The sequence below is a fragment of the Hordeum vulgare genome, chromosome 3H (assembly GCF_904849725.1).
Source record: "Hordeum vulgare subsp. vulgare chromosome 3H, MorexV3_pseudomolecules_assembly, whole genome shotgun sequence".
In the NCBI taxonomy this organism is placed as follows: Eukaryota; Viridiplantae; Streptophyta; class Magnoliopsida; order Poales; family Poaceae; genus Hordeum; species Hordeum vulgare.
In genome coordinates, this window is record NC_058520.1 from 305,553,681 (window position 1) to 305,625,769 (window position 72,089).

The 72,089-nt window shown below is 43.7% G+C and overlaps 1 protein-coding gene across 1 annotated transcript; it reads left to right on the forward strand.

The window, feature by feature from the left end:
• Positions 1 to 17,293: 17,293 nt before the first annotated feature.
• LOC123443700 (zinc protease PQQL-like) lies at positions 17,294 to 42,203 on the forward strand. The gene is made up of 21 exons (XM_045120199.1): positions 17,294 to 17,573; positions 17,687 to 17,933; positions 18,015 to 18,140; positions 18,372 to 18,509; positions 18,597 to 18,734; positions 18,836 to 19,093; positions 19,399 to 19,536; positions 19,847 to 19,916; positions 20,071 to 20,284; positions 20,452 to 20,557; positions 39,333 to 39,566; positions 39,717 to 39,881; positions 39,966 to 40,115; positions 40,196 to 40,287; positions 40,451 to 40,532; positions 40,622 to 40,705; positions 40,807 to 40,923; positions 41,009 to 41,119; positions 41,207 to 41,287; positions 41,503 to 41,697; positions 41,791 to 42,203. The coding sequence occupies exons 1-21, from the start codon at positions 17,332 to 17,334 to the stop codon at positions 41,866 to 41,868; spliced, it is 3,066 nt and encodes a 1,021-aa protein (XP_044976134.1). The 5' UTR covers positions 17,294 to 17,331; the 3' UTR covers positions 41,869 to 42,203.
• The last annotated feature ends 29,886 nt before the right edge of the window (positions 42,204 to 72,089 follow it).

Consider the following 72,089-nt stretch of genomic DNA (forward strand, 5'->3'; position numbering starts at 1 on the left):
AACTTTAAAGGATTATGGTGTCACTTGTGACAAAGTGCCTCTTCTATGTGACAATCAAAGCGCCATCAAGATTTCCCTCAACCCAGTGCAACATAGCAAAACCAAACATATTGATATTCGTCATCACTTCATTCGTGAACATATCAAGCTAGGTGATACTGAGGTTCACTTCATCCACACTGAAGAGCAACTTGCAGATATTTTCACTAAGCCTCTAGATGAAGCAAGGTTCCGGGAGTTAAGGCATGAGCTAAATATCATTGATTCAAGTAATGTGGATTGAAACTAGGCATATTGCACCTCACTTTGCATTCCATCTTGGTCTAGATGTAGGCATGGACATAGGGGGAGTGTTGTTCTCTCAATGAACTTTCCCTCCCCCCATTATGCATAAATCAATCTAGTCTTTCACTTTCGCCATTGTCAAATGGCACTTGTGCTTCAAAGACGAGTTTTGGTCATGAACCCAAGGATAATTCTTCGCAGTGTCATATCATTGTCTCAAACATAGGTGGCCTCGGCCACCGCCCCTCCATCCTTTCTTGCGTATAGAAGAAAGGATATACAATGACAAGTCAGTACATTTTCTTGGATGCTATCTCTTTTTACTCACTTGTCATGTGCCCAAGTTCATCCCTTTTCCTTAGCCGTGTTGCAACATTTACAGCGGTACTACCGCCAGGACCCCAGCGGTACTACCGCCAGGTATGGCGGTACTACCGCCAGGATTCACATCTAACACGCCCGGCTAGAAAATTTCTAGGGTTTCAAGGGGGGAGCGGTACTACCGCCAGGGGGAGCGGTACTACCGCCAGGACCCCAGCGGTACTACCGCTGCACCCCAGCGGTACTACCGCGCGGTCAGCGGTACTACCGCTGCACCCCAGTGGTACTACCGCTGGCCCGTACCCCTTGGGCTATATAAAGGAGGGGGAGCCCGATTTTCTCATCTTGTTTCTTCTTCCTCGCGGCTCCTCCCTCCCCTAGCCCGAAAACTCCCTGGTTGGATCTCACTTCGTGGAGCTCCTTCTCCCCATTGGTTTGGAAGGGTTGCTCCACCTCTTCTTCCTCCTCCAAGAGCCATGAATCCCGGTAAAGCTCCTCTCTTCTTCTATTTGGTTGGTGTTCGTGTTCTAGGGTTAGGAGCATTGGGGATTGGATCCATATCTTTGATCTTATGGCTAGTTCTTGGATGGCATGAAGGAGATATTTGAGGGGAGTATAGGTCATATGGTTTGTTGTTGATCTTGTTGCCATGCCCTAGGATTTACTCGTTTTAGATCTAGCACTTGAACTTTTGGATTAGATCTAAAACATGCTCTCTCTTGCCTAGGCATGTACTTATTTCGTGTTACTAAGTGTTCCTCATGACAAGTAGGGCTGGGGTGTAGGTCTTAGTGTTCATAATCAGCCCATGCCCTCGAAAACGATTTTTATCTGTCAGATCTGAAAGTCAAACCCCCAACGGTACTACCGCCAGGGGTAGCGGTACTACCGCTAGGACCCCAGCGGTACTACCGCCAGGGGTAGCGGTACTACCGCTATGACCCCCAGCGGTACTACCACCAGGGGTAGCGGTACTACCGCTAGGCCCCAGCGGTACTACCGCCAGGGGTGGCGGTACTACCGCCATGAGCATTCACTATGTATTTTTCTGTGTTTTGTGCTTAGCAATGAGTGCTTACTTGTTTTGCGTTTTCAAGATTCATTGCCTTGACTCTTCTTGTCGCCTCTTTTTCGCTATGTGTTCTGTGTCACAGGTGGCTCTTCTCGCCGTTCGAACCCCCCACGGGACATGCGGTCCAAACAGTATCGCAACCAAGAGGCGCCCGAGGGGTCTGCCACCTCAGGTCTGCCACCAAAGAAGAAGTCCTTCAAGAAGGTCGCTCACAAGGATAAGAGGGTCAATGTCCGAACAATGTCCCCCAAGGACTTTCTGCAGTTTCGCACCAAGAACCACTATCTCAATGAGAGGGATGTGATCAAGGATGTTGACCATGTCTGGGCAAAGGACCAGTGCAGGATCTACCGTGATGTTATAGATCATTTCAAGAAGAACTATGTCTCTGTTCAGTGGATTGACCTGGCACATCTTCAGCGGAACATGGACTATTTTGGTGATGCCCTCTCTCTGGTTGACAAACTGGGCATCAAGGACATCATCACCTTCAAGACGGATTTTGATCCCACTGCAGTTGCTCAGTTTTATGTCACAGTCCATTTCTCTCCTAATGCACAGCGTTCCATGGTGTGGATGACTGGGTCAAAGAAGATGACCGGTACCTGGCATGAGTTCATGCAATTCCTTCACGTTGACTTCCAGGGTGCTGACACTCCTCTTGGGTTGCGTCCTCATGCTGCAGCCCCCACCGATAGGGCCCCCGCAAAGGACAGACTGCAGAAACTGTACCTGAGGAAGGGGGTGCTTCCCAAGCACCTGGACATCATGCATCGGATCTTTCGCAACACCCTCTTCCCTCATAGTGGTAACTTCGATGAAGTCCATGGCTCCTTGGCTGAGATGCTGCTGCTTCATGAGGAGGCTATGTCTCAGGAGTCTGCTCAGCTGGATATTTCTGATGTGATGTTCACGGAGCTCTGGAACTGCATCATCATGCGTAAGGTTCCCATCTACGGACCTTACCTGTTCGCATACATTCGCCATAAGTGGCAAGAGGCTTTTCCGGAGGAGCTGCTCTACGCTCAGTCTGACTACATTGTGCACGACCCGATCAGGCTTCGCGTCAAGGACAAATGGGCCAACCCATCTACTTCCTCTCAGCACATGGATATTGATACAGAGACTGCTGCTGACAGAGGAACCGCCTCTCAGTCCCGCTCGTCTGCCATGCCATCTTGGGCTATCAAATTGCAGGACAAGATGAAGACTCTTTTCTCCATGCAGGCCAAGGGTTAGTACCAGACACACGTGGCTCAGAAGGAGAGCCGCCAGAGGCATAAGCGTGTTCTCAGGACCCTGGATGTGGACATCTCCAGCGGCTCAGAGGACGACATCACTCCTGAGGCTACTTGGATGCAGGCTCAAGGGTACCAGTGGTCTGGGGATGAGGCGGAAGAGGAGGAGCAGATCGATCAGGAGGGGACAAATGAGTCTGGTGATGCTGAAGATGAGGAGTAGCTACCTGTGGAATTAGGTGTGCCCCTTTTTGGTGTCTTGTGCCAAAGGGGGAGAGAGTCTAGGATTTGCTTTCATATTCGAACTTTCCATTGCTTTGCTTTATTTCGTGTGGTTTGCTTCGAGCTTGGTTTGCTTCTAGTTTGCTATATTTTGTGAGACATGAACTTATCTGAGATTTATTTCCATCATATGCTATGAGTCATATGCCCTGTATTGTCATATATCTCTATCTTTTTGTTCTCGTATTATTCTCTGTGCAAATATGGTATTGTCATCAATCCACCAAAAAGGGGGAGATTGTTGGGGCATAGTTTATGCCTAAGTAATTTTGGTGATTGATGACAGTACCGTACAGGACTAACCGTGTGTGTCAAGGTTTCAGATAACACACGTCAACGGCACAAGACGACACGTCTCCTCTCTCATGGAATGGAAGCACGGCGCTCTCTACGATTCTCTTTATTTGAGTCATAGGAAAGTCGTACTATTAAGAGGGGACCCGTAGTGGAAAGGTTTGGGTGGAATCTATCTTTACACACGCACACTTCACATTCTCCCTTTCCTTTATCTTTGGAGCGGCCCTCGCCTTTTTGTCTTGAGCATCTCTGCAAAATGGTCCCTAGCGGTAGTACCGCTGGTTCCAGCGGTAGTACCGCTAGCTGGCGGTAGTACCGCCCCTGGTCAGCGGTAGTACCGCTCCAGGTGCTTTGTTCCACCTACCTAGCGGTAGTTCGTGGACGGACCCTTTTGTGAAGACTTTCTCGGCGGTAGTAGTGTTTGTGCACTACCAAGGGGCCGGTGATAGTACCGCTGGTGTCAACGGTAGTACCGCTGGAGGCCCAGCGGTAGTACCGCTGCATCTAGCGGTAGTACCGCCAGGCGGTGGTAGTACCGCTCCTGCTCAGCGGTAGTACCGCTGGAGCTCGGGCAGAGAGTGGGAAAACGGTCTGAATTTCCCCCCCCCCACTATATAAAGGGTTCTTCTAGCTGAGGAACCATATCTCTTACCTCTCTAAGCTCCATTGTTGCTCCCCAAGCTCAAAAGTGCCCGATCTCTCTCCCTAGCCAATCAAACTTGTTGATTCTTTAGGGATTGGTTGAGAAGGCCTAGATCCACACTTCCACCAAGAGAAAAGTTGATTCCCCCACTAATCCCTTGCGGATCTTGTTACTCTTGGGTGTTTGAGCATCCTAGACAGTTGAGGTCACCTCGAAGCCATATTCCATTGTGGTGAAGCTTCGTGGTTTAGTTGGGAGCCTCCAAGATTTGTGTGGAGTTGCCCCAACCTTGTTTGTAAAGGTTCGGTCGCCGCCTTCAAGGGCACCTATAGTGGAATCACGGTACCTTGCATCGTGCGAGGGCGTGAGGAGAATACGGTGGCCTTAGTGGCTTTTTGGGGAGCATTGTGCCTCCACACCGCTCCAACGGAGACGTACTTCCTGTCAAAGGGAAGGAACTTCGGTAACACATCCTCGTATCCATCGGTTCCACTTGTGGTTATCTCTATCCTTTACTTTGTATTTTCTTATGCTTGTGACTATATCTTACTTGTCTTAATAGCTCTCGTTGTTAGCTTCTATAGGGTTCACCTCATTGTCGTATTATTTGTGAACCCGTATAGTGTTTACCTTAACTTGCTTAGATTAATTAAAAAGTGGTCGTTGTCTATTCACCCCCCCTCTAGCCAACCATATCGATCCTTTCACATGTGTAGGGTGTACTTGACTTGTTATAACCGTTGTAGCTGCCTATCAAGTAAAATTGGGAAAAGGCAAAAAAAAGATCTTGTCAAGTAGTCTACCCCCCCCTCTATACATACTTTCGATCCTACAATGCACTATGTAGAGGGGCTAGGTATAGAAGAGAGGGAAAATGGGTAGCCCGTCAACATATTTTTTAAACACCAAAAACGTCTCATAATTTGATCGGGTATAGTGCCTCTATACGTTTAACGGTTCGGGTATCAAACGGACTCCGATTGCGACGAAATTTGGCACGCGGTCTACCTACACGATAAGACCGCACACCAACTTTCAACCCAATGTGAGGAAGTTTTATACACACTTTTAAAAACAAAATATCAATGATAATATGACAGCCACAGAGTGCCGATGCAATGTGCATGATGTGAATGATGCGGTGATGAATGCGACAACCAAACAAATCACACGACAACAATGGAATAAAAGGGGAATCTTTTGGCGCGTCAGTTCCGGGCTGTTACACCACCCACTATAGGCGAATCATGAACATATTGCAAACCCTCCAGCGTGAATCTTTCACATGTGCGCCTCATGGAAATTACCTTAGAATAGCACCATATCAACACACAATTCATATCAATAACGTCATATCACAATTAATTCATATCAATAACGTCATATCACAATTAACCCGTAGGACAAAAGAAATCCATGCAAACATCATAGGATAGCCACACATCATTGGATAATAATATATAGCAATTATTCACCGTGTTCAAGTATAGATTATAGCGGGGAAGAGAGGTTTTACACCACTACATAGAGGAGGAGAAAGTTCATGGTGATGGCGGCGACGTGTTGGTGTAGATCGTCGTCACGATGGTTGCCCTGGCAGTACTCCGGCGCCACCACGAGAGAGGGGCAGAGAGGCCCCCTCCTTATTCTTCTTACTTGGCCTCCTCCCTATGTGGGAGGAGGGTTTCTCCTCTGGTCCATGGCCGCCATGGCACCCGGAGGGCACCAGCCCCTCCGGGATTAGATCTCTCCCTCTGTGTGTTTCTTCCATATTTTCACGACCTATTTTGTGGCCCTTGACCGTTTCTTAAATATCTAGAGATCCGTAACTCCGATCGGGCTGAAATTTTGAGGGGATTTTTACTGGAAAATTATCTTGCGGCCAAAGGAGAGACCCAACCGACATAAGGGGTGGGCACAAGCCATCAGGGCGCGATTCCCTGTGCCACGCCCTATTGTCTTATGCCTCCCTCGGGCACCTTGTTGCATTGATTCCGACTCCCAAAATTCACATATATTCAAAAAAATCGCCGTAAATTTTTATCATGTTTGGAGTCCGTTTGATATGGAATTTCTGCGTAACAAAAACACACAAAAAATAGGAACTGACATTGGGCACTGGGTCAATAGGTTAGTTCTCAAAAATAATATAAATTAGAAAAAAATTACTCAAAAAGTATTCTAGAATGATAATATAATAGCATGGAATAATCATAATCATATATACGCTGGAGACCTATCATGGCACATTTTCAGCTTCATGAAATATAGCAGTAGTATCATCATTAATTTTAGAGGTAACATAATCAAGTTCATGTGGCATATCAGGATGAGCAACACACGATGGTGTAACAAGCTCATTCAAAACAGTAGGTGGATCAAAAGCAGAACTAGATGGTAGTTCCTTACATCCTCTCGTGCGAGAGGGGATGATCTTAGTTCGAGTATCTTTTAGATTCTTCATAGTAGCAATTGTATATCCTCAAGTTAACACACTAAATATGCTATGCTCCCTGACAATGTCGCCAGAAAAAGGTCTTGGTAACCCACAAGTATAGGGGATAGCGACAGTCTTCACGGGTAGTATTTCATCCTAATTTATTGATTCGACACAAGGGGAGCCAAAGCATATTTATCGACCTTGACAATTGAGTTGTCAATTCAACCGCACCTGGGATAACTTTGTGTAGCAAAAGATTTAGTAGCACGACAAATAATAGTAGTATTGGTAAGAGTGATAGTAGCAAATTTGGTAACAACAGTGATAGTAGCAATAGAGTAGGAGGCGTGGCAGTAACAACAACAATAGTAACTTAGCAAGTTTCAATATTTGTAAAGCGTAGGCACATGGATCGGGAATGGAAGGTACAGATGACATCAATCATGTAATAGTTACACACTGGAGCGACACACAACTAACTCCAATTCACCAATATAATATAGGCATGTATTCCATATATAGTCATATGTGCTTGCGATAAGAACTTGCATGACATCTTTTGTCCTACCCTCCCGTGGCAGTGTGGTCCTATTGGAAACTTAGGGATATTAATAGGGATATTAAGGCCTCCTTTTAATAGAGAACCGGAACAAAGCATTAACACATAGTGAATACATGAACTCCTCAAACTACGACAATCACCAGAAAGAATCCCAATTATTGTCACCTTGGGGTATGCAGATCAAGACACGCAATAGGTGCATACCACTTGCAAGATAGGATCCAAATATTTTTCACATTCAGATAGAACACAATAAGTTTAGATCTAAAATCATGGCGCTCGGGCCCTAGCGACAAGCATTAAGCATAGCAAAGTCATAGCAACATCAATCTCAGAACATAGTGGATACTAGGGATCAAACCCTATCAAACTTAAGTCGATTACATGATCAATCTCATCCAAACCTCATCACCATCCAGCGAGCCTACTAAGGAATTACTCACACCCGGTGGTGAGCATCATGGAATTGTTGATGAAGAAGGGTTGATGATGACGACGGTGTTGGTTCCATCTCATAAAACATGATGAAATATTCTCTCTGATTTTTTCTCCGAGAATAGGAATTCATAGGACTAGAATTAGGGTCAGGGGAGCCATGTGGGCCCCACAAGCAATCAGGGCATGACCATGGGGGGTGGCCACGCCATCTTGGCTTGTAGCCCAGACACAACCCCCTTTCGGTGGTCCTTTGCTCCATAATTCATCATATATTCCAGAAATAAATCACAAACAGTTTCATCCAATTCAGAGAACTTTTATTTGTGCACAAAAATAACACCAATGTAGTTTTTGTGAAAATAGCTTCACTCCGGGTTAGCTCCATTCCAATCATCCAAATTAAAGTCCAAAACCAGAGCATAAGTGTTTGGAGAAGTATATAAGTTGGAGACGTATCAATAAATAATAGAGTAACGCTTTAGGCAAGATGTAGTAAAAGTGAAACCAATCAATATGAATAAACCCCACCGTTTTATCCTTAATGGCAACAATACAAATATATGTCTTCTCTCCTTTTGTTAGTGGGATAACCGCAAGATTGAACCCATTATAATGTACCACTCTCACTAAAGATAAATCAATCTAGTTGGGCAAACAAAACAGATAGATCGAGAAGAAGTACGAAGCTATAAAAACCATGCATAATAAAGTTCAGATTTGACTCAATTACTTTCAATGAAAAATTTGATCATATACTCACAATTCATCCAATCCGAACAAATACATCGCAAAAGAAGATTACATCGGATAGAACTCCAAGGAGATTGAGGAGAACATTGTGTTGAAGATCAAAGAGAGATAAGAAGTCATGTAACTAATAACTATGGACCCATAGGTCTGTGGTGAACTACTCACACATCATCATGGAGGCAGTAAGGTTGATGAATAAGGTCTCCGTGATCGATTCCCCATTTGGAAGATTAGCGACGGAGGCTTCTAGATGGGATCACGGTAGAACAGAGTCTTGCATCCATGGAAAACGTATTTTGGGTGTCTGTTTGTTGGTTTGGGGGTATTTGCAAATATATAGAAGTGGAATTAGGTCAGGAGGGCAGTCGAGGGAGTCACGAGCCTGGACGACGTGCCCTACCCCCCATGGTGCGTCATGCGGACTCGTGGCTTTCTCGTGGCTCTTTTGGCCACCCTCCGAAGCTTCTAGGGTCTCTTTATGTCCAAATATACACCCCCCGCGCGTTAAGTTTCAACATGTTTTGACTTCGTTTGGTACTATTTCTATGAAAAGGTAAAAAATACGCAAAAAAATAAACAAGCACTAGGCGCCAATTTAATAGGTTAGTAATGATATAAAATAACATAAGATTGCATATAAAGCATCCAATATTGATAATATAATAGCATGAAACAATAAAAAATAATAGATACGTTGGAGATGTATCAAGCATCCCCAAGCTTAATTCATGCTCGTCCTGAAGTAGGTAAATGATAAAAACAGAAATTTTGATGTTGAATGCTACCCAACATGTAATTTTGATCACGGTATAAATATTGAGAACGATGAAGTAACTGATATCAATATAATAATATTCAAAAATATAAGAACATAATCATTACTTATTCAAAATATATGATTGCTAAAGAATGTTTATCCATACTCATTGAATCATATTACCATGGCATGACTCCGCCTTCACTGCATAAGTATAAATCATGAGCAGCCCGGTGATATAATGAGGAAATTGGATCATACTTCTAAGGCGCTTGAGCATTTTTCAACTTCACACAATACATGAGTGTGAGCCATGGATATATGACTATAGGTTGAATAGAATGCACTAACAAAGATCAAAGGAAGTAGGAAGAAAGTCTCACATCAACTAGGCGAATCAACGGGTTATGGATATGTCCATCAATCGATATCAATGTGAGGAGTATGGATTGTCATGCAATGGATGCGCTAAGGGCTATAAGTGTATGAAATCTCAAATGAAACTAAGTGGGCGTGCATCCAGCTCGCGTTCTCACGAAGACCTCGGGCATTTGAGGCAACCCGTCACTGGAATATACAAGTCAAGTTATATAATGAAAAATGACCACTAGTATATGGAAGTGATAACTTGGGAGACTCTTCGTATGAAGAACATGGTGCTAATCTGAAGCACAAGTGTGGTAAAAAGGATAGTAACATTGCCCTTTCTCTCTTTTCTCTCGGTTTTTTTCTTTGGGCTATGTGGCCCTTTTTCGCCTGGAGTCTCATCCCGACTTGTAGGGGAATCTTAATCTCCATCATCCTTTCCTCACTAGACAATACTCTGATAATGATGATTACCACACTTTTATTTACTTACAACTAGATATTACAACTCAATATAATGACCCTATATGAATGTCTCTGGTATTGTACGAGGATGTGCAATTGTCTAGTCTAACGTTTATAACAATGATGAATGGTGTCTTTGCCACAAATATCATGTCAGCTCTATATGATCATCCAAAGCAATATGATGATGACAACATAAGTCATGTGATGGAACAGTGGAAGTTGCATGGCAATATATCTCGAAATGGCTACAGAAATGCCATGATAGGTAGGTATGGCGACTGTTTTGAGTAAGATATAAGGATGTTTATGTGTGAAAGAGTGTATCATATCACAAGGTTTGGATGCATTGACTCTCAAGGTGAGAAAAGGGCTATGCACGACACCGAAGAGGCTAGCAAAGTGTGGAAGGGTAGGAGTGCATAATATCCATGGACTCACATTAGTCATAAAGAACTCATATACTTATTGTGAAAGTTTTATTAGCCCTCAAAGAAAAGTAATACTCGCATGCCCCTAAGGACTTGTTTGGTAGGAGTTAACCATCACACACATTCGGTTATAACAACACTCAGGAATTTTAGTCACAAATAAAAATGCCCACACATCACTGTCATGCCATGACCAACACTTAGATGAAAAGTTATTAACAAACCTTAGTGATGATATTTCTACTAATCAATGATCATGGACCAATACCCCTTCATATTATAACAACAATACATTAAACCATATGCTTTCCTATTTAGTGACCTACATGAAGGTTTTTATTATACCCCTCTTGAATACCTATCCTCTCCGGACTAGTCTTATAACACATGCATATTGCCATTAATATTCTTTAGACTCTCAAGAATATTTAAGTGAAACATGAGAGTGCAATAATTTCTATAAAGTATGCCCACTAGGGTGCTCTAAAATATATAACTGAAGCGCTAGAGCAACTGCCTAGCTCAAAAGATATAAGTGAAGCACATAAAGTATTCTAATAAATCATGATAATTGTGTGCTTCTCTCTCAAAAGGTATTTCTAGAAAATGATGATTGTGGAAAACTAAAAATAAATCAAACTATAATACACGATGCTCCAAGCAAAACTCATATCATGTGATGAATAAAAAAGGTCCAAATCACATACCGATAGAATAGAGACGAAAGAGGGGATGCCTTCCGGGGCATCTCCAAGCTCACACGATTTGGTATTACTTGAATATTACCTTGGGGTGCCTTGGGCATCCCTGAGCTTAGGGTCTTTCCGCTCCTTATTCCTTCATCCATCATTGTCTCGGCCCAAAACTTGAAAACTTGAGCACACAAAACTCAACAGAAACCTCGTGAGTTCTGATAGTATAATGAACATATCATAAACTTTAAGTACTGCTATAACTCATTAATATTTTATTAATGCATAATAGCTATTGTGTTCCGACTTCTCCATGACTTATACCTCTTGATATAATTCATAGCATCATGAAAACAAGCAAACTATGCAAGCAAAAACATAATTTGTCTAAAACAGAACAATCTGTAATAATCTATACTAAAACCATACTTCTGGAACTCAATAAATTCTGAACAATTAGGAAAACTTGGGAAATTTGTATAAAAATACTTTGTAAAAATTCAGATCATAAATACATTCGAGAAAAATCAGAGAAATTAATTATTTGGCGTAAAACTTTCTATTTTTGCATAATATCAATTCTACTATCATCCAAATCATTCCAAAGGCTTTACTTGGCACATACACTAATTAAGACATAAAAACACAATTATTACAGTAGCAATAATTATTTCATCACACAAAAACAAAAAGTAAAAGCAAAAATTAAAAATAACTATTGGTTTGCCTCCCAACAAGCGTTATTGTTTTACGCCCTATCTAGGCATAATGCATAGTTTCAAGTATTGTCATCCTTCATATCTTTTAGGATCAAATCTTCCAAAACTTTTCTCATTAAATCTTCCCTCTCAAATTCTTATTTTCTAGTAGGTGAGATCAATTGTTTGAAAGGACTTTGCTTGGTGACTTTACGTTCATAATATCAATATTAGGATCATCACCTTGAGAGTCTTCATACGAGACGTGAATTTCATCCTTAATGGGTTCCCTAGCGGTATTTTCATACCATTCCTCACTAAATACCTCATTGATTCCCTTAGCAATCCATTCAAATTTATCACAAGTATTAAGAAATAAATCTTTCATCAACTCTTCATGAGGAACTCTCCTTCTCATATTATCACCAAAATCTTGTAGCCATTAGGTTCTAACATACGCATAGTGTCTTTATCATGAAGGATTTCTTATATTGGAGGGTGTTCAAAATTTATTCTATAGAAATAAAAAATACCCCTAGCTTCCCGAACTATGTAATCAAATTCATGCATAAGGATAATGGTAGCAATTTTCTTAACTTTTTAATCATGTATACTAGGAAGTCCCAAGAATATCTTTGGAAGCATAGGATGAAGATGCACAGATTCCCTTTCTAACTTAACTATAAGCATGGAAATGGCATCAACATAGCAATTTGTTTTATCGAGTATGGAACCTTTAACAAGTGGGATAACTCCCGAGTACTCAAAAAACTCTTGAATAACATCTAATGTTCCCACTACCCACATGATAGATTTTAGATTTTCAAAATGTGGGAGTTTCAGTATGAGGAACTTGACTTTCTGGAGGATCATGATTAGAATAAAAAAATAGTTTTTTCCTTGTAAGATTCACTAGAACTATCTTCACTACCACTTTTGACAATAACTTCCTCAAATCGTATATGATAGCAACTTCAAGCAAGACAAGGAAACAATTTTTTCTAATGTTTTTATAGAAGTGGAGGGGGAATAAAAAGAGAGGCAAATAAGGAAAGCAGATAAAAAGTAGAACAAGTGGATGATAATTTGCATGTAGGTACGTGACGAGAATTTGATGGTGTCTCCCCGGCAACGGCACCAGAAATTCTTTGTGCTACTTGTGAGTTGCATTTGGTTTTTCCCCGAAGAGGGAGGGTGAAGCAATATAGTAGCCGATAAGTATTTCCCTCAGTGATAACCAAGGTTATCGAACCGAAAGTAGAACCACACGAATTACCGTCTTCAATATATACACACAGAAGCAAACACTTGCACCCGATGCGAGCATAAGGGTTGTTAATCCCCTTGTACTCATTACTTGTAAGGATTAATTTCGATATTGATAGTTGTATAAAAATAAAAGTAAAAAAACAATAAAGTTACAACAAGGTTTTTAGGTTTTAAGCAATATAATTAAGTAGATTTGGAACCACGGTTTTCACCAGAGGCTTCTCTCTCAAACACATAACAAACGGTTGGTAGACAAATTATTGTTGGGCAATTGACAGAAAAGTGCATAATTATGATGTTATTCATGGCAATGATCATGTATATATGCATCATGTCGATAAACAAGTACACCGACTCCTGCCTGCATCTACTACTATTACTCCACCGATCGACTGCTATCCAACATGTATCTATGGTATTACGTTCATAACAAATAGAGTAACGCTTTAGGCAAGATGTCACGATCTAGACAAAGTAAGCATAATCAATATGAATAAACCCATAATTTTATCTTTAATGGAAACAATACAAATATGTGTCTTGTCCCCTTTCTGTCACTTGGATATAGGATAACCACAAGATTGAACCCATTACAACACACCACTCCTAGTGATGATAAATCAATCTAGTTGACCAGACCAAACAGATAGATCAGAGACAAATGCGAAGCTATAAAAATCATGCATAATAAAGTGAAAATTTGACTCAACTACTTACTATGAATAATTTGATCATAAACCCACAATTCTTCGGATCCCAACAAACACACTGCAAAAATAAGATTACATCAGATAGAACTCCAAGGGGATCAAGGAGAACATTGTATTGACGATCAAAGAGAGAGAAGAAGTCATCTAACTAATAACTATGGACCCGTAGGTCTATGGTGAACTACACACATATCATCATGGAGGCAACAAGGTTGATGAAGAAGGCCCTCGTGATCGATTACCCCTCCGGTAGATTACCGATGGAGGCTCCAAATAGGATCATGACAGAACAAAGGCTTGTGGCGTTGAAAAAGTATTTCGAGTGTCTCTCTATTGGTTTTGGGGTATTTGCAAATATATAGAAGTGGGATTAGGTCTGGAGGGCGGCCGAGGGGTCCCGAGCCTGCATGGCGCACCCTACCCATATAATTGCATATAGAGCATCCAAGATTGATAATATAATAGCATGAAACAATCGCAAATTATAGATACGTTGGAGACGTATCATGCCTATGTAGGAATGACTATGGACTCTAAAGATGAAATATCATAGTCAGAATTTGCTGCTAATGATGAGTTCTACAAGAATGTAGGCTGATAAAATGCCTACGTTGCATGCACAATGAATGTTATATCAAGCCACTCAAAAAATGAGTCAAGCAATGGAGAAACTAAGGCATTCTGTTTCATAGCAAGATCCTTAAGAGACTGGGTATCACCGAAACACCATATATAAATTGACAAAGATGCACTCCCTTCAACAAATGTATTCTATGCTAAACATGTCAAAATGGCTAAATTTCAACAAGATGCTCTTGAAAGATTTGAAAAAACTCTCACGAATTCTGAAGGTCTATTGGCTGAATAGATGGAGAAAAATCAAGTGTTGACGGAAGAGCATGATGCTCTCTCTTCAACATTCGATGATATATCCACTTGTTATGATTATATTTTAATTGATTTCAAGAATATGTTAGATGTTCTCCTGAACAAGAATGAAGAACTCTAATCATTGAAGGTTTCTTACAATGAGAGATTGAAGGAAAAAGCTTCTCTCGTCGTTGAAGAAACTGAAAACCTTCCTGGTAACTTCGTACTACCATGTCTAAAATGCCTCGAGTGCAACAACAATTATTCCACGACCAAAACATCTGTTGTTGTTGCAACCGACAAAATTGCATCTACGATAAATGTTGAAACTAACCCCTCCTCCGAGGAATTTTTGGCCATCTGTGATGAAAATCTCAGGTTGAAAAGCTCATTGGAGACTGGAATACTGAAAGGGCCTCAAATGGCACCAAATATTTTGTGATGTGCTCAAGAAGTCAATACTTCACAAGAATCCCAGAAAGGAAGGTTTGGGGTTCAAGAGAAAACTAAAAGCAGATAGAATTTACTGGACCCCCGAACAATATACCCAAATCAGTTGGGTTCTTTCTAAAAGCAAGACTCTTGAACTTGCATCATGGTCTCGCTATGAAAGTCACATTCCTGTTGATGTTGATGAGCCTTTTTGACTTGAACTACAAGTTATTCGAACAACATAATGGTAAATTTTTTGCTCGGTACATTGGTACTATTTGCATGACAAGCTCACCCAAGAAGAAGATTTGGGTGGAAATATCTCGCATTGAATATCTTCATGTTATTACAAATCTAACCATGCAGCTCAATTCTTTTCGTGGAAATGAATATCGTCACATCATGGATCTGCACATCCCACAAAAGAAATCAGGTTGAATGAATATAAGAGGGAGTACATGTGTACCACCTCCAATCACTATGTCCATGTATCGGGAAATAACTTCAATGCATATTCACATGATTACTCGCATACTTCACAAGTGCACAATAGAAGTAATCAAAGAGAAACATCTCCTACTGGACCGAATCAAATTAGGTCTCCTCCACCCACCAGAACGTGGGTGGTGAAAGCTAAGTAGTCTTTCTTAAATGTTGTCATGGAGCTACTCATTTCTTATCTTCTACCCCGAGATAAAATTGTTGGTGCATGAACTTGTCTGTCCAACCTTTGTGTTTTATCTACCGAGTTGTCTATTTTCTAAACGATTCTATTCGCTCATGCCTTTCCATTTTTTTCATTTGAAGGATTTGGCGTTTCGTCCGATGAACAATTCAGTCGAAGTTATTTGGATTTTGTTTCGTGTTCTAGTCGAGTGATTATGTTTTGGACCCTATTTCCCCTCTATTCTTTCTTGTCTAACTCTTTACTGTCCGTCATGTGTATGCAAATTGATTTGAACCACATTTTCCTCTACCATCCTTGGTCACGAATGAAATGCACTTTGAAACTTTTATCTGTTCTGGCAGAGGCCCCGTTGAACCTTTCAAAATCTCGCTCTCTTGCCGAGTATCGGGGGAAACAGTTGGCACGTGCCTCATGATCTCCACGTGTTGAATGTTGAGAGTCCAGTTTTTGTGGACCGTAGATCTCGCTTAAGCGGTTGGGTCTTTTCCTTATAAACCCCTCCCGTTGTCTTCTTCCTTTAGTTTCTCTTTTGTTTCACCCTCGTATTCTCTCCCCTAGTACACTCAGCACGAGCTCGAAGCAAGTCTGACGAGGAGCTTCACCGTGCAACTCCGGCCTAACCTCGACGCATTTGGACTCCTCACAAAGGTGGAGGGAGTAAGAAAATGAGAGGTGCGGCAAAAGCTTCCAAGCCACCCAAGGTTTCAAAGAAAAAAGGGAGTCCAAATCAAAATCAGCAGCCAAAGTATGTGCTGAAGAAGAAAAAGCCAATGGTTTTGGCATGAAAATGTGTGGAAAAAGTATCAAATTCTGTTCGCATTTTATCTCAAGACTTGCATGTAATTTAGAGACGACAATAAAAACATGTCTACAATGGGTTATCTCTTAACATCCTCTACAATAACTGAAGGGACTATTGATTTTATGCCCCTGGTTGGGACACACTCGGCAAGTTTAAAAAAACACTCGTTCCAGCCCAAACCATTTGCTTCTCTTATGATTTTGTCCTTTCACTATCACTTTGTAAACTTCACAAAAAAATCATAGTAACTCAGAAAAACTCAAATAAGATATCAAAATATTTAGAAAAACATCACCTATATGTGCATGCCGTTCTTGACAAAAATGTTGGAAAGTCCTCATCGTAGATGATAGCTCAAACTCATATGGGGACTTTCTAGCATTTTTGTCATAAATGCGAATGACATGCACATATAGATGACGTTTCTTTGAACATTTTGACATCTTATTTGAATTTTTCCAAATTAGTATGATTTTTTATGAAGTTTTTAAAATGATGGTCAAATGGTTAAAGGACAAAAGCATAAGAGGAGCTAAGCGACTTGGGCAGAATCAGAATATTAAGAAATTAGGGATGATCTCTTAAATAAGAGAAGATAGACCTTTTCTTTCGAATTTTCTTCCCTCACACTTCTGAAATAACATCATTATTATACGTGCTGTGCAAACCCCTTATCGTGTCAAAAAAATATTCTGACGTCACCGCACGGCGTACGGCCAGTCTGCCACGTATCTCATTGCACGCGCATCCCTAGCCCGACGTACCCGTCCCATCCGATCCCTGCTCCCTCCCTCGCTTTCGCTGCGCAGTACCAGGAGCAGCCATGGATCTGCTACCGCCGGCGTCGGAGGCGCCGGCCGGTGGCGGCGCGGTTGGTGGGCGAGGGCTGCGACGCGGGGTCGGGTTCCGGTCGCTGAAGCTGGTGAACGTGTCCATGGAAGAGGCCCTCCCGGCCGAGCCCGTCGGCGTCGCCTACGGCCGCCTCGCCAACGGACTCACCTACTACGTCCGCTCCAATCCCAAGCCCCGCATGCGCGCAGCCCTCTCCCTCGCCGTCAAGGTCGGGTCAGTACTCACTCTCTAGCGTGCATCCCTTTGCTCGACCTGCTCTTCGGTCCCTTAGTTCGTTTATTTTGGTCGTATATCTGTATGTGGCTGGATTTGATTCGCGCGTGCAGGTCGGTGGCGGAGGAGGAGGACGAGCGCGGGGTGGCGCATATCGTCGAGCACCTTGCCTTCAGCGCCACGTCACGCTACACCAACCATGACATCGTTAAATTCCTGGAGAGCATTGGCGCAGAGTTTGGCGCCTGCCAGAACGCTCTCACCTCCTCTGACGAAACCATCTATGAGCTGCTCGTGCCTGTGGACAAGCCCGGACTGCTCTCCCAGGCAATCTCCATCCTCGCCGAGTTCAGCTCCGAGGTAATAATGGGGTTTCGGCCTTCCATCCACTGCCATTTACTCATGTGTAGTTTGCTGATGCTGGTAAATGTTGGCGAGAAGGTTCGGGTTTCAGCGGAGGATCTGGAGAAAGAAAGGGGTGCTGTGCTGGAGGAGTACAGGGGCGGGCGCAACGCCACTGGGAGGATGCAGGACTCCCACTGGACATTGTTGTTTGAGGGTTCTAAGGTATTGCTCTCTGTCCTGCTATAAACGGAAAATCTACAATAATCACTTGTTCCATCACATCGATGTGCAAGAGCCGTCTGTGGGTGTCAGTTTAAGTAGTGACCTTCTTCTATGAAGGGCAGGGTGTGCTCTGTGGCGCATTGTGTTTTCCTAATGGGATTCAATGATACTGTATTTACAACTATAGGTATTTGTAAAAAAGGTATGCTTTGTTAATGTCCTTCTGTTCAGTATGCAGAACGTTTGCCGATAGGTACAGAGAAGGTGATACGGACCGTTACACATGAGACAGTTAGAAATTTTTATCATAAGTGGTACAATCTAAGCAATATGGCTGTCTTTGCAGTGGGTGACTTCCCAGATACACAGGTCTGTATTTGCTCCCATTGGCATAATTGAAATCCATTTATCCATAATATTATCGCCATTTTGTGTGTAACTCTTGACTTACTACAGGCTGTTGTTGAGTTAATAAAGGAGCATTTTGGCCAGAAAGCGCCAGCTTCCTTCCCTCCACAGGTTATACCGGAGTTTCCAGTTCCATCGCATATTGAACCTCGATTTTCATGCTTTGTGGAATCCGAAGCTGCAGGGGTCAGTATTTTATAATCAGGGATATATTTTGTATCTAACTGTGAATGTTTCTAATAAGACACCTTTTATCTGTTTTCTTGTTTCTCTTGTACCCAAAACAGTCAGCTGTTGTTATTAGCTGTAAGATGCCTGCTGGTGAAATTAAAACAGTCAAGGATTATAGGGACTCATTGGCAGAATCAATTTTCCATTGTGCTCTGAACCAGAGGCTCTTCAAACTATCTCGTAGGAGGGATCCTCCATACTTCTCTTGCTCTTCAGCCGCAGATGCTCTTGTCCGTCCGGTGAAGGCATACATTATGACATCCAGTTGTCGCGAAAGAGGCACGGTTGAGGCTCTTGAGTCTATGCTAGTTGAGGTATAAATGGAGATGCATTTCTTGCCATGGCACCCTGCATTATCAAAAATCTAATGGTCAACCAACTGGTTAGAATAATAAATATCATGGGAAGTTCCAGTGAGCCAATGGCAGAAAACAATTAGTACGCAAATAACACCCTTACTTTATTGTATGATCGTATCCTCATTGCGGAGCCAATCGTTGGCACACTGGCAATGATTTCTTAATATAGAGAATTACACTTTATGGTTGAAAGAATGTGGTTTATCTAATCTTGTGATGTTTGACTTCAAAGTGATCCCTTTCGCAATATTTTTCTGAAGGTTGCTAGGGCACGGCTCTATGGATTTTCTGAACGTGAGATATCGATTGTGCGTGCTTTAATGATGTCAGAGATCGAGTCTGCATATCTGGAGCGTGATCAAATGCAATCAACCAGCTTACGTGATGAATTTCTGCAGGTTCTCACAATCCCATCTCTTAATATTTCTCCGGTTTTGGTTTGTAGGATTTATTTCATTCTATGTTTAGCAACCGAACTATTAACTAGGTTCAGCCAAGTGTCATGTGTTTTATGAATTTAGTCTTCATATCTTAAGTGCAGTTAATATTATCTCAGCTCCTGTATTTTTCCCTGGTACTTCTGCGATCAATTGTTCTAGTAGTATGATTACAAACTACAGGTTTGTTTGATATATCAGTTGAGTCACATGATGCCCATCATCTACAATTTGCTAAGCATACTAGTGCCATTTCCTTCACCCATTGCAGCATTTTCTTCGGGAGGAGCCTGTTGTTGGGATTGAATATGAAGCACGGTTGCAGAAGACTCTTCTTCCATGTAAGTACAGTCGCGTGCTACCTAGTGCAAGAGCTCATTTTTAGGCTTTGTTATGCAATCTTTTCAGTGAATTCATCGCTTTTCAGTTTACAGTGTGATTCTGACAATTTGTTTCCTTTCAAAATTGTCTGTCTCTTTTCTTTACTTCAACCAGACATTTCTTCTGCTGAAGTGGTGAAGTTTGCAGAAAACTTTTCAACAACCAGTAGCTGTGTTATCAAGATAGTTGAGCCCCGGGCCCATGCTTCTTTGGAGGATCTGAAAGCTGTTGTATTGAAAGTTAACACTCTAGAAGAAAAGAGGACTATTCCTCCCTGGGAGGAAGAGCAAATCCCTGAAGAAATTGTTAGCCAAAGTCCAGTGCCAGGGTATTATGGCATTATCATTTCCTTGTACAAATGGAGTTGATCTTTTGCTCATGATGAACTGTCTTTTTAAATGATTATTTGAACAATTTCTGTACATTTTTCTGCTCACACAATCATCTTAGTATTCCGCACATTCTTACTGTTGTACTTGCCAAATATCATCACAGAATTATTGTTGATAAAGTGGAGCACCCAGGCATAGGTGCCACTGAGATGATACTATCTAATGGGATGCGAGTTTGCTACAAGTGTACTGACTTTCTTGATGATCAGGTTAGTACTATTACAGTGCTAATACCACTTGGCAACATCCATGCCTTTTTACCTTATTATTCTTGATGGAAGTCAACATCTGCAATTTTTGTTGTAACCTTTGCTCCATCTTTTAAAAACATTTTTTTGAAAGAAAACTCTCTTGCATTTGCTATGAAGTTCTTGTGGAGCAGAGGAAGGACCCCAAACCTGGTCAATGTTTGTTGTGGCGGCGCTGTTGTTCAGACAGTGTCGTACTCCTCCTCCTATAGGTCAGCACCACATGGGCCTGGGCCTTATGGGCAGCAGTACTTGGGCTCTTATACAACACCCCCCCTCAAGAGTGGTGATATCTATCTATAATTCCTATCTTGTCAGACGCTAAGTTGCATTCTCTGGTTCCAGACCTTTAGTCAATCTGTAATTTGTTGCCTTGAACTCACATACTCTATCTTGATAATCCCAATGTCCAGCTTTTCTTTGATAAAGAATTTGTTTATCTCCACTATTTGGTTCTATCATGTTGAACTGGGTTGTTTGCTATATTAATTGCCGACTTGTTGTCACACCATACATTCATGCAACTAGTCTTCAATATCTTCAGCTCTTCTAATACCCTAGATTCCTTGTCCATAATAACCCACTCGGTCCCTGAGACATGGCTCTATTCAGCCTCTGCAGTTGATTTGGAAATAACAGGTTGTTTCTTGCTTCTCCCCGACACTAGATTTCCTCCTACAAAAACACAATGGCCTGAAGTTAATCTCTAGAAAGCCCAATCAAAATCACAATAACCATCTACAACAAGGTGTCCAGGACTCTTGAATAACAGTCCTTTCCCAGGAGTCCAGACCTGGCCACTTCTATACCAAGGAAGTACTTGAATCGACCAAGATCCTTAACTTCAAAGGCCTTACTCAAGCACCTCTTTAACCTTGCTATCTCTACGCATCATCCCAGATTATAATGATATCATGTACATAAACTGCAAGAATGGTATAAAACAGTGTATGGTCACCATTGCATTGTCCATACCCCATGTCACACACCGCCTGTCTGAACTTGTCAAACCAAGCTCTTGGAGACTGCTTCTGTCCGTAAAGGGCTTTCTTTAACCTGCATATCTTGCCAGCAGTCTCAGAAGTCGAGAAACCAGGTGGGATCTTCACGTAGACCTCCTCTTGCAAGTCCCCATGCAAGAAAGCATTCTTCACATCAAGTTGATGTAAAGACCACCTGAAATTTACTGCACAGGAGATCAGAATCCTTACAGTGTTCATCTTCGCTACTGGAGCAAAGGTCTCATCATAGTCAATGCCATAGGTCTGGCTGTACCCCCTCACCAAGTCTTGCTTTATACTCACTCCGTCCGATAATATAAGAACGTTTTTCAAGCTATGTTACTTGAAAAACATTCTTATATTATGGGATGGAGGGAGTACCTTTCAATTTTCCCTTCTGCATTTTGCTTCACAGTGTATACCCACTAGCAGTTGACTGTCTTCTTTCCTGATGAAAGAGGCGTCAGTACCAATGTCTTGTTCTTACACAAAAGCCTCCAACTCCTCCACCATGGCCACACGCCATTTTGAGGCCTCCATTGCCTTCTTACAGTCAGTCGGAATTGACACAGACTGAAGAGAACCAACAAACATTTTGTAGTTGGAGATAATGCTTCATAGGAGACATAATTCCCAATATCATTGACATCAAACCCACACCGGTTTTCTGGTATGCCTGCTTTTGCTCGAGTAGTACTCCTCAAAGCAATTGGCCAATCAATCGACCCTTCAGCCTGATCCTTGATGGAAATCACGTAAGTACTACCCTGTTGTTTAGTCAGTGGCTGGTCTAGTTGCTTCTCCTGATGTGCAACACCATCACCTCGCTTCCGTGAATACACCTTTAGTTGTTTCTCTTGCTCTGCCGTCCACCTTGGTACACTACCGGTCCGGGTGGGAGCACCGCCTGCCTGGCTCGGCACCCCATGAGTACAATTTTCTCACCATAAAATGGTTCAGATTTTGTGAAGGTGACATCCATGCTCACAAAGGTCCTCCGTTCAGTCTCACCGCCCAAAAGAATACCCAATGAAGATACACTTGACGGCCTGTGGATCTAATTTGCCCACAGATGGCCTGTGATCCCCGACAAAGCAGACACAACCGAACAGCTTGGTAGGAACCACACATCATTCTTTCTCAGAAGTAACTCAGAAGGTGACCTCATGCCCAGTACTCTCGATGATGAGCGATTGATCAGGTATGTCGCAGTCATCACAACTTCACTCTACAATAATATGTCAGTTTGTCAGGGATCCAATTTAGTACAATTCCGGCACATTCATAGTAAGCATCAGTGATCGAGCAACCTCCAGAATATGCTGGTTCTTCCTTTCTGCCACTCCATTCTGAGAAGTGTCCGGACATGATGTTTGATGCAAAATCTCTTGCTCTGATAAGAAAGTCCCAAACACTCTCTTCACATACTCAGTGCCATTATCAATTCTTGTTATCTACTCATCTGTACCTGAACATTGAAGTGATTTTTCACATAGGCATAGAAATTCTTGAAGCATTAGAAAGTTTCATCTTTGTGATGCATCAAATAGACCCATGTCATACGTGAGTGGCAGACAATAAAGGTCACAAAATACCTTGCACCACGAACCGACACCACATAGCTTGTCCATCCATTTGAGTGAATAAGCATGAATGGGGATATACTTCCATGCCCCTTGCTCACATAAGATGTCCTTGTGTACACACATCCCATTTTAGCATGTTCTTATCTACTCTATTCATTACATCAGGAAACAACTTGTACATTTTATCAAAGGATACATGGCCCTTTCTGCAGTGATGTTTCATCATCGATGACTCTCTTTCTTCCACAATCGCCGCAAACACTGAGCTGCTCATCTGACCAAGCACCTCATGGTCCATGTACCACAGTCCCCTACGCCTTATTCCAGTCCAAGTCGTCATTCCAGTCTGCCTGTCCTGAATCAAGCACATTCCTCTGTTGGTGTTATCCTACAGTCCACGTGGTCGATTAGAGCACTCAGAGACACCAGATTGACCCGGAAAGCTGACACACCGAAGATAACTAATAGTAGGGGTACATTGAACTGTCCCAATGCCCTTAATAGGTCACAATTTCTTGTCAGCAGTACATATACTGTTACTTGGAGAAGGAATGTGCTTGGAGAAGGAATGTGCTGATCATATGACTCAAATTCCCTGAAGTTACCTGCAACATGTTGAGATGCACCTGTGTCTAATACCCACTCCGGATCAGTTATGTGAGCAGCAATTGTGGCCTTTTCAGTATTGCCCTCATTTGTATAGATAAAATGAGCCAAACTTGGAAGACCTGTATCCTCGTGGCTATCATGCTGTTCGATGTCACCCGTATTCTCTACTCCCTGCATCACTTCGCCGAGGGAAAGCAGCAAAACACATGCCTGCTGCCACATACTTGCTGCACATGTCCACAGCAAACCAACACCATTCGCCGTCGCCTCCTCTGCCTCGCGCAGCTCACACCCGCCCAACACAGGTGTCCTCTTCTGGTCGTTGTCTCCTCCCAGCCTTTCATTTTCTACATGCCTTCCTCCTTCCTCTGTGTCACACGAACATCATAGGGCCGCAGCGAATCCATGACTGTGGTCTCCGCCAAGTTGTTGAACATATTCACAACCTCACCACCTGCGATCATCTTCCCAGGCAGCCAAACGCAGCAGTTAGCCTTCCTCCTTGAATAGCCGCACGCAGCAGCACCACCTCCAGCAGAAGCAGCACAACACAGGCACCACTAGCTCCTACTTTACACTCCAAGACAGCAGCAGCTCGTCGGCGCCTCTGGCACCACCTCTTCTTCCACTTCCTTCCTCTCCAATCAGCAGTAGCAGCTCGCAGCAGCAGCAGCTCCAGTCATACTCAATATCTTCTGTTCCCCTCTAAAATCAGCACGTACGCAGCAGCAAGTACCACACAGCAGTAGCACGTACCACACAGCAGTAACACTCTCTCACTTTCAATCCTGGTAAACTCACAGCAGCAACACTCTCACTTTCAATCCCGTCAAACTCACAGCAGCAACACTCTCTCTCACTTTCAATCCCGGCAAACGCACACCACGTGCGGCCAACCCTGCCGCGCCTCGCCTGCCGGAGACGTGCCCCCTGTCCAGCTCGCGTGCAGCCACGTTGCCCCGCCGTGGCGACGGCCGCCGCCGCTGCTGCCCCTCTCTCTGATACCATGTGGAGCAGAGTAGGGATGCCTATCCTTGTCGATGTGTGTTGTTGCGGTGCTGTTTTCCAGACAGCGTCGTCCTCCTCCTATAGGTCAGCACCCACATGGGCCTGGGCCTTATGAGCCAGCAGTACTTGGGCACATATACAACAGTTCTGCATACTGCTCCATATCAGGTTTTGTTGCAAGTTTATTAAGTTACACCACATATGCGGTATAGATAGAATTAAGATCGAGTGTAACTTCTAAATACTATAGGGTTATGGCGATCGAGGATAAATTTCTCTGTCCTTGGATGTTTTGAGGTGGTGCTGTCTTGCCAGCTTGAATTCATTTGCCAAACTTTTAGAAGTTTTGTGGCAGTATTGACATTTTTTCCTTCTCAGTGGTAAAACATTGACATATGTTCCCTAATGAGTGATATGAAAGATGTAGCTGTTAGGAATAAGCAACTTGTATTCCCATGAGGCCATAGGCCAGTATATATACATGTACAGGTGGTGGACTATATGCAAGAAACCCCTTGTATATCGGGATAAATACAAAAGGGTACATGACTTATATTATAACTCTAACACCCCCCTCAAACTCATGGTGGATGAACAACACTGAGTTTGGAGAGATAAAAGCCATGTTGTGCTCTAGTCTGGGCCTTCGTCAGGAAATCCGCCAACTGTAACTCGGAAGGCACATACTAAAGAGCAATGACCTGATCCTGCACACTAGCGCGCACATAGAAAGCATCAACACCAATATGCTTGGTGAGCTCATGCTTCACAGGATCGTGCGCAATGCTAATAGCACCTGTACTGTCAGATAAGAGCAGAGTCGGTGTAGTGACAGAAACACCAAAATCCTGAAGTAACCACCGTAACCAAGTCACCTCTGCCGTCAAAAGAGCCATCGCTCGCAACTCAGCCTCTGCACTCGAACGGGAAACTGCAATCTGTTTCTTCGTCTTCCAGGCAATGAGAGAACCACCAAGAAAAACACAGTAAGCAGAAAGTGAACGGCGATCTGAAGGATCACTAGCCCACGTAGCATCCGAATAGGCCTGAAGCTGTAAAGAACTGGAGCGAGGAAAGAATAGACGGTGAGGGATCGTGCCCCGAAGATATCGGAGAACACGAAGGAGATGACTGTAGTGAACCGATGTGGGAGCGGAGACGAACTGACTCAAAATATGAACCGGATAAGAGATATCCGGACGAGTGACAGCGAGATAGACAAGATGCCAACAAGATGACGATAACGCGTCGGGTTAGGCAGGGGATCACCATCAGTAGCACGGAGGTGAACATTGAGCTCCATAGGAGTCTCAACAATGCGCTCGTTGGTAAGAGCAGCACGAGCAAGAAGATCATGGATATACTTTTCCTGGGATATAAAAAAGCCATCAGAGGTAGAAGAGACTTCAATCCCAAGAAAGTAGCGAAGAGGTCCAAGATCAGACATAAGAAACTGCTCACTAAGACGGGCCTTTACAAAGGCAATATACTCGGGGTCATCCCCAGTGATGATCATGTCATCAACATAGAGAAGAAGAAGAGTCCGACCACGAGGAGAAAGGTGAATAAACAATGCTGGATCATGAGCACTCGCTGAAAAACCAGCGGTAGTCACCACAGAGGCAAAACGCTCAAACCAGGCACGAGGGGTTTGCTTAAGGCCATAGAGAGAGCGACGAAGATGACATACCATGCCATCCGGAACAAAATACCCAGGTGGTGGCTGCATGTACACCTCCTCACGCAGCTCACCATTAAGAAAGGCATTCTTAACATCAAGCTGAGATATAGACCAGTGGCGTGCAGAGGCCACGACAAGAAGTGTACGAACAGTGGTCATATGGGCCACAGGAGCAAAAGGTTCGTCATAATCACGACCATGCTCCTGCTAAAAACCACGAGCCACAAGACGAGCTTTGTGACGCTCAAGAGAACCATCGGAGCGAGTCTTAACCTTGTAGACCCACTTACAAGTGATGGGACAGACTTCGGGAGGAAGGGAAACAAGATCCCACGTACTAGTGCGTTCAAGAGCAGCAATCTCCTCTGCTATCGCAAACTGCCATTCAGGATGAACAACAACCTCATGATAGGAAGTCGGCTCAAGAACAACAGCACCAACGGTGGGAAATCCAAGGCGATCAACAGGCGGACGAGGGCGAGAACGCAAGGCATAGGGAGGCTGAGATGAGGATGACGACACATCCGCAGAGGCATCCACAGAGGCATCGACATGACGTGAACGACGAGTGTAACACTGAGGAAAAGAGGGAACAATGCAAGGGGGGATCGCCAAGGTAGAATCGGGGGATGAAGACGAAGAAGTCACCGGAGATGAAGGTGCAGAATCCGGTGACATGCCAGGAGAGGAAACCGTGGGAGATGGTGGTAGCAAATCGACAAGAGGTGGAGAAGCAGAGGGAGCAGAACGAATAGGCAAAGGCTCGATGGGGGTGAGAGGTGTATCAGGAAAAGTGAGGAAAGAGATATCCTCCACTGAAAAGGTCGAGGAAGATGGGCGTGGGTAGAAGGGACGAGACTCGTCAAAAGTCACATCCCAAGAGATACGCATCCGACGACCGATAGGGTCCCAACAACGATAGCCCTTATGCTCATCACTGTAGCCTAAGAAGACACACTCAACAGACTGAGCGGTCAGTTTGGTGCGTTCGCGAGGGGCAAGAAGAACATAGCAAACACAACCGAACAGGCGAAGCATCGAATAATCGGGAGAATGATCAAAAAGACGCTCAAAAGGAACACCACCCTGTAGAGCAGTAGAAGGTTGTAGATTGATGAGATAGGTGGAGGTGGAGACGGCCTCAGCCCAGAAATGAGGCGGGAGAGAGGCAGCAATCATCATCGCATGAGCCGTCTCAAGAAGGTGACGATGCTTGCGCTCAGCTACACCATTCTGAGCATGAGCACCGGGACAAGAGAACTGAGCAAGTGTACCCTGCTCAGTGAGAAATCCACGCAACATCTTGGAGATATACTCTCCAGCAGAGTCAGCACGGAACACACAAATAGGCGTAGAGAACTGAGTGTGAACCATGGCAGCAAAACGCTTATAGATAGGTAATACCTCACTACGAGAAGACATAAAATAGATCCACGTGCATCGAGAGAAATCATCTATAAAGATAATATAGTAGCGATGGCCTCCCTTCGAGGAAAAGGGAGCTGAACCCCAAACATCCAAGTGGACAAGGTCAAAAGGGCGCTGAGACACACTCTCGCTATGAGGATAAGGTAACTGAACCTGTTTACCAAGCCGGCAACCCTGACAGTCTAAAGACACACCACCGGAGACGGATCCAAGAAGACCACGTCGAACTAAGGATGAGAGACGGGAGCCACATAAATGACCCAGACGATGATGCCACTCTTGAAAAGAGCTGGTAGACAAGGCAACCGAGGAGGAGAGACTGGCTGCGGTGGCAGCGGATGGAAGGTGAAGCCAGTCAAGCTCCCAGAGACCCTGAGAGTCACGGCGCCGGGGGCCAGCACCAAGAAGAGCACCAGTGTGACGGTCCAGAACTGAACATGAGTCAAAGTCAAGAATGACCCGACAAGCAGAGTCATCAATCTGGCCACTAGAAAGGAGCTGCATGGTAAGCCGAGGAACATGAGCAACATCGGGAACATGAAAAGATGAAGTGCTAAGAGTGCCTCGGCTGGTAACCGGGAGAGAAGTACCATCAGCAGTAAGAACATGAACAGGAGAATCAAGAGGTCGAGTAGATGACAGAGTGGATGAGTTAGGAGTCATATGAAAAGATGCTCCAGTATCAAGAACCCACGGAGATGTACCTGCGTGTGTAGAAGGTGGTCTCACAATGCCAGAAGAGTCCGTAGCAGAACCAACAGAACCTTTCGATGAAGAAACAACAGATGGAGCTAGCAGACATCGAAATCGTCCAATCTCCTGCTCAGTTAGGGGCGCAACTGAAGATGTCGATGTAGACACACCCGACAACGGAGAGTCGAAGGCAAGCAGCATGGCGCGAAGTCGCGCAATCTCGTCCTCGGTGAAGTACACGGCTGAAGTAGGCGGCGTAATGGCACGAGGAGAGAAGGGACCACCACCACCTGTGGAAGCCGCTAAATATGATGGTGTAGCATGTCCAGTATCGTCTGCAAAGACCGATGGAGAAGACGAGGCCGTGTGCAGACAAGCACCAAGCACCAAGGGAAGACGCGTGGACGAAGAGCAGTCCATGGAGTCAGAGGCACCAGGACAACCGGTGAAAGTCGCGAGAGGTGTCGGGGAAGAGCGACATGTACCGATGAAAGTCGCGAGAGGAGTCGGTGTAGAGCGACAATCACCATATGTAGAGCTCGCAGGAGCAACAGAAGAACTACCAGCACAGCCGTCAGGAGTCACGGGAAGCAAGGGACTGCAACGTTGCGTGCTGGTGTAGAACATTTTTTTTTAGGAATCACGGCAGCACCAGATCAGAGAGCCAACTGCTGGTTACCCCAATCTCGCTGGATCCTGCTGGCGCTCTGGATCGAGCAGAGAGGTGAGGCGGCGCGGCCTGCAGAGATCCTAGGCGGCGCGACCGAGATCCGCAGCGCGACCTGACCAGTGACGGGAGACGAGGGGCGCGGCCTGCATAGATCCAAGGCGGCGCGAACGACGGGATCCAAGGGAGCGCGGCCTGCAGAGATCCAAGGCGGCGCGACCTGCAGAGATCCAAGGCGGCGCGGGATCAAGCAGAGCTGAGGGGAGGAAGAACGACAGGGCGCACCCTGACCAGCGACGGGACGCACCCTGACCAGCGACGGAAGAACGACGGGGAGAAGCCGACGCAACGAGGGGAGCCGGCTGGAGATCGAGCGGGACCTGCAGAGGGCAGGATGAACCGAGCGGGAGGGAGGAGCTCGATCTGAGCAGCGGCGTGGGATTGGATCAACACGAGTTGCGCGTGTGAAAAAATAACCTAAAGCTCTAATACCATGTTAGGAATAAGCAACTTGTATTACCATGAGGCCATAGGCCAGTATATATACATGTACAGGTGGTGGACTATATGCAGCAAACCCCTTATATATCGGGATAAATACAAAAGGTTACATGACTTATATTATAACTCTAACAATAGCTTTCAATGATTCTGTCAGCACCGCACCTACAGCGGGAAGACAAGAGATTCCAAGGGATGAGTGAGTTAGGCATATGGGTCAATGGTATTTGGTCTGGGCCGAGTGTGGGCCTTGCCGGCCTGCGTGCTGTTATCATCTGTAGATGAGATCGTTTAAATAGGCATGCGTGTGACTGAGCTTGGTAAGCGATAAGAACAGAAATTGAAACATAGCTCCTTCTGCCGATTCTTTCTCCTCTTCCAAGTATCAATCCCAGTCGCAAGTCTATCCTCTATCCAATTATCTTGTATCATGATCTACCATACTGGGGTTATCACAGATTCATTACTGGAGAAGGATCCGTAGGAGTAAAGTCATGCATTTCTTGCTCACGGCTTTTCATGTCAATATATTTCCTTTCATGCTGAGATATAAGATATAATAAATTCCTTACAGACCGGACAATTATTACTGCAAAAGTACTAACTTTGTGCATTGTGGGGACCTACCTATGGCACATCCATTTTGTGAGTCATAGATAACAGTTGAAAGCTGCTACTTTGAAGATCTAGAGACAGTACAACACTCAGTAGTATATTTGCTGTTTTGTTTTTTGCTACATGATAAAATAAATAAATAACATATCACACTTGTAACTTTATATACAATTCAACATTCAGTATATTTTTGGACAAAATAGTTAAAGAGTAATTGTTATTACCAGGCAAGCGCATGAACTCCAGTACTGGGTATTACAGCAGAAACAAGACATTAGTGACCTTTGTTTTTTCTCTCTCAGTTTAATCATTGGGCCTTGATGAACTAGCCATGCACTCAGAAAGTTAATTTATTGATTGCTACCAATTGGAAGCTTGAGTCATATTTTTTTTCATGGTGCGTGGGGACCGGAATAGGGCTACACCAAGGGTCAGCTTTGAGCCCTTATCTTTTTGATTTGGTGATGGATGAGGTCACAAGGGATATACAAGGAGATATCCCATGGTGTATGCTCTTTGCGGATGATGTGGTGCTAGTCGATGATAGCCGAATGGGGGTTAATAGAAAGTTAAGAGTTATGGAGGCGGACTCTAGAATCGAAAGGTTTTAGGCTTAGTAGAACTAAAACTGAATACATGAGGTGCAATTTTAGTGCTACTAGGCACGAGGATGGAGAGGTTAGCCTTGGTGGGCAGGTGGTACCGGAGAGAGACACGTTTCGATATTTGGGGTCCATGTTGCAGAAGGATGGCGATATCGATGAAGACGTGGGCCACCGAATCAAGGCTGGGTGGATGAAGTGGCGCCAAGCTTCTGGCGTACTCTGTGACAAGAGAGTGCCACAAAAGCTAAAAGGCAAGTTTTATAGGACAGCTATCTGACCTGCGATGTTGTATTGCGCGGAGTGTTGGCCAACCAAGAGACGACATATCCAACAGTTAGGTGTAGCAGAGATGCGCATGTTGAGATGGATATGTGGCCACACAAGGAAGGTCGGGTACGGAATGACGATACACGAGAGAGACTTGGGGTAGCACCGATTGAAGAGAAGCTGGTCCAGCATCGTCTTAGATGGTTTGGACATAAGGCCATCGGAAGCGCCGGTGCATAGCGGACGGATAAAGCGTGCTGAGAATGTTAAGAGGGGTCGTGGTAGACCAAACTTGACATGGGAGGAGTCCGTTAAGAGAGACCTGAAGGTTTGGAATATCGACAAAGACTTAGCCATGGACAGGGGTGCGTGGAAGTTAGCTATCCACGTTCCAGAGCCATGACTTGGTTTCGAGATCTTATGGGTTTCAACTCTAGCCTACCCCAACTTGTTTGGGACTGAAAGGCTTGGTTGTTGTTGTTGTTGTTGTGCGTGGGGACCGGACTTAGTTCTCAATGTTATCAACACGCATTCCCCGCAAGTAGGCCATAATGAAAACTACACCAAGAGGGAGTTCTCGGTAGGCCTGGAGGACATGGTTAGGAGTGTACCTATTGGCGAGAAGCTCTTCATAGGAGGAGACCTCAATGGCCACGTCATACATCTAATACATGTTTTGAAGGGGTGCATGGGGGCTTTGGCTATGGCATCAGGAATCAAGGAGAAGATTTCTTGAGCTTCAGTGTAGGCCTACGACCATGTCGTACCTAACACCCTCTTTAAAAAGAGAGAATCACATCTAGTGAGTTTTAGTAGTGGTCAACACTCTAGTCAGATTGATTTTGTACTCTCGAGAAGAGAAGACGGGCGTGCTTGCCTAGATTGTAAACTGATACCTGGAGAGAGTGTTTTCCCTCAACATAAGCTTGTGGTGGCTGATTTTCGCTTTCGGATTCATGTCCAGCGGGATAAGCACGCCAAAGTCTCTTGAACGAAGTGGTGGAAGCTCAAGGGAGAGGCAACTCATGCTTTCAAGGAGAGGGTCATTAAGGAGGGCCCTTGAGAGGAAGGAAGTTGTTAGGAATATGCAACTTGTATTCCCTGAGGGCCAATGGCCAGTATATTTACATGTACATGTGGTAAGTATGCAGGAAACCCCTCATATAACGGGGAAAATATGCAGGCTAGAATATAACTCTTAACACCCCCCTCAAACTCATGCTGGATAAACAAAACCGAGTTTGGAGAGATAGAAGGCTGCACACCAGTGCGCACATAGAAAGCATCAACCCCATTATGCTTGGTGAGTTCATGCTTCACGGGGTCGCGCGCAATGCTAATAGCACCTGTACTGTCAAACAATAGCAGAGTAGGTGTAGTGACAGAAACACCAAAGTCCTGAAGTAACCGTCGTAACCAAGTCACCTCCGCCGTCAAGAGAGCCATAGCTCGCAACTCAGCCTCTGCACTCGAACGGGAAGCTGCTGTCTGCTTCTCCGTCTTCCAGGCAATGAGAGAACCACAAGAAAAACACAGTAAGAAGAAAGTGAACGACGATCCGAGGACTACCCCACGTAGCATCCGAATAGGCCTGAAGCTGTAATGAACCAGAGCGAGGAAAGAACAGACAGTGAGAGATCGTGCCCGAAGTTATCGAAGAACACGAAGGAGGTGACTATAGTGAACCGAAGTGGAGCGGAGACAAACTGACTCAGCATATGGACCGGATAGGAGATATCCGGACGAGTGACAACTAGATAGACAAGACTTCCAACAAGATGACGATAACACATCGGATCAGGCAAGGGGTCACCGTCAGTATCACGAAGGTGAACATTGAACTCCATGGGAGTCTCAACAGTGCGCTCATCAGTAAGAGCAGCACGAGCAAGAAGGTCCTGGATATACTTTTCCTGGGAAATATAAAAGTCATCAGAGATAGAAGAGACCTCAATCCCAAGAAAGTAGCAAAGATGGGCAAGATCAGACATAAGAAATTGCTCACTAAGACGAGCCTTCACAAAGGCAATATACTCGGGTTGGTCGCCAGTGATAATCATGTCATCAACGTATAGAAGAAGAAGAGTCCGACCACGAGCAGAAAGGTGGACAAACAACGTTGGATCATGAGCACTCGCTGAAAAACCAGCGGCAGTCACCATAGAGGCAAAACGCTCAAACCGGGCGCGAGGGGCTTGCTTAAGGCCATAGAGAGAGCGACGAAGACGACAATACCATGCCATCAGGAACAAAATACCCAGGTGGGGGCTGCATGTAAACCTCCTAACGCAGCTCACCATTAAGAAAGACATTCTTAACATCAAGCTGAGACACAGACCAGTGGCGAACAGAGGCCACAACAAGAAGTGTGCGAATAGTGGTCATATGGGCCACAGGAGCGAGTCTCATCATAATCACGACCATGCTCCTGCTGAAAGCCAGGAGCCACAAGACGAGCTTTGTAACGCTCAAGAGAACCATCGGAGCAAGTCTTAACCTTGTAGACCCACTTACAAGTGATGGGACGCACACCAGGAGGAAGAGAAACAAGATCCCAAGTGGCGGTGCGCTCAAGAGCTGCAAGCTCCTCGGCCATCGCAAACTGCCATTCGGGATGAACAACAACTTGATGATAAGACGTCGGCTCAAGAACGACAGCACCAACGCTTGGAAAACCAAGGCGATCAACGGGCGGAAGCGGACGAGGACGCATGCCATAACTAGGCAGAGACGAGGAAGATGGCACATCAGTAGGCGCATTCACAACACGTGGACGATGAGTATAATACCGAGGAAAAGACGGAAGAATACGAGGAGGAATCTCCAGAATAGGCGAGGGTGACGGAGAAGACACCGGGGAGGAAGGTGTAGAATCCCGTGACAAGTGAGGTGAGGAAACCATGGGAGATGATGGCACCGAATCTGCGGCGGTCGAAGAAGCAGGGGCAGTAGGACGAACGGGCATGGGCTCAATGGGAGTGATAGGCGTGTCAGGAAAAGTAAGGAAAGAGATATCCTCCACTGCAAAGGTCGAGGAAGATGGACGTGGGTAGAAGGGACGGGATTCATCAAAAGTCACATCCCGAGAAATACGCATCCGACGATTGACAGGATCCCAACAACGATAGCCCTTATGCTCATCGCTATAACCTAAGAAGGCACACTCAACTGATTGAGCGGATAGTTTGGTGCGTTCACGAGCGGCAAGACGAACATAACAAACACAACCAAACAAACGAAGCGTTGAGTAATCGGGAGAACGATCAAAGAGACGTTCGAAAGGAATGCCACCCTGCAAAGCAGTGGATGGCTGAAGGTTGATGAGATAGGTGGAAGTGGAGACAACCTCAGCCCAAAAGTGAGGCGGAAGAGAGGCGGCGATCATCATCGCACGAGCCGTCTCAAGAAGGTGATGATGCTTGCGCTCAGCTATGCCATTCTGAGCATGAGCACCGGGACAAGAGAACTGAGCAAGAGTACCCTGCTCAGCAAGAAATCCACGCAACATCTTGGAGATATACTCTCTAGCAGAGTCAGCACGAAACACACGAATAGGCATAGAGAACTGAGTGTGAACCATGGCAGCAAAACGCTTATAGATAGATAAGACCTCTCTATGAGAAGACATGAAATATATGCACGTGTGTCGAGAGAAATCATCTATAAAGATAATATAGTAGCGATGGCCTCCCTTCAAAGCAAAGGGAGCTGGACCCCAGACATCAGAGTGAACAAGGTCAAAAGGACGCTGAGACACAATCTCACTATGAGGATAAGGTAACAGAACCTGTTTACCAAGCCGGCAACCCTGATAGTCTAAAGACACATCGCCGGAGACGGATCCAAGAAGACCACGCCGAACTAAGGATGAGAGACGAGAGCCACATAAGTTACCAATGCGATGATGTCACTGCTGAAAAGAGTTAGTAGACAAGGCAACAAAGCTAGAGAGACTAGTGGCGGTGGCAGCGGGTGGAAGGTGAAGCCAGTCAAGCTCCCAGAGACCCTAAGAGTCACGGTGCCGGGGGCCGGCACCAAGAAGAGCACCGGTGTGATGGTCCAGAACGGAACATGATTCAAAGTCGAGAATGACCATGCAACCAGAGTTAACAATCTGACCACCAGAAGTGAGCTGCATGGTAAGCCGAGGAACATGAGCAACATCGGGAACATGAAAAGATGAAGTGCTAAGAGTGCCTCGGCCTGTAACCGGGAGAGAGGTACCATCAACAGTAAGAACATGAACAGGAGGATCGAGAGGTCGAGTAGATGCCTGAGTGGATGAATCATGAGTCATATGAAAAGATGCTCCAGTATCAAGAATCCATGAATATGTACCTGCTTGTGTAGAAGGTGGTCTTACAATGCCAGAAGAGTCTGTAGCAGGACCAACAGAATGTGTCGATGAAGAACCAGAAGATGGAGCTAGCAGGCATCGAAATCGCACAATCTCCTGCTCAGTCAGGGGTGCAACTGAAGATGTCGATGTAGATGCACCCAACAATAGAGAGTCGGAGGCAATCAGCAGGGCGTGAAGTCGCGCAATCTCCTCCTCGGTGAAGTACACAGCTGAAGTAGGCGACATAGTGGCACCGGGAGAGAAGCGACCACCACCACCTGTGGAAGCCGCTAAATGTGGCAGTGTAGCATGACCAGTATCGTCTGCAAAGACCGATGGAGAAGACGAGGTCGTATGCAGACAAGCACCAAGCTCCAAGGGAAGACGCGTGTGCGAAGCACAGTCGATGGAGTCATACGCCCCAGTAGAACCAGTGAAAGTCGCGAGAGGTGTTTGGGAACAGCGACATTCACCGGTGAAAGTCGCGAGAGGAGACAGTGTAGAGCGACAATCATCATATGTGGAGCTCGCAAGAGGAGCAACAGTAGAGCTACCAGCACGTCCGTCAGGAGTCATCGGACAGCGAGGGACATGCGGACAAGAAGCAACGAGAGGAGGTGGTGGAGCATAACCATCATCATCCGCAGAGGCGGGTGAAAGAGACGAGGGCGCGTGCAGACAAGCCCCAAGCGTAAGGGAAGACGCATGTCGATGGAGTCATATGCACCAACACAGCTGGTGAGATTCGCGAGAGAAGTCGATGTAAGCGACAATCACCATCCACAAAAGTCGTTGCGAGGGACGATAGCATAGACGGACGAGCACCAAGCACCGAGGATAGGCACATGTGCGAGACGGGATCAGTGTAGGGAACACCAAAAACATTGTCAGAAATCACCTTAGAGCGGACGAAAGACACCATTGTTTTTGGAGTCGACCAACAGCAACGAAGCAGCAGATAACAACAGCAAGGATAGCCGGGCCGCTGCAGGCGGATGCAGCGACGGGGAAGCAGCACCCGGCGGCCAGGGAAGCAGCACGCAGGCACTTGTAGGAGGATGCGCCCTGCAGCAGGAACGGAAGTGCTCCTAAGGCTCGTGATATGAGTGTTGCTGGCTCCTGGTCTTGGATTGGATCCGGGCAAACAGCAGCAATGCTCTGGCTCCTTTTCTTCGATGGGATCAAAAGAAGCAACGGGCACTGCGGAAGGGAGTAATTGGCGGCTCGGGGCAGACTTGGCGAGCGGGCGGACAGGAGTAGTCGGGCGGCGCGAACGGGAGTAGTCGAGCGCTGCTGGATCGTTGACCAGATGGAAATTGTGACGCAGCTTCAGGACCTGCGGCTGGGGAAGATGTCCGAGAGCAGCACTGAAGAAGAATAGCGACGGCTGTGCGAACGGAAGATTGGACCTAGAGCGCGAGTTGCAACGTGCTAAAAAACCTAAAGCTCTAATACCATGTTAGGAATATGCAACTTGTATCCTCTGAGGGCCAATGGCCAATATATTTACATGTACAGGTGGTAAATATGCAGGAAACCCATCACACAATAGGGAAACTATACAAGCTAGAATATAGCTGTAACAGAAGTGATGCAGACAATATAGATAATATACGATTGAAGATGGCGACTTGCATTCGTAAGGTGGCTTCAGAGGAGTTTGGAATGACTAGGGGGAAGTAGAAGCGAAGCTAAAGATACCTGGTGGTGGAATGGTGATGTCTAGAAGGCTATTAAGAAGAAGAAATATTGTTTTAGACGCCTACATCTGGGTAGGGGTGCAGACAACATAGAGAAGTACAAAGTGGCAGAAAAGGCTGCAAAGCGAGCTGTGAGTGAAGCAAGGGGTCGGGCGTACTGAGGACCTCTACCAACGCTTAGACACGAACGAAGGTGAAAGAGACATCTATAAGATGGCCAAGATCCAAGAGAGGAAGAAAAAGGATGTTGGTCAAGTCAAATGCATCAAGGACGGAGCAGATTAGCTCCTGGGGAAGGACAAGGGACAAGGAGATTAAACATAGATGGTGGGAGTACTTCAACAGGCTGTTCAATGGAGAGAATGAGAGCTCTACCATTGAATTTGATGACTCCTTTGATGATACCAACAGACGTTTCGTGCGGTGAATCTAGAGTCTGATACCAGGGAGGCTTTAAAAAGGATGAATGGAGGCAAGGCGTTAGGCCCTAATTGTATCCCCATTGAGCTGTGAAGAGGCCTCAAAGACAATGATAGTATGGCTAACTAAGCTTTTCAACCTCATTTTTCGGGCAAACAAGATGCCAGAAGAATGGAGGCGGAGTATATTAGTACCGATCTTCAAAACAAGGGGATGTTCAAAGTTGTACTACTTGCCGTGGAAATGAGTTGATGAGCCATACAATAAAGCTATGGGAGAGAGTAGTTGAGCACCGCTTAAGAAGAATGACAAGCGACCAAAAATCAGTTGGTTTCATGCCTCAGGGGTCGACCATGGAAGCCATTTTCTTGGTACATCAACTTATGGAGAGACACAGGGAGCAGAAGGACCTGCATATGGTGTTCATTGAGTTAGAGAAGGCCTACGATAAGATACCGTAGAATGTCATGTGGTGGGCCTTGGAGAAATACGAAGTCCCAACAAAGTGCATTACCCTCATCAAGGACATGTATGATAATGTTGTGATAAGTGTTCGAACTAGTGATGGCAACACTGATGACTTCCCGATTAAAATAGGACTGCACCAAGGGTCAGTCTTGAACCCTTGTCTTTTTTGCTTTGGTGATGGATGAGGTCATAAGGGATATACAAGGAGATATCCATGGTGTATGGTCGTTGTGGATGATGTGATGCTAGTCGATGATAGTCGGACGAGGGTTAATGGAAAGTTAGAGCTATGGAGACAAACCTTGGAATCGAAAGGTTCTAGGCTTAGTAGAACCAAAACTGAGTACGTGAGGTGTCGTTTCAGTACGGCTATACACGAGGAGGTTAGCCTTGATGGGCAGGTCATACCTCAGAAGGACACGTTTCGATATTTGGGGTCAATGTTGCAGAAGGATGGTAATATCGATGAAGATGTGAGCCATCGAATCAAAGCCGGATGGATGAAGTGGCGCCAAGCTTCTGGCGGTCTCTGTGACAAGAGAGTGCCACGAAAGCTAAAAGACAGGTTCTATAGGAGGCGATTTGACCCGCAATGTTATATGGTGTTGAGTGTTGGCCGACTAAAAGGCAATATGTTCAGCAGTTAGGTGTAGTGGAGATGCGCAAGTAAGATAGTTGTGTGACCACACAAGAAATGATCGTGCCGGAATGATGATATACGGGATAGAGTTGGGGTAGTACTGATTGAAGAGAAGCGTGTCCAGCATCGTCTTAGATGGTTTGGGCATATTCTGCGCAGGCCTAGAGAAGTGCATAGCGGATGGCTAAAGCGTGCTGATAATGTCAAGAGAGGTTGGGTAGACCAAACTTGACATGTGAGGAGTCCGTAAAGAGAGATCTGAAGGACTGGAATATCACCCAAAGAACTAGCCATGGACAGGGGTGCGTGGAAGTTAGGTATCCACATGCCAGAACCATGAGTTGGTTTTGAGATCTTATGGGTCTCAGCTCTAGCCTACCCCAACTTGTTTGGGACTAAAGGCTCTGTTGTTGTTGTTGTTGTTGTTGTTGCAGCAGTTATCATTTACCTTTGGTTACTTTGTAATAAGGACGTGTTTCATTCTTTTTGTATGTTGAACTATATGAAGGTTGTTTTTACTGGGTTTGCCTATGGTGGTCTGTCTGAATTATCTGAAGATGAATATACTTCATGCACAATGGGCTCGACAATAGCAGGAGAAATTGGTATTTTTGGCTACAGGCCTTCTGTCTTGATGGACATGCTTGCTGGCAAGAGAGCTGAAGTTGGTACAAAAGTTGGGGCGTACATGAGATCATTTTCTGGCGATTGTTCACCTTCAGATCTTGAGACTGGTTTGCAGGTTTGCCTATCTTCAAGCATTTTTAATTGAGCATAAAGTATGTTTTAATTTACAGGAGCATGTTGATGCCACTATAAACATAGCAGTCATACCACTTATATCTGTGAAAAGTTGGTCTATGCTTATCCGTGTCTGCCTTCTGAAATACAGCTTGTCTACCAACTATTTACAACAAAGGTGGAGCCAAGGGAGGAAGAAGTAAAAATAGTCATGCAAATGGCAGAAGAAGCTATCTATGCTCAGGAAAGAGATCCTTACACTGCATTTGCAAATCGTTCGCGGGAAATAAATTATGGGAACTCGTACTTCTTTAAGGTATACCTTAATAGGCTGAACACTGATAAGTTCCCAATGCTTTCTTCCTATTACTGCTTTAAATTTACAAGCTCCATTGTGCAGCCAATTAGAATAAGTGATTTGAAGAAAGTAAATCCAATCAGAGCATGTGAATATTTCAACAGTTGCTTCAAGGATCCATCAGCTTTTACCGTTGTAGTAGTTGGAAACATAGACCCGGCCATCTCAATCCCACTGATTTTGGAGTACCTGGTATGCTCTCTTCCTCTTTTGATTATTACAAAGTAGATGCCAAACCCTTGTAATGCTGATGGACTCTTCTTTTTTTGTAGGGTGGGATACCGAAGGTACATGATACAGTTCAGCCACTTAGTCGTGAGGATCTAAAGGGATTGCCTTTCAAGTTTCCGGAAACCATAATCAGGTTTGCTGCTGTTTTTTTTCTTGCACTATTTTTTCCTAGCAGATTATCTTTATGCATTTTATATCAGTTGCGCACGTGCAGCGTGTAGCAACCATACAGTTACTTTTCCGAATCCTGCCAAACACTGGTAATCTTACCCTGAACTGTGTTCCTTTTTTTGCAGAGAAGTTGTCCGCAGCCCTATGGTTGAAGCTCAGTGCTTCGTCCAACTAGGGTTTCCAGTGGTTCTAAAGAGCAAAATGATGGTATGCAGTCCTTCAAATAATACAATACTATAATAAGTTTGTTTCAAAACCTAACCTCGATCTTACACTGTATTCTGCTCTATGCGAAGACGGAGGATATTCACTACGTTGGATTTCTAAGTAAACTTCTCGAAACAAAAATCATGCAAGTACTCCGCTTCAAATATGGACAGGTAAAATATCCTGGGCAAGCAAATACCACCTGGATTGATTATTCCCCTCAACCTGGACTGCAGCATTTAGAGTTTAGCATAATATATTTTTCGTTTTGCAGGTTTACTCAGTTAATGTAGGTGTCTTCTTAGGTGGCAACAAACCTTCGAGAAGTGGAGATGTTCGTGGAGACATAAGTGTGAATTTTTCATGCGATCCAGACATGTCATCTAAACTCGTATGATTTATTGACTTTCTGGTTAAGATTATGTAGTCTTATAAGAGGCTTCAGTTCGGAGTTGACACACTCAGAACTTTTTCAGGTTGATTTTGTTCTGGAAGAGATATCATATCTACAGACAGAAGGCCCTTCTGAAGAAGATGTACGGACCATCCTAGAAATTGAACAAAGAGCACATGAAAACGGATTGCAGGTTTAGTGCGAGTTTGATTTATGTAATTGTTAATACCGATATGGTTTGGCACTTTATATTTACAGTTTTTCTATTGTGAAACTGCAGGAAAATTATTACTGGTTGGACCGAATTCTGCGGAGCTATCAATCAAGGATTTATTCAGGGGATGTTGGATCCACCTTCATGGTAGTGTGGAACTTTCTATCTGTCATTGAGTTCATGTTTCTCCTGTTATTTGTTGGCTTACAAAACATATTATCAGCAGAGGGACACGCCTTTATGTTTTACATATATTACCGATCATCACCAGAACATATATTTTTCAGCCTTATTTTTCTTGTAGTTTAAATTGTATATTTGAAATGAAGTGTTGTTGAGTGCTTACTTTCTTTTTTGCGCAGGTTCAAGATGAGGGGCGTGTAAAAGTTAGAGAAGCTTTGACACCACAGGCCATGCAAATGGCCTTGCGAAGGGTGATATCTTTCCCATGTAAAAAACAGTACACAGTAGTAATTCTTATGCCTAAGTCATCTCGTTGGAATTCGTTGATATCGGTTGTTAGTTGGAGTTCTGGTGGATTTAGCAGAGATGCCAAGGTTAGATATTGTATTTACCATGCCATGCAATTCTCAGTTATTTTTTTTCACCCAAAACGCAATCATTCTGATAATTCTCATCCACCTGCGCAGATTTTGGCTGGCATAGCTGGTGCACTGGTCTTAGCAGCCAGTTTGTGGAGATACTCACGCGGTGCATTGAGATCGTAGTGCACAGCCCATTTAAGTTAAGAGCCAAGTTGGTACTAGAAGAGTTTGTTACCATCTCACCATCAGCCAACAAATCTGGTTGTTGGTGCGGTGATTCTTCATCACGGAAGAAGGTACACAGAAATCGGTAGCTAACTGATTCGTTGCTGCGTGCGTGTAAGATTGTAACAACATTGGTTACTGCCGCATGCGTGCGTGTAACAGACACTGAAGTGTTGTTGATTCAAATGGTAGATTGCTTTTACCAGATTTAGTTTTGTCGAGATCGATTGCATGTGCTTTGTGTACCCAGGATGACAAAATAATAGATGCACCGTTGCATATGTGCTTTGCCATTTTGTACGTACTCCATTCGCATCCTTATTTTTCTCATGGTCGTGTGTTTTTCCTATTAACTGGACTAAGTTGTGCTTGCAAACTTCTGGGCAAAAGCCTCATAACGCATTGCTTCATGGTCCCTTCGGCCTTTGCTTCATGTACACGATTTGTGTCAGGAGTCGGCAGAAGAGATGAATCGGCACATGTATCGATGGCCGTCTGGCTGACACCACTAAACTGCGCCGACCAAAGCGGTGATTTGACATTTGTAAAGTACTACTCCCTCCGTTCCTAAATATAAGTCTTTTAAAGATTACATTAGAAGACTACATACGAATCAAAATGAGTGAATTTACATTTTAAAATGTGTCTATATACATCCGTATGCAGTTTTGTAGTGAAATCTTTAAAAAAAACTTATGTTTAGGAACGGAGGGAGTACTCACTTCGTTTTACTTAATTTATATATTTAAAGTGTAAATTCATTTATTTTGTTTTGTATGTAATTCATATTAAAATCTTTAAAACTCACTTCGTTTCACTTAGTTTATATATTTTAAAACATAAATTTATTTATTTTATTTTGTATGTAATTCATATTAAAATCTTTAAAATGTCTTGTTTAAAAACAGAGGGAGCATAAAAGAAGAGGATGGAATAGCATCTGGGCTCCAGAAAATTGGCAAACGTGATTCATCCGCAAACTTGAAAGATGGCACTCCGTTGTTAACAAACTTTGTCGGGTGTAAGTCTTTGGCCAATCAAACTGGGTTGACTGGCCTCGTATTATCACGAAGGCCGGGTGGGGCCGTGTGTTTGGCTGGACATTCACTGGTGTGTGTGAGCGCACTATGGGAGACGGATGCCCCAGCTCACCCTATAGACGGCTGGCGTTCGTTCCATTTTTTTAACACCTCCACGTTGGAGTTACATATTACTCATTCCGTTTCTAAATATAAGTTTTTTTTAGAGTTTCACTAAAAGACTACATGTGATTGTATGTAGACATATTGCAAATAATGGTATTCAGAAAAATGATCATCGTGCTTGAGATTCCGCCTGAAAGAAGAACGAATCCGTGAAGTAGACGAACCAACATAGTCGAATTCATACACCAAATCGGGTTAAGAACTATATCTAGAAGAAGCAATCCGGAAACAAACAAATGACATGATAAACACCACAACATACTCACGACACGATGTACATTCAAATATGATGCATGTCCATTTAATTATGCATGACATGGCAAAGCACAATAATCAACTTTTATACATTGAGTGAAGCTCAATATGCAACGAGTTGCATTTTGATGAAATTCCATATTCAAATCATTTACTTCACTCTTATTTATATACATGACAAGTTTAAATGTTGTTTACATGGCAAGAGGTGAAGCATAAATAGACTATCTATCTAGACATTTTAAATAAGGTCAGAAACAACTTATAGTATTTCTGAAACGATCCCATATGTTAATTTCGAAACCGGTACAAATCTGCCTAAAACATATTTTATATTTAGTAAACAAAAAAACAAAATGCATCATATAATTTTATACGTCATTCTAGGCAATTTACATGAAGAACGTAAATAAATTGCAACAAGGTATTTTTAGGTTTTAGCAATATGATTAAGTAGACCCGGTGTTAGGGATATAACCCTACGATGTAACCCGTCCTAGGGGCCCGGGTCAAACCATAAGAAGAGACAAGGAGATAGGCCCGAAGACTTATCGAGTAAGTCGCCTCGCGGTCCATCACCAGAGGCCCAAAAGGCAGGAGATGCCGGAGACTTTCCTAAACTTGGGAAGCAAGATGAAATATAATTATAGTAAGTCATGTTTTCTTCTTTGAGTCGGACTCTGTTGTAAACTCAAGGCTTCTAACTATATATGAAGGAGAACCCTCGAGCTAGAAAGATCAAGTAAGAAACCCTCGAGAGCTAGGTTAGCGATTCCGCATCCTTGTAATCAAGATCCCCATCAATATAGACACCAAAGCAAGACGTAGGCTTTTACTTCCATTGGAGGGGCTGAACCTGGGTAAATCTATCTCTTGTTCCCGATCAACCCCTTCGAGTCGCCACACCGCGACGATGGCCTCACCACTAAGTCCGTTCACGAGGACATCTGCCGTGACAAAACCACGACAATTGGCGCCCACCGTGGGGCAATCGCAAGGTGGAGTTGAGTTCTCGGAGGGAGCCCTTTCAGGGTTTGGGAGTTACATGGCGGGTCAGATGACCAAGAGTCATCGCGACAAGATCTACATCGATGATTCAAACTGGGGTCCCGATGCCAACTCAATCGAGTACGGATACCGAGTCCCTTTCAGCAAGATCCACCTCTTCATTGGTAAGGTCAATCAAACAACGCCCGAGCTGGACATCAACACTGACAACGTCGAGCCGGCTCGTCGCGCTCACCCTAGCTGGAGTAGGCTGGCCGAAGCCACACCATGGCGAAGAACACTGGGTTATCCCATCATCTCAGAGATGGGGACGTTGAAGGCCAACGTAATAACAAACGAAAGCGATTCGAATCCGGGTCAGAATCTGTGGTCAGTACCAACGCTCGACGACAGATTGGCCGCCCTCAAGGCGCCTTGCCCCAAACACGATACTGAAGAGAAGTTGGCCAAACATTCATGGGAGGACTGCTATATCATGCGGGAATACCAGAACCAGATTCTCGAGAGGTACGTAGAGGAACGTCGGGTCAGGATACTCCTGGCGGGTCCTCTAGGGGCCTTAAAAAGCCAAGTAGTGGTCAGTACCATGTCTTTACCACTAACGCTTGTAAGCGAGACACAAAGGTCAAAAAGGAGAGCTATCAGCATGGTCGAGCCGGCGATTCCCGAGTATCTCCGTTGGTCTGAGCAACCAATCACTTGGAGCCGAAAAGATCACCCTGCCCGGATCGGCAACCCCGGAGATCTGGCATTGGTAGTGGCACCTCAAGTGGGTGGATATAACCTCTCAAGGGTCCTCATGGACGGAGGAAGTAGTATCAATATACTATATTATGACACCTTTCGACGAATGAATCTTTGTGACAACAACTTGGAGACTTCAACCGCCGTTTTCCATGGCGTCGTTCCCGGGAAGTCGGCATACCCAGTTGGGCGAGTTAAGCTGGATGTGGTCTTTGGAGATGAGCACAACTACATGATCGAGCCCTTGACTTTCGAAGTAGTGAAGATACAAAGCCCCTATAACGCTATTCTAAGAAAGCCGACTTATGCACGTTTCATGGCTCGCCCCTCTTATGTTTACCTCAAGCTTCAAATGTCGGGTCCCAACGACACTATCACGGTGATGGGAGATAGGATGACAACTCAGGAGTGTGAAGAAGGGGACGCAGCCTACACTGAGTCGGCCTGCGCCGCCGAGGAGCTAAAGTTTTACACGACTAATGTTAACCCGACTGATATGAGTCCTCTTAAGAAGCCTACTGTTGAGTCCAAAGAACCTATTAAGTTTAAGCCAGTTGAGGATACTAAACAGATTGATTTCGTGCCAGGCGATTCATCCAAGAAGTTAACTATTAGGACCGGCCTGGATCCTAAATAGGAAAGCGATCTCATCGAGTTCATCCGTGAGAACGGGACATCTTTTCATGGAAGCCTTTTGACATGCCTGGAGTACCGAGGGAACTCGCTGAGCAACATTAATGTGGATCCAAAGATGAAACCAGTATGACAATATCTCCATCGTTTTAATGAGGAGAGACGCAAGGCCATCGGGGTAGAGGTAGCCCGGCTCCTAGCTACCGGGATTATTGTGGAAGTTTTTCATCCTGAATGGCTGGCTAACCCGGTGCTTGTTCTGAAGAAAAATGGCACCTGGCGCATGTGTGTTGATTACACAGACCTCAACAAAGCTTGTACCAAGGATCCTTTTGCCCCCCCGCGCATCGACCAGATCATTGACTCTACGACGGGTTGCGAGCGGTTGTGCTTTTTGGATCCATATTCAGTCTATCATCAGATCAAAATGGCTAAGGAGGATCAGGAGAAGATGCCTTTTATAATCCCCTTTGGTGCCTTCCGCTATGTTTCTATGCCTTTTGAGCTTAAGAGCACAGGAGCGACTTACCAACGATGTGTGCAGAATTGCCTTCACTTGCAGGTTGGGTGCAATTCTCACGCTTATGTTGATGACATTGTGGTGAAGTCTCAGAAAAAGGAAACACTCTTAGATGATCTCAAAGAAACATTTGGTAACCTTCGAGTGTACCAGATTAAGCTTAACCCCGCGAAGTGTGTCTTTGGGGTCCCTGGCAGCAAACTACTGGGCTACTTGCTTTCTAAAAGGGGCATTGAGGCCAACCCTCAGAAGATCAAGGCGGTAACCTCGCTGGTTAAGCCGGCTAACATAAACCAGGTGCAATGTCTGGCGGGCCATATTGCAGCTTTGAGCCAGTTTATAAGCCGCCTGTGGGAGAAGGCGATCCCTCTCTATCAGTTGCTGAAGAAAAGAGACAACTTTGTTTGGACTGACACAACCAATGAAGCCTTTGAAGCGCTCAAGAATCAGTTGGCCGAGCTGTCGGTTCTAGCCGCCCCGACTAATAAAGACCCCATGCTCCTATACATTGCTGCCAATTCAAAGGCGGTAAGCATTGCAGTTATCATTGAACGAAAGGAGGAAGGAAATGAATATCCAGTCCAGTGGCAGGTTTATTTCGTCAGTGAAGTATTGACCCTATACAAACAACGATACCCACATTGGAATAAACGGTTTTGGGGTCTTATGGCAAGTCAGAAGCTGAAACACTATCTTTAGGAGCACCCAATTACCGTGGTTTTTTCAACACCCCTTTGCGATATCATACAAAATCGGGAAGCGACTGGACGGATTGCTAAGTGGGCGATTTAGCTTGGTCCACATAAGGTGGAATATATGCCCCGAATGGCTATCAAGTCTCAAGAGTTGGTAGATTTCATCAATGACTAGACAAAATTTCAAATTCCAAAGGACATGCCACCTAGAAGGATCCGGGGCTGGGGTCGTTTTAACCTCTCAGAGAGGAGACAAGTTCTACTATGTTTTACGGCTCATGTTTCCCTGTACCAACAACGCAACTGAGTATGAGGCTTTGTTGCACGGCCTAAGGATGGCTAAGGAAACGAGCCTCAGCCGGGTGAGGTGTTTGGGCGACTCAGACTTGGTCGTGCAACAGGTTTCAGGAACCTGAGATTCTAAAGATCCTTTGATGGTGGCTTATCGATGAGCTGTTGCTTAGGTGGCGGGTTATTTTCATGGATACCAAGTTGATCACATAGATCGCAGGCTCAATGAGGTGGTGGATGCTTTGTCACGAGTTGGCTCTCAATGGAAGCCAGTCCCTCCCAATGTTTTTCTAGATGCCCTTCACAACCCTTCGATGAAATTACCATCTGAAGATGATATAGGTATTCCAGACCCGGAATCACAGCTGGTGGCGACTCTTCACGCTACCCCAAATTGGGCGGTGAAATACTTAACATATCTCACTCGAGGAGATCTCCCAATCAAGGAAGTTGAGGCCCGCCAAATAGTTCATCGATCTAAGTCAATGACCATCATCAGAGGCGAGTTACATCGGTGAAGCAACACTGGCGTTTTCCAATGATTCGTCTCTCCTAAAGAGGGGCAAGAAATTCTGAACGAAATCTATGCTGGTGATTGTGGGCATCAAGCCGGCTCAAGATCTTTGGTGGAAAAAGCGTTTCGACATGGGTTTTACTGGTTGACGGCTCATGCAGATGCATAAGAACTTGTACACACGTGTGATGGTTGTCAAAAATTTGCACGGCAGGCCCATGTGTCGGCTCAAGAGTTGCGCATGATCCCAATCACATGTCCATTCACGGTATGGGGACTTGATATGGTTGGTCCATCAAAATGTCTCCGGATAAAAAGACCCACCTACTGGTGGCGGTTGACAAGTTCACCAAGTGGGTTGAGGCGGAACCCATCAACAATTGTGACACGGAAACATCGGTAAAATTCTTGAAGAAGTTAATCTACCATTTTGGCTATCCTCATAGTACTATCACGTATAACGGTACCAATTTATCAAAAGGAGCTATGAAGCAATTCTATCAGAAAAGAGCACATCCGACTCGACCCGACGACCGTGGCACATCCGCAATCCAACGGGCAAGCCGAAAGGGTGAATCAAGAGATTCTAAGAGGGCTAAAGCCCCAACTCACGGTCCCATTGCAACGTACTCTGGATTGTTGGGTTGAGGAGCTCCCTTCAGTTCTTTGGAGTATCAACACAACCCCAAACAGGTCCACTGGGTACACGTTGTTCTTTGTGGTCTATGGTGCTGAGGCGGTGTTGCCAAGTGATATCCATCATGACTCTCCTAGAGTTGCCTCTTATGTTGAGAATGATAATGAACAGGCGAAACAAGATTCTTTCGATGCTTTGGAGGAGGAGTGAGACTTAGCAACAACTAGGTCAGCCATATACCAACAAGACCTACATCGCCATCATAGCCGTAGGATTAAAAGCCGCACCTTTCAAGAGGGCGACCCATTCCTCCGGCTAATCCAAGATCAAACAGGGATACATAAACTCTCGCCGCCCTGGGAATGCCTGTTTATCATCAACAGAAATCTCAACAATGGTTCATATTACCTGATCGACCTACGACCTGGTAAGATCACCTCTGAAGCAGAGACAACTCGACCCTGGAACATTGCTCACCTGCGGCCTTATTATACATAGATCCACTGGCTCATTGATTCCCCCCCCCCCCTAAATTTTTGTATATACTTTTTGTGATATTTGAATCTAATTAAGCTCGTTCTTAGCCATAAATTGAGCTTGAGCCTTTATTATCTATGTTGCATGGGGGTTAGTGATACGTCTCCAACGTATCTATAATTTTTGATCGTTCCATGCTATTATATTATCAACTTTGGATGTTTTATATGCATGAATATGCTATTTTATATTATTTTTGGGACTAACCTATTGACCTAGAGCCCAGTGCCAGCTTCTGTTTTTTTTCCTTGTTTTTGACCTTTTCCAGATAGGAATATCAAACGGAGTCCAAAATGGAATAAAACTTTCGGGATGATTTTTTGGACCAAAAGAGACCCCCGAAGCTTTGGAAGAAGGCCAGAAGAGCCATGAGGGAGTCACGAGCCCCCTAGGCATGACCTAGGGGGGGGGGCGCCTAGCAGGCTCGTGACCTCCTCGTGGGCCCAACTGACGTAATTCCACCGTCATAAATTCCTATAAATACCGAAACCCCCCAAAAGAAACCTAGATCGGGAGTTCCGCCGCCGCAAGCCTCTGTAGCCACCAAAAACCAATCGGGAGCCCGTTCTGGCACCCTGCCAGAGGGGGAATCCATCTCCGGTGGCCATATTCATCAACACCATTGCCTCTCCGATGATGCGTGAGTAGTTCACCACAGACCTTCGGGTCCATAACTAGTAGCTAGATGGCTTCTTCTCTCTCTTGGATCTTCAATACAAAGTTCTCCATGATCTTCATGGAGATCTATCCGATGTAACTTTCTTTTGCGGTGTGTTTGTCGAGATCCGATGAATTGTGGATTTATGATCACATTATCTATGAATATTATTTGAGTCTCCCCTGATCTCTTATATGCATGATTTCGTATCCTTGTAATTCTCTTCGAGTTATGGGTTTCGTTTGGCCAACTTGGTCTATAATTCTTGCAATGGGAGAAGTGCTTGGTTTTGGGTTCATACCGTGCGGTGTCCTCACCCAGTGACAGAAAGGGTAGCGAGGCACGCATCATGTTGTCGCCATCAAGGGTAAAAAGATGGGGTTTATATCATATTGCATGATTCTATCCCTCTACATCATGTCATCTTGCTTAAGGCGTTACTCTGTTTGTTATGAACTCAATACACTAGATGCACGCTGGATAGCGGTCGATGTGTGGAGTAATAGTAGTAGATGCAGAAAGTATCGGTCTACTTGTCTCGGACGTGATGCCTATATGTATGATCATTGCCTTAGATATCGTCATGACTTTGCGCGATTCTATCAATTGCTCGACAGTAATTCGTTCACCCACCGTAATACTTGCTATCATGAGAGAAGCCTCTAGTGAACACTATGGCCCCCGTGTCTACTTCACATCCTATATTCAGATCTATAAAAATACCAAAAATACTTTGTTGCACTTTTCACCTTCAGATCTCACCTTGCAAATAATCGTGAAGGGATTGACAACCCCTTTATCGCGTTGGGTGCAAGTTTGTTTGTTTTTGCGTAGGTGCATTGGTGCCTCATCTTGATACTCCTACTGGATTGATATCTTGGTTCTCAAACTGAGGGAAATACTTATCACTACTTTGTTGCATCACCCTTTCCTCTTCAAGGGAAAAACCAACGCAAGCTAAAGAAGTAGCAAGAAGAATTTCTGGCGCCGTTGCCGGGGAGTATTCAAGTGAAGCATATCCAAGTAACTATCGCAAACCCATCTCTTGCATTTACATTATTTGCCTTTTGCCTCTCGTTTTCCTCTCCCCCACTTCTGAAAAAACAAAATTTACAAAAATATTTGCCTTTTTCGTTCGCCCTTTCTTTCGCTTGCTTTCTGTTTGCTTGTGTTTCCATGTGCCTTCTATTTGCTTGCATCTTCGCTTGCTAAAAATATATTGATATGGATCCTCATCCACTTGCTAATCTTTTCAAAAGACCAAATTATGATGAACAATTTGCTAGTGAGTTGAGTGCACTTGACTATCTCTATGAAGTTTTGCTTGAGATCCGTGAATCTGAAAATTGTGATGAAGAAATTTATGAAGTGATTCACGAGGGCTCCTTGAATGAAAAGCATGATTGCAATGGTTTCACTATAAATTATATTAATGACAATCATGCTAAAAATATGCAAAACCCTAAGCTTGGGGATGCTAGTTTTGTTATGTCCACTACTTGTTGCAATGATCATGATTGGGGTGATGATTTTTCTTACGATCTTGAAAATTTGTTTAAGCCTAATGATGAATATGATATTGATAATAATGTTTGCAATAAGATTGAAAGTGGGTTTGGAGAAGTCATGACTTTAGTTGATGATAATTCCACTATTTTTGAAGAGCGTCAACTTTGCATGCATGTGGATCATGAAAAGAATATCCTATGTGATAGTTATATTGTTGAATTTGAATATGATCCCACATGTAATTATTATAAGAGAGGAAAATATGGTTGTAGAAATTTTCATATCACTAAATCACCTCTCGTTATGTTCAGATTGCTATTGTCTCTTTCTTCTTCCTTGCATATGGTAACTATTGGTTGTCTTGACAATTTGTTTTCCTATAAAATTTCTATGCATAGGAAGTATGTTAGACTTAGATATGTTTGTCACATGTTTCATGATGCTCTCTTCGTGTCCGATTGCTATCTTTTATGTGAGCATCATTGAATTATCAATGCCTAGCTAAAAGGCTTTAAAGAAAAGCGCTTATTGGGAGGCAACCCAATGAATAAATTTATTTTTGCTTTTCACTTTCTGTTTTGTTGTGTCCACACCATAATAATTCTGTTATGATTGTGTTTTTTTTATGTTTTTAGTGTTTGTGCCAAGTAGAACCTTTATGATTAGTTTTGGTGATAGTTGTTTAATCATGCTGAAAAAGACAGAGACTTTGTGCTCACGAAATTATTTTTAATTCCTATCTAGAAAGAGTTTTTGAGTTGATTATTTTTTGCTTCTGGTTGATATGCAAATTTCCCTAACTTTCATAAATTTTCAGAAGTTTTGGGATACGAGAGGTATACGAAGTATACAGATTGCTACAGACTGGTCTGTTTTTGACAGATTCTGTTTTTTGTTGTGTTGATTGCTTATTTTGATGAATCTATGGTTAGTATCGGGGGGTACTAGCCATGGGGAAGTGAGAATACAGTAATATAACATCATTCTAAATGGAAATCAAGTTTACTACAATACCTAAAGAGTTGGTGGTTTGTTTTCTTATGCTAATGATATCACGAGTTTCTGTTTAAGTTTTGTGTTGTGAAGTTTTCAAGTTTTGGGTGATGTTCTCATGGACAATGGAATAAAGAGTGGAAAGAGCTTAAGCTTGGGGATGCCCATGTCATCCCAAGCCAAATTCAAGGACACCAAAAAGCCTAAGCTTGGGGATGCCCCGGGAAGGCATCCCCTCTTTCATCTTCAATCCATCGGTAACGTTACTTGGAGCTACATTTTCATTCACCACATGATATGTGTTTTGATTGGAGCGTCGTGTATTATAGGAGTCTTTGCTTTTTGTTTTGTCACAATCATCCTTGCTGCACACCTTTTTGAGAGGGACATGCACTCATCGTGAATTTGCTAGAATACTCAACGAGCTTCACTTATATCTTTTGAGTTAGGCAATTTAGCTCGCATGTGCTTCACTTTTATCTTTTGAGCTAGATTATTTTGCTCTAGTGCTTCACTTAAATATTTTTAGAGCACGGCGGTGTCATATTTTGTAGAAATAAAAACTCTCGATCTTCACTTATACCATTTTGAGAGTGCTCTCTCTAAGTAACTTGGTAATTGGCGTGTGCTATGAAATTAGTCCTAAATATGATGGGCATCAAAAGAGGATATAATAAAAACTTTCATATTCAAGTGCATTGATTAGTAAGAGAAGTTTGATTCCTCACAATTAGTTTTGAGATATGGATATGGTAATATTAGAGTCATGTTAGTAGGGTGTTGTGAATCTAGAAATACTTGTGTTGAGGTTAGTGATTCCCGTAACATGCACGTATGGTGAACCGCTATGTTAGGAAGTCGGAGCATAATTGATTTATTGATTGTCATCCTTCGTGTGGCGGTCGGGATCTCGTGATGGTAACACCTACCAACCCTTCCCCTAGGAGTATGCGTTTTGCACTTTGTTTCGATTACTAACAAAACTTTCGCAATAAGTATATGAGTTCTTCATGACTAATGTGAGCCATGGTATAGATGCATTCTCACCTTCCACCATTGCTAGACTCTCTAGTGCCGTGCAACTTTCACCGGTGCACAAACCCACCGTATACCTTCCTCAAAACAGCCACCATACCTACTTATTATGGCATTTTCATAGCCATTCCGAGATATATTGCCATGCAATTTTCATCATTTCGTCTCATGACATGTGCCATCATTTTCCTATTGCCATTGCATGATCGTAAGATAGCTAGAGAGATGTTTCAACGTCATACGCTAAGCTAGATCGTGCACATCCCGGTACACTATGAGAGGCATTTCATATAGAGTCATTATTGTTCTAAGTATCGAGTTGTAAGTAAATAAAAGTGTGATGATCATCATTATTAGAGCATTGTCCCATGTGAGGAAATAATAAAAAAGGCCAGCAAAGCCCAAATAAGAAAATAGGCCAAAGAGCACAAACAAAAAAAATGAGAGAAAAAGAGAGAAGGGACAATGCTACTATCTTTTTCCACACTTGTGCTTCAAAATAGCACCATATTCTTCATGATAGAGAGTCTCTTGTTTTGTCACTTTCATATACTAGTGGGAATTTTCATTATATAACTTGGCTTGTATATTCCAATGATGGGCTTCCTCAAAATTGCCCTAGGTCTTCGTGAGCAAGCAAGTTGGGTGCACACCCACTAGTTTTCTTTTTGAGATTTCATACACCTATAGCTCTAGTGCATCAGTTGCATGGCAATCCCTACTCATTCATATTGATATCTATTGATGGGCATCTCCATAGCCCGTTGATACACCGAGTCGATGTGACCATCTCCTCCTTTTTGCCTCACAATCTCCACCACACTCTATTCCACCCATAGTGCTATATCCATGGCTCACGCTCATGTATTGCGTGAGAGTTGAAAAAGTTGAGAAAGTAAGAGTGCGAAAACAATTACTTGGCCAATACCGGGGTTGTGCATGATTTAAATTCATTGTGTGGGGATGATGGAGCATAGCCAGACTATATGATTTTGTAGGGATAACTTTCTTTGGCCTTATTATTTCAAAAGTTCATGATTACTTTGCTAGTATGCTTGAAGTATTATTGTTTTCATGTCAATATTAAACTAGTGTTTTGAATCTTATGGATCTGAACATTCATGCCACAATAAAGAAGTTACAAAGAACAAATATGTTAGGTAGCATTCCACATCAAAAATTCGGTCTTTATCACTTCTCTACTCGAGGACGAGCAGGAGTTAAGCTTGGGGATGCTTGATACGTCTCCAACGTATCTATAATTTTTGATCGTTCCATGCTATTATATTATCAACTTTGGATGTTTTATATGCATGAATATGCTATTTCATATTATTTTTGGGACTAACCTATTGACCTAGAGCCCAGTGACAGTTTTTGTTTTTCCTTGTTTTTGACCTTTTTCAGATAGGAATATCAAACGGAGTCCAAATGGAATAAAACTTTCGCGATGATTTTTTTTGGACCAAAAGAGACCCCCGAAGCTTTGGAAGAAGGCCAGAAGAGCCAAGAGGGAGTCACGAGCCCCCTAGGCGTGGCCTAGGGGGGTTGCGCCTAGCAGGCTCGTGACCTCCTCGTGGGCCCAACTGACGTAATTCCACCGCCATAAATTCCTATAAATACAGAAACCCCCCAAAAGAAAACTAGATCGGGAGTTCCGCCGCCGCAAGCCTCTGTAGCCACCAAAAACCAATCGGGAGCACGTTCCAGCACCCTGCCGGAGGGGGAATCCATCTCCGGTGGCAATCTTCATCAACACCATTGCCTCTCCGATGATGCGTGAGTAGTCCACCACAGATTCTTCTCTCTCTTGGATCTTCAATACAAAGTTCTCCATGATGTTCATGGAGATCTATCTGATGTAAATTTCTTTTGCGGTGTGTTTGTCGAGATCCGATAAATTGTGGATTTATGATCAGATTATCTATGAATATTATTTGAGTCTCCTCTGATCTCTTATATGCATGATTTCGTATCCTTGTAATTCTCTTCGAGTTATGGGTTTCATTTGGCCAACTTGGTCTATAATTCTTTCAATGGGAGAAGTGCTTGGTTTTGGGTTCATACCGTGCGGTGTCCTCACCAAGTGACAGAAAGGGTAGCGAGGCACGCATCGTGTTGTTGCCATCAAGGGTAAAAAGATGGGGTTTATATCATATTGCATGAATCTATCCCTCTACATCATGTCATCTTGCTTAAGGCGTTACTCTGTTTGTTATGAACTCAATACACTAGATGCACGCTGGATAGCGGTTGATGTGTGGAGTAATAGTAGTAGATGCATAAAGTATCGGTCTACTTGTCTCGGACGTGATGCCTATATGTATGATCATTGCCTTAGATATCGTCATGACTTTGCGCGATTCTATCAATTGCTCGACAGTAATTCGTTCACCCACCATAATACTTGTTATCATGAGAGAAGTCTCTAGTGAACACTATGGCCCCCGGGTCTACTTCACATCCTATATTCAGATCTACAAAAGTACCAAAAATACTTTGTTGCACTTTTCACCTTCAGATCTCACCTTGCAAATAATCGTGAAGGGATTGACAACCACTTTATCGCGTTGGGTGCAAGTTTGTTTGTTTTTGCGCAGGTGCATTGGTGCCTCATCTTGATACTCCTACTGGATTGATACCTTGGTTCTCAAACTGAGGGAAATACTTACTGCTACTTTGCTGCATCACCCTTTCCTCTTCAAGGGAAAAACTAACGCAAGCTCAAGAAGTAGCAGTTACAAGTCGAAATAAATTATCATGGTTAATGGAATAAAGCCGGCTTATCTAAGGACTACTGGTCCCCAGGTTGTTTAGTAGTAATAGCATTGTCTTCTGCAACCCTACATTGGGCTTTTCTATTTGATCATAAGTCACCTGGGGGCTTCCAATTCATAGAGTTCAACTTTCTCACCCTCTTGATCCGGCAAAGACGCCACAAAATGGTTGAACCCGTCGGTATGTTTGATGCGACTTCGATGAGGTGACTCCACGTACTCTTGACTATTCAATCCGTTGTGGACCCTAAACTATCAAGGTTAAAACATTGGTTTTTCACATGACAATCGGCATACTGAAAGCAAGGATAAACCATGGGTAATCACACCCGCTTCATTGGAGCAAGACTTGAGCTTCGAAAGCCGGTCTCTCTTTGCCGTGTGTCATTGAGCCGGATTGATATTCTTACCATCACTTGTTTCTTTCAGGTACATTTTTTTTATTTCTGATTCATAAAGAGTGCCCGGGTTATGAAGTCATAATACTATCATAAACAACTAAGGATCAGTTGAAAAGAGGCAGATTTAAAGACTAAAGTCTATCTGGCTCATATGCATAAAGGATTAAAAGTCAGTTAACAAAAGACTCGCTGAGACGTGGATTTCTTTGCCATTATGACAAGGTCAAAGAATTTTAAAGGCGTACGCAAAGGTACGGTACAGGCAAACAATTTCTGATTTAAATATATTACAAAGGCGCTTCATGCCCAAATAGTTGGAATCCAAAGTTTTTATAACTCGGCCTTTACAAGTTCTGGGTTAAGCTTTGTCTTGATATTTGGTCTGAGCCGCCTTCGGCTGGTCTTCTGCTCGAGTCGCCGGTTCCACAATCTGAAGATTGTCCAAGTTCCAGTTGAAGTGGGCCAAGGCTTCAAACATGACTTCCTCACTAAGGACATGTGATGGGTCAAAATCAGGAGCAAAGAGTTGCTTGCGGCAGTGCGGAGTTACACTAACTGATTTAAATTGGGGCGATTGAATTCAGGCGTTGTTTGAGTCATAGGCGGGATGATAGCTCTTCAAGGACATGTCACTTTCGAGCTGACTCGCAAATTTTTGAGCCGTCGAGACGCACCAACGGTAATAATCATCATTGAAAGATGATCCATCCACCTTCAGCTCTGGAAACCCTGTGGACATTTCTGCCGGGTCAAGCTCAGACGAGTAAGCCAGAGTACGACTCAAAGAATATGTAGCTTCAGCACGAGCGGCTGATCTCTTAAGTTCTCCAATCCGTTTGGGGATCGTAGAAAGGAACGCCAACACATCTTCTATAAGCTTAACCGGTTCCTTGTTCCCCGTGACGACTTTGATTGTGCATAAGCTTACGGTATAGAGTTGATCTGTTAATACATATACAACTTTAAGCTTCAGCAATCAATTATCTTGAAGATTGCACGTATGACAGCCTGCAAAGAATCAAGCACATAAGTCGCCACATAATTGACCTTGGCAAATATGACTTAAGTGGATTAATGAAGGGTCTCCATAGACACTTACCAAAGATAGCACTAGTCATCTGGTCAATATGCCTTTTTTAACCCGGATAGCTCTTCAGAGACAAGTTTCAGTTTGTCTTCGGCATCATTGGAGCACTTGGTCAAGATGGCTCTTTCGCTTTCAAATGATTCCTTTTCTATTAGAAAACCTGCCTTGATTTTCTCCTTTTGCTCCAAAGATAAAATAAGTTTTTCTTCAAGTTCAGCTCGGGCATGTTGTCCTATTTCAAGAGCTTTTGTCAAATCAACGACTTTCGATTTGGTGGACTTCAAATTTTCCTACACAAAAATTGGGATGAAGATAAGCCCGAGGCTGAGCAAGATAGTAAACAAGTCCCAAGCAGATTTCAAGGAATATACTTTGAATTCATCTTTAAAAAATAAAGACCCGACTCATCTCAAGGAGATGACCCGACCCGTGGGGGCTACAGGTTGAATTCATCTTCAAAAAATAAAGATCATACTCATCTCAAGAAGATGAACCGACCCTTATGAGCTACATGTCGAATTCATCTTCAAAAAATAAAAGATCCGACTCATCTCAAGAAGATGAGCTGGCCCTTAGGGGCTACAGAAGGATCATTGCTAAAGATATGTTTGGAAATTACGAAAACAAATTATTTTTGTGGGGTTACGAAAAATAAATGATAGTGATGCATACTTACAGAGTTACATAGATGGATGGATCTGCAACACATAAAATTTGTTTATCAATTATCACTTACTTAAGATGTTTATAGGTTGCAAACAATTTTGCATGTACCAAACGTAAAATGTATTATTTTAATATTATAAATGTATGTATGTATATTTGTGTGTTTGTTAAAGCAATTTTGGAAGGACATGTAGTTGTTAGAATGTATGTCAACAAGAATTATGTACTAAGTAGGTGTCGGATTAACACACACAACGCGTGTAAAATGGAAGGGGCAACTAAGTACACGGACTGAAAGTTACGAGCATTTGATATCTCACCCTCACATTGTATTTTTTTAGGCTGTGTTCGGTTAACAGGGTTTTGATTTAATCCCCTATAAATCAAAATTCATCCAAATCCCCTCCAATCCGCTTGAGGGAGGGTGTAACTAAACAAGCCCTTAGAGCATCTCTAGCAGACCCCGTTTAATTCTCCGACGTGCAAAATAACCATCAAAATACGAGTCGGCACAGAAAAAGCTACCCAACCAGACCCCACAAACGCCTCTGACCCGTAAAAGATTTTGCGGGGCGCGGCAAAATGCCCACCCCAACATGCGAAAACGCAGGTTCTCCCCCTCGCCCCGTCGGTGCCTTGTATATATTGGGAGCAGTTGGTGGGTGGGACATTTCAGCCCGCGCTTTTCCCCCACCCACCGCCGTCTGGCGCCGCCTTCGATTCTGGCCATTCCAGCCACCGGGATCACGCTGGCGGGCCGCTACACGCGTGAGATTGACCTCCACCACTCCCTCGTGCCTCGACTGGCCGGAAAGCTACAGATCGGCGGTTGTTTGTCACAGCCACCGGATTTGGCATTTTCGGCCACTGGCGGCTGTGCCAAGCCATGGATTGGTTGGGGAGCACCCCACACAGCCCGACAAAGCGTTGGTGCCGCATCCAGGTACTGCTTCATCCTCTAGTCGCCGTCGTTGGTTTGCCGGCAAGGACTCTTTCGACCGTCGCCCGTGGTCGGTGGTCGTGCAACAGCTCGCCGGCTTGCCGATGCCGCTCAGACAGTGCGACGACTGCACATAGATAGTGCTACGACTCACATCTAGCACACGGCAACACCTCGGATGGGTATTCTTCAAATGCAATAACGACGGGGTATGTTCTTCTTTCTGTTCGGCTTTGTCAACTTATTTGGTTAAATTTCGGTAGCTTATTGAGGTGTTCATGTGTGTAGGAAGGTGGATGCGCATTTCATATTGGGAAGAAGAATACATTTATTCATTGATAGAAAGAAACTTAATAGATGTTCGTGCACTCCTTAGTATAATTGAGGCTAATGATGCGGCTGCACGTGCAATTAAAAAAGAAATTAGAGGGAAATCAATGTCTAACTCTTTAGAATCAAAGCCGAAGAATGAAGAACATAAGATCAAGAATCCGCACATCAACAACGAATGCATGTAGAAGATGTTGATCCAACTAGTGGAGCAATTATGGAAGTTGGATATCTTCTAAAATGCCTAATTGTGATTCTTGTTTTCTTTGGTCTTGCTATTTTAGCAAAGATTTGGTGAATTATTATGTATCCAATGCCTTTGAAGAAAATAAAGAAACAAAATAAATGTGTTTTCATGCTCGAAATTGAAAGGCAAATAACAGATTTGCATGCCGGCATGGGCGGCGGCCGAGCAAACCCCACAAAACGGACCTGTATAAAAGGATATTCGCAATATTCTTTTATACGGGTCCGTTTTGTGGGGTCTGCTCGTCCGCCGCCCACGCTGGCCCGCAAAGGCGTTTTTCCACGAACTATAACCGACTTTTGGATCGACGACATACGGGGTCTGCTAGAGATTCTCTTGGAAGGATTATATTCTTGCTAGTGCTCTAATATAAGGCGTCGCAAACCTTTCACATGGGAGTGTCGGTTGACGAGCAGTTTCCTGCTCGGTGCCTTGTGTGTAATCAGGCACCTTAGGCTGGATCATGATCAATAGTAGACAATATGGATGTATCAAAGAAATGCACAGATTTCAAACTAACAATATTATGGATAAAAGGCAAGGGATGTGGTGTCACCCAACGACGACCAGCATGGCTTGGTGCTCCCATGATTGTTGAAAGTGTAGAGCAGCGTTGTCACTTCGAAGGCATGCCTAGGTGCCTACTTCATTGGTGTGGCAGCAACAGGTGGAGCTGCAACGCGAGGGCGTAGACGAGCGGGGTGCATCGTGTTAGAAGTAGAGGACAAGAGACAAAACACAGAGATTTAAATAGTTATTATCATTGATGATGGGATTACACGTATATATAGACCCCGAAGGGGTGCATTTGAAGGGACACGAGGCAACCGCCTCGATTAGGAAAAGTAGGGATTAATAGGATTAATTAAATTCGAACACCCCCTAATCCATGATTGTTAGTGTAAGCCTTGTCATCTTGAAAACTCCTCCAAAACCATGTGGGAAAAATGAGCATATATGTTTTTGATATGTTGCTAAAACTCCTGCAAACCCAGTGGGAAAATAAGGAGAAAATGATGCAACACATAATGGTTATTGTCTCCTTTAACTCAATACAAGGAGACTCATAGAGTTTAGAGTACAATAAATACGTCGTATATACTTTCTTAAAAACCCTGGTGGTGAAAATAGAAAGTATGACATATGATCTCATGTTGGTATTACCTCATTAAAAACCTTTATGAGAACCTGTGTAGTAAATGTTGGGTAACGTCGCATGGGAAACAAAAAGTTTCCTACGCAAACGAAGACCTATCATGGTGGTGATCATTTACGAGAGGGAGATCAGATCCACACACCCTTGTAGATTGCTAAGCGGGAAGCATTAAGAAACGCGGTTGATGTAGTGGAACATCTTTGCGATCCAAATCGCCGCCGTCCCGCAATCCGTACCGATCTAGCGCCGAACGGACGACACCTCCGCGTTCAGCACACGTACAACTCGACGATGATCTCTGCCTTCTTGATCCAACAAGAGGGGGAGGAGAGGTATATGAGTTCTACGGCAGCGCGACGGCGTGACGGCGATGGTGGTGGAGCTAGTCCAAGAGGGCTTCGCCTAAGCATTGCTAAAAATCAGACTAGAGGAGAAACGAATCTAGAGAGAGGGTAGCACGTGGCTAATTGTTGTGTCTCAAAAACCCTCAAAACCCCTAGTATATATAGGAGGATAGGAGGGAGGCCGCCGACCCAAGGGATGCCCCTTTAGGTCGGCCAAAGTGGGAGGAGAGGAGGAGTCCTCCTCCAATCCTACTCCTAGTAGGATTCCCCTTCCACTTGTAAACCTTTTCCACCTTTTGTATTTTCCCTTTATTTCCTACTCCAGCTGCATGGGCCCTTAGAGGTGGCTTAGGCCAGCCCAGAAGGGGCTAGTTTTCTTCCTCTCTTGGCCCACGAAGCCCTAGGGTCGTCACACTCTCCCAGTGGTCCCCCGACACCCTCCCGGCACTCCCGGTACACTACCAATGAGTCCGAAACCATTCCGCTGACCAAAACAGGACTTCCTGTATATCAATCTTTACCTCCGGACCATTCCGGAGCTCTTTGTGATGTCCAGGATCTCATCCGGGACTCTGAACAACCTTCGGTCACCAACACCTATAACTCAACTATACCGAAACATCATCGAACCTTAAGTGTGCAGACCCTGCGGGTTCGAGAGCTGTGCAAACATGACCGAGACACTCTCCAGTCAATATCCAATAGCGGGACCTGGGCGTCCATATTGGATCCTACATATCTACGAAGATCTTTATCGGTTTAACCTCTATGTCAAGGATTCAGTTAATCCCATATGCAGTTCCCTTTGTCCTTCGGTATGTTACTTGCCCCATATTCGATCGTCGGTATCTCTATACCTAGTTCAATCTCGTTACCGGCAAGTCTCTTTATTCGTTCCGTAATACAAGATCCCATGACTAACTCCTTATTCACATTGCTTGCAAGGCTTATTGTGATGTTGTATTACCGAGTGGGCCCCGAGATACCCTACCGTCACACAGAATGACAAATCCCAGTCTTAATCCATGCCAACCGAACACACACCTTCGGAGATACCTGTAGAGCACCTCTATAGTCACCCAGTAACATTGTGATGTTTGATACACACAAGGTATTCCTTCGGTGTCTAGGAGTTGCATGATCTCATGGTCATAGGAACAGATACATTGACATGCAGAAAATAGTAGCAACAAACTGACACGATCATATGCTACATTTATTGTTTGGGTCTTGTCCATCAAATCATTCTCCTAATGATGTGATACCGTTATCAAGTGACAACACTTGTCTATGGCCAAGAAACCTTGACCATCTTTGATCAACCAGCTAGTCAACTAGAGGCTCAATAGGGACAGTGTGTTGTCTATGTATCCACACATGTATTTGAGTTTCCAATCAATACAATTCCAACATGGATAATAAACGATTATTACGAAATGGAAATATAATAATAACCAATTTATTATTGCCTCTAGGGAATATTTCAGACACTCTCCCACTTGCACTAGAGTCAATAATCTAGTTCACATCACTATGTGATTGTAATGAATCTAACACCCATATAGTTCCGGGGTTCGATCATATCTTGCTTGTGAGAGAGGTTTTTAGTCAATGGGTCTGAACCTTTCAGATCCGTGTGTGCTTTACAAATCTTTATGTCATCCTATAGATGTTGCTACCATGCGCCATTTGGAACTATTCCAAATGACTGCTCCACTATACGAATCCGGTTTACTGCTCAGAGTCATCCGGATTAGTGTCAAAGCTTTCATCAACGTAACCCTTTACGACGACTCTTTTATCACCTCCATAATCGAGAAAAAAAAAATCCTTAGTCCACTAGTTACTAAGGATAACCTTTGACCGCTATCCAGTAATCCACTCCTGGATCACTTTCGTACCCCTTGACAGATTCATGGCAAGGCACACATTAGGTGTAGTACACACCATAACATACTATAGAGCTTACGACTAATGCATAGGGGACGACCTTCGTCCTTTCTATTTCTTCTGCCATGGACGGGCTTTGAGTCTTACTCAAATTCACACCTTACAACACAACTAAGAACTCCTTTGCTGATCTATTTTAAACTCCTTCAAAAACAAGTCAAGGCACGCATTTCATTGAAAGTTCCATTAAGCATTTTGATCTATCTCTATAGATCTTGATGCTCAATGTTAAAATAGCTCTATCCAAGTTTTCCTTTGCAAAACTCCTTTCAAACAACCCTTTATGCTTTCCAGAAATTCTACATTATTTCTGATCAACGATATGTCAATCACATATTCTAATCAGAAATTCTATAGTGCTCCCACTCATTTCTTTGGAAATAGAAGTTTCTCATAAACATTGTATAAAACCAAAAACTTTGATCATATCATCAAAGCGTATATTCCAACTCCGAGATGCTTCCTCGAGTCCATAGAAGGATCGCTGGAGATTGCATACTTGTTAGCATCCTTAGGATCGACAAAACCTTCTGGTTGTATCACATACAACCTTTCCTCAAGGAAACCGTCGAGAAAACAATGGTTTGACATCCTATCTGCAATATTTCATAAATAATTGAGATACTGCTAACATAATTCCAACAGACTTTTAGCATCGCTACGAGTGAGAAAGTCTCATCATAGTCAACTCTTTGAACTTGTTGGAAACATCTTTGCGACAAGTCGAGCTTTCTTAATGGTGACTTTTCACCATCATCGTATGTCTTCCTTTTAAAGATCCATCTGTACTTAATAGTCTTACGACCATCAAGTAATTCTTCCAAATTCCACACTTTGTTTTCATACATGGATCCTCTCTCGGATTTCATGGCCTCCAGCTATTTTTCGGAATCCGGGCACACCATCGCTTCTCCATAGCTCGTAGGTTCATTGTTGTCCAACAACATGACCTCCAAGACAGGGTTACCGTACCACTCTGGAGTAGTACATGAATTTATCGACCTACGAGGTTTGTAGTCACTTGATCCTAAAGCTTCATGATCACTATTATCAGCTTCCACTTCAATTGGTGTAGGCGCCACAAGAACAACATCCCGCGCCCGCTACACACTGGCTGAAGTGACAGTTCAATAACCTCATCAAGTTCCACCATCCTACCACTCAATTCTCTCAAGAGAAACTTTTTCTCGAGAAAGGACCCATTTCTAGAAACAAACACTTTGATTCCGGATCTGAGATAGGAGGTATACCCAACTGTTTCGAGTGTCCTATGAAGAGGCATTTATCTGCTTTGGGTTCGATCTTATCACACAGAACCTTTTTCACATAAGCGTCACAACCCCAAACTTTTAAGAAACGACAACTTAGGTGTCATCTCAACGGAATTACGTGGTGCCCTATTTAAAGTGAATGCGGTTGTCTCTAATGCATAACTCAAAAAAGATAGTGGTAATTTGATAACAGACATCATAGTATGCACCATATCCAATATGGCATGGATATGACGTTCGGACACACCATCACACCATGGTGTTCCAGGTGGCATTAGTTGTGAAACAATTTCCACATTGTCTTAAATGTGTACCAAACTTGCAACTCAAATATTCATCTCCACGATCATATCGTAGACATTTTATCCTCTTGTCACGATGATCTTCAACTTCACTCTGAAATTACTTAATCCTTTCAATAATTCAGACTTGTGTTTCATCAAGTAAATATACTAGTATCTACTCAAATCATCTATGAAGTAAGGAAATAATGATATCCACTTCGTTCCTCAACACTCATTGGACTCCATACATCAAAATGTATCACTTCCAATAAGTTACTTTCTTGTTCCATCTCACTGAAAATGAGACCTTCATTCATCTTGCCCATGATTTGCATGTCTCAAGTGATTCAAAATCAAGTGCGTCCAAATGATCCATCTGCATGGAGCTTCTTCATGCGTTTTATACAAATATGACTCAAGCGGCAATGCCACAACTAAGTGGTACTATCATTACTGCTTTGTATCTTTTGGCATCAAATATTACTAACATGTGTATCACTACGATCGAGATTCAATAAACCATTCATTTTAGGTGCAAGACCATTGAAGGTATTATTCAAATAAACATAGTAACCATTATTCTCTTTAAATGAATAACCGTATTGTGATAAACACAATCTAATCATGTCTATGCTCAACGCAAACACCAAATAACAATTATTTAGGTTTAACACTAATCCCGATGGTAGAGGGAGCGTGCGATGTTTGATCACATCAACCTTGGAAACACTTCCAACACATATCGTCACCTCGCCTTTAGCTAGTCTCCGTTTATTTCGTAGCCTTTATTTCGACTTACTAACACTTAGCAACCGAACCGGTATCTAATACCTTGGTGCTACTAGGAGTACTGGTGAAGTACACATCAATATCATGTATATCCAATATACTTTTGTCGACTTTGCCAGCCTTCTCATCTACCAAGTATCTAGGGTAGTTCCTCTTCAGTGGCTGTTCCCCTCATTACAGAAGCACTTAGTCTCGGGTTTGGGTTCAACCTTGGGTCTCTTCACTAGAGCAACAACTGGTTTGCCATTTCGTGAAGTATCCCTTCTTGCCCTTGCCCTTCTTGAAACTAGTGGTTTTACTAACCATCAACAATTGATGCTCCTACTTGATTTCTACTTTCACGGTGTCAAACATCGCGAATAGCTCAAGTATCATCATATCTATCCTTGATATGTTATAGTTCATCACGAAGCTCTAGTAGCTTGGTGGCAGTGACTTTGGAGAACCATCACTATCTCATTTGGAAGATCAACTCCCACTCGATTCAAGCGATTGTATCACTCAGACAATCTGAGCACATTCTCAACGATTGAGCTTTTCTCCCTTAATTTGTAGACAAAGAATCTTGTCGGGGATCTCATACCTCTTGACGTGGGCACGAGCCTGAAATCCCAATTTCAGCTTTTGGAACATCTCGTATGTCCCGCAACATTCAAAACGTCTTCAGCGCCTCAATTCTAAGCCGTTTAAGCATTATGCACTGAACTATCATGTAGTCATAAAAAACTTGTATGTCAGATGTTCGCAATATCCACAGATGACGCTCGGGTTTAGCACACTAAGCGGTGCATTAAGGACATGAGCCTTCTGCGCAACAATGAGGATAATCCTCAGTTTACGGACCCAGTCCGCATAATTGCTACCATCATCTTTCAACTAAATTTTCTCTAGGAACATATCAAAAACAGTTGAGCTACAACGCAAGCTACAACATAATTTGCAAAGACCTTTTGACTATGTTCATGATAATTGAGTTTAGCTAATCATATTACTAATAAACTCCCACTCAAATTGACACCCCTCTAGTCATTCGAGTGTCGAATGATCCAAATTCACTAACTCAAGTCCGATCATCACGTGAGTTGAGTATAGTTTCAATGGTGAACATCTCTCTGTTGATCATATCAACCATATGATTCATGCTCGACCTTTCGGTCTCTTGTGTTTCGAGGCCATGTCTGTACATGCTAGGCATGTCAAGTTTAACCCGAGTGTTCCGCGTGTGCAACTGTTTTTCACCCGTTGTATGTGAACGTTGAGTCAATCACACCCGATCATCACGTGGTGTCTCAAAACGACAAAATGTCGCAACGGTGCACAATTGGGGAGAACACAATTTTTTCTTGAAATTTTAGTGAGGGATCACCTTATAATGCTACCGTCGTCCTAAGCAAAATAAGGTGCATGAAAGGATTAACATCACATGCAAATCAAAAGTGACATGATATGGCCATGAACTTGTGCTTCTTGATCTCCATCATCAAAGCACTTGCATGATCTCCATCGTCACTGGCACCACACCTTGATCTCCGTCATCATGATTTCCATCATTGTGTTGTCATCTAGGTTGTCGCGCTAAATATGTTGTTACTACTAAAACTACTTCCTAGTGATATAGCAAGAGCATCTGCAAGCGCAAAATAAATTTAAAGACAACCCTATGGCTCCTGCCGGTTGCCGTAGCATCGACGTGCAATTCGATATTTAACTATTACAACATGATCATCTCATACATCCAATATATCATATCATGTTATTGGCCATATCACATCACAAGCATATCGTGCAAAAACAAGTTAGATGTCCTCTAATTTGTTGTTGCATGTTTTACGTGGGTGCCATGGGTATCTAGTATGATTGCATCTTACTTACTCAAAGCCACAATGATGATATGCAAATTTCTATTTAACCTTCACCAAGGACCGCCTTGGTCAAATCCGATTCAACTAATGTTGAAGAAACAGGCACCCGCCAGTCATCTTTATGCAACAAGTTGCATGTTAGTCGATGAAACCGGTCTCTCGTAAGCGTACGAGTAATGTTAGTCCAAGCCGCTTCAATCCAACAATATCGCCAAATCAAGAAAAGACTAAGGAGGGTAGTAAATTGAACATCAATACCCACAAACTCTTTTGTGTTCTACTCGAGATATCATCTACGCATGAACCTAGCTCATGATGCCACTATTGGGGAACGTCGCATGGGAAACAAAAAATTTCCTACGCACACGAAGACCTATCATGGTGATGATCATCTACGAGAGGGAGATCGGATCCACATACCCTTGTAGATCCACATACCCACAAACCCTTGCTGACTATGTTCGTGATCCAAATCGCCGCCATCCCATGATCCGTCCCGATCTAGCTCTGAATGGATGGCACCTCCGCGTTCAACACACGTACAACTCGATGATGATCTCCGCCTTCTTGATCCAGCAAGAGAGGGTGGAGAGGTAGATGAGTTCTCCGGTAGCGCAACGGCGTGACGACGATGGTGGTGGATCTAGTCCAGTGGCATCCGAGCCAGGTTCTATGTGGAGATTCGATGCACGAGTAAAATACAAAAGTTGTGGGCGATGATTTTGTCAATTGCTTGCCGTTACTAGTCCAATCTTTTTTCGGCGGTATTGTGGGATGAAGCGGCCCGGACCGACTTTACACGTACGCTTACATGAGACTTGTTCCAGTGCCTGACATGCCCTTGTTGCATAAGGTGGCTAGCGGGTGTCTGTCTCTCCCACATCAGCCGAATTGGATTCCATGAAAAGGGTCCTTATGAAGGGTAAATAGATTTGTTATATCAACGTTGTGGCTGTCCCATAGGTAAGAAGCGTTCTTGCTAGAAACCCAAATAAACCACGTAAAACTTGCAACAACAATTAGAGAACGTCTAACTTGTTTTTGCAGGGTATGCTATATGATGCGATATGGGCAAAAGGATGTGATGTTATATATGTGATGTATGAGATTGATCATGTTCTTGTAATAGGATTCACAACTTGCATGTCGATAAGTATGACAACTAGCAGGAGCCATATGAGTTGTCTTAATTTATTGTATGAGATGCAACGCCATGTGATTACTTGGCAAGACGATTTCACGAAGACACAATGATGGAGATCATGGTGTCATGCCGGTGACAATGATGATCATGCCGTGCCCCGAAGATGGAGACCAAAGGAGCAAGATGATATTGGCCATATCATGTCACTATATGATTTGCATGTGATGTTTATCATGTTTTTCATCTTATTGCTTAGAACAACGGTAGCAAAGATAAGATGACCCCTCATTAAATTTCGAGATAAGTATTCTGCCTAAGTGTGCACCGTTGTGAAGGATCGTTGTCTCGAATCACCACGTGATGATTGGGTGTGATAGATTCTAATGTTCGAATACAACGGGTATTAGCCAGATTTACACACGCAAAACACTTAGGTTGACTCGACGAGCCTTGCATGTACAGACATGGCCTCAGAATACGAGGGACCGAAAGGTCGAACATGAGTTGTATGGATGATACGATTAGCATGGAGATGTTCACCATTGATGACTAGTCCGTCCCACGTGATGATCGGACACGGGCTAGTCGACATGGATCATGTATCACTTAGATGACTGGAGGGATGTCAATCTAAGTGGGAGTTCATTGAATAATTTGATTAGATAACTTAATTATCATGAACTTAGTCTAAAATGTCTTTACAAATATTGTAGATCCAATGGACAACGCTCATGTCAACCTCAATTTCAATGCGTTCCTAGAGAAAACCAAGCCGAAAGACGATGGTAGCAACTATGCGAACTGGGCTCGTAATTTAAGGCTCATCCTCATGGGTTCCAAGAAGGCATATATGTCCTTCATGCACCGCTAGGTAACCCTCCCGTTCCCGCGGCAGCCCAGGACATTCTGAACGCCTGACAGTCGCGAAGTGATGACTACTCTCTGGTTCAGTGCGGCATGCTTTACAGTTTAGAACAGGGGCTCCAAAAGCGTTTTGAGCATCATGGAGCATATGAGATGTTCGAGGAGCTGAAACTGGTTTTCCAGGCTCATGCCCGAGTCGAGAGATATGAGGTCTCCGACAAGTTCTTCAACTGTAAGATGGAGGAAAATAGTTCTGTCAGTGAGCACATACTCAGAATGTCTGGGTTGCACAACCGTCTGTCTTAGCTGGAAGTTAATATTCCGGATGACGCGGTTATTGACAGAATCCTCCAGTCGCTTCCACCTAGCTACAAGAGCTTCGTGATGAATTATAACATGCAAGGGATGGAAAAGACTTTTCCCGAGTTATATTCAATGCTGAGATCAGCGGAGGTGGAAATCAAGAAGGAACATCAAGTGTTGATGGTGAATAAGACCACCAGTTTCAAGAAAGGCAAGGGTAAAAAGAACTTCAAGAAGGACGACAAAGCAGTTGCCGCGTCGGGTAAACCAGTTGCCGGGAAGAAGCGCAACAATGGACCCAAGCCTGAGACTGAGTGCTATTATTGCAAGGGAACCGGTCATTGGAAGCGGAACTGCCCCAAGTACTTAGCGGATAAGAAGGCCGACAATGTAAAAGGTATATACGATATACATGTTATTGATGTGTACCTTACCAGCGCTCGTAGTAGCTCCTGGGTATTTGATACCGGTGTTGTTGCTCACATTTGCAACTCAAAACATGAACTATGGAATAAGCAGAGACTCGCAAAGGACGAGGTGACGATGCGCGTCGGGAATGGTTCCAAGGTCGATGTGATCGCCCTCAGCACGCTACCTCTACATCTACCTTCGGGATTAGTTTTAAACCTTAATAATTTTTATTTAGTACCAACTTTGAGCATGAACATTGTATGTGGATCTCGTTTAATGCGATATGACTACTCATTTAAATATGAGAATAATGGTTGTTCTATTTATATGAGTGATATGTTTTATGGTCATGCCCCGCTGGTCAATGGTTTATTCTTAATGAATCTCGAACGTGATGTTACACATATTCATAGTGTGAGTACCAAAAGATGTAAGGTTGATAAAGATAGTCATACATACTTGTGGCACTGCCGTCTTGGTCATATCGGTGTCAAACACATGAAGAAACTCCATACAGATGGACTTTTGGAGTCTCTTGATTTCGAATCATTTGATACGTGCGAACCGTGCCTCATGGGCAAGATGACTAAGACTCCGTTCTCCAGAACAATGGAGCGAGAAACCAACTTGTTGAAAATAATACATACCGATGTATGCGTTCCAATGAGCGTCGAGGCTAGCGGTGGCTATCGTTATGTTCTCACCCTCACTCATGACTTGAGCAGATACGGGGATGTCTACTTAATGAAACACAAGTCTGAAACTTTTGAAAACTCAAGCAATTTCAAAGTGAGGTAGAGAATCAACGTGACAAGAAAATAAAGTTCCTACGATCTAATCGTGGAGGAGAATATTGGAGTCATGAGTTTGGCACACACTTTAGGAAATGTGGAATTGTTTCACAACTCATGCCGCGTGGCACACCGCAGCGTAACGGTGTGTTTGAACATCGTAATCGCACTCTATTGGATATGGTGTGATCTATGATGTATCTTAGTAATTTACCGCTATCATTTTGGGGATATGCATTGGAAACCGCCGCATTCACTTTAAATAGGGCACCGTCTAAATCCGTTGAGACGACACCGTATAAATTATGGTTTGGCAAGAAACCTAAGTTGTCATTTCTGAAAGTTTGGGGTTGTGATTATTATGTAAAGAAACTTCAACCTGAGAAGCTCGAACCCAAAGCGGAAAAATGCGTCTTCATAGGATATCCGAAGGAAACTATTGGGTATACCTTCTATCTTAGATCCAAAGGCAAAATCTTTTGTTGCCAAGAACGGATCCTTTCTAGAGAAAGAGTTTCTCTCGAAAGAAGTAAGTGGGAGGAAATAGAACTTGATGAGTGTGACATCCTCGACTTTTGCTACAGTAATGATTGTAATTAAGCGACACTGATCCCGCGCTAATGATGCCACGTCATCGCAAGTGATATCAATGTTGTCATGTTGGTTGAAACCGATTCAAAATCCGAACTTTGAAATTGAGTCGAACGAGAACATAATTCGTTTGTTGAAATAATAACTTGGGGGAGTCATAAAAATTTCCTCGCAGATTATAATATCAAATCGGGCACTTTAGGAATTATCGGTAACGCTATATATTTAAAAGTGGATCTTGAATAAGATAAATAAAGGAAATATAGTAAATTTAAAAGAAATAAAAAAAAGAAAGAATTAAAAGTATGTATAATAAATTGTAAAAGAAAGTATAAAAAAGTATTTAAAAAGAAAGTTAAATAGTATATTAAATAATAAAAGATAGAAAAGAAATAAAAAAAGCAAAGCTAACCTCCCCACTGGCAGAGCTAGGCCAAGTGGCCCAGCTGGCCAGGCCCTCCCGCATCGGCCCCCCACTCCCTTGAAACTCTAGGCAACCACCACGCCAACCCCTCCCACTGCCTCCTGCCGATTTCCCTCACCCCGCCGCCACCTCTCCCTCCCCTCTCGCAATCTCTCTCTCCCTGCCTACGAGAGCCCCACTCCCCACCCCCTTCCCCACGACACCAGATCCCCCCTCACCTCTCGTTCGCCTCCCCACCCGAAGCCTCTCCCTCCCCTCGCTCTCGGTCCCAACCGAGACCGAGCCCCCCAGATCCCCTCTCCCTCCTCCCACC

Bases quoted from the DNA above. Each gene is read 5' to 3' on its own strand.
- LOC123443700 (XM_045120199.1), top strand. From the start codon at position 17,332: ATGGATCTGCTACCGCCGGCGTCGGAGGCGCCGGCCGGTGGCGGCGCG. The intron at 17,934-18,014 runs GTAATAATGGGG...GTTGGCGAGAAG, and splicing joins TCGCCGAGTTCAGCTCCGAG to GTTCGGGTTTCAGCGGAGGA. The intron at 40,116-40,195 runs GTATGCTCTCTT...CTTTTTTTGTAG, and splicing joins CACTGATTTTGGAGTACCTG to GGTGGGATACCGAAGGTACA.